Source organism: Lepisosteus platostomus, chromosome 2 (genome assembly GCF_059453375.1).
Source record: "Lepisosteus platostomus isolate fLepPlt1 chromosome 2, fLepPlt1.hap1, whole genome shotgun sequence".
In the NCBI taxonomy this organism is placed as follows: domain Eukaryota; kingdom Metazoa; phylum Chordata; class Actinopteri; order Semionotiformes; family Lepisosteidae; genus Lepisosteus; species Lepisosteus platostomus.
This window is the reverse complement of record NC_142612.1, coordinates 37587666-37659754: the sequence shown is the minus strand read 5'-3', so window position 1 is coordinate 37659754 and position 72089 is coordinate 37587666.

The window sequence follows — 72089 nt, the reverse complement described above, 5'->3', positions numbered from 1 at the left end:
TGCTGAAAAACACGTTTTGACAGTTTCTGCACACTGGGGTTAAGAGCTGAGTGTGTGGGCTCTTCTGAGTCTTGCAGTTACATAGGGATTCAGTTGTCTGAAAAAACGCGTTTATTTCGGGCTGAAAAACACGTTTTCAAAAGTGTGCTGTTACTGCCCCATAACTTACATGGGGTTGACCAAACTTGCAGAAACATGTTTATTTCTGCTGAAAATCACGTTTTGACACTTTCTGCACACTGGGGTTAAGAGCTGAGTGTGTGGGCTCTTTTGAGCCTTGCAGTTACATAGGGATTCAGTTGTCTGAAAAAACGCGTTTATTTCGGGCTGAAAAACACGTTTTCAAAAGTGTTCTGTTACTGCCCCATAACTTACATGGGGGTGACCAAACTTGCAGAAACATGTTTATTTCTGCTGAAAAACACGTTTTGACACTTTCTGCACACTGGGGTTAAGAGCTGAGTGTGTGGGCTCTTCTGAGTCTTGCAGTTACATAGGGATTCAGTTGTCTGAAAAAACGCGTTTATTTCGGGCTGAAAAACACGTTTTCAAAAGTGTGCTGTTACTGCCCCATGACTTACATGGGGGTGACCAAACTTGCAGAAACATGTTTATTTCTGCTGAAAATCATGTTTTGACACTTTCTGCACACTGGGGTTAAGAGCTGAGTGTGTGGGCTCTTTTGAGCCTTGCAGTTACAAAGGGATTCAGTTGTCTGAAAAAACGCGTTTATTTCGGGCTGAAAAACACGTTTTCAAAAGTGTGCTGTTACTGCCCCATAACTTACATGGGGGTGACCAAACTTGCAGAAACATGTTTATTTCTGCTGAAAAACACGTTTTGACACTTTCTGCACACTGGGGTTAAGAGCTGAGTGTGGGGGGTCTTCTGAGTCTTGCAGTTACATAGGGATTCAGTTGTCTGAAAAAACGCGTTTATTTCGGGCTGAAAAACACGTTTTCAAAAGTGTGCTGTTACTGCCCCATAACTTACATGGGGTTGACCAAACTTGCAGAAACATGTTTATTTCTGCTGAAAATCACGTTTTGACACTTTCTGCACACTGGGGTTAAGAGCTGAGTGTGTGGGCTCTACTGAGTCTTGCAGTTACATAGGGATTCAGTTGTCTGAAAAAACGCGTTTATTTCGGGCTGAAAAACACGTTTTCAAAAGTGTGCTGTTACTGCCCCATAACTTACATGGGGGTGACCAAACTTGCAGAAACGTTTATTTCTGCTGAAAATCATGTTTTGACACTTTCTGCACACTGGGGTTAAGAGCTGAGTGTGTGGGCTCTTCTGAGTCTTGCAGTTACATAGGGATTCAGTTGTCTGAAAAAACGCGTTTATTTCGGGCTGAAAAACACGTTTTCAAAAGTGTGCTGTTACTGCCCCATGACTTACATGGGGGTGACCAAACTTGCAGAAACATGTTTATTTCTGCTGAAAATCATGTTTTGACACTTTCTGCACACTGGGGTTAAGAGCTGAGTGTGTGGGCTCTTTTGAGCCTTGCAGTTACAAAGGGATTCAGTTGTCTGAAAAAACGCGTTTATTTCGGGCTGAAAAACACGTTTTCAAAAGTGTGCTGTTACTGCCCCATAACTTACATGGGGGTGACCAAACTTGCAGAAACATGTTTATTTCTGCTGAAAAACACGTTTTGACACTTTCTGCACACTGGGGTTAAGAGCTGAGTGTGTGGGCTCTTCTGAGTCTTGCAGTTACATAGGGATTCAGTTGTCTGAAAAAACGCGTTTATTTCGGGCTGAAAAACACGTTTTCAAAAGTGTGCTGTTACTGCCCCATGACTTACATGGGGGTGACCAAACTTGCAGAAACATGTTTATTTCTGCTGAAAATCATGTTTTGACACTTTCTGCACACTGGGGTTAAGAGCTGAGTGTGTGGGCTCTTTTGAGCCTTGCAGTTACAAAGGGATTCAGTTGTCTGAAAAAACGCGTTTATTTCGGGCTGAAAAACACGTTTTCAAAAGTGTGCTGTTACTGCCCCATAACTTACATGGGGGTGACCAAACTTGCAGAAACATGTTTATTTCTGCTGAAAAACACGTTTTGACACTTTCTGCACACTGGGGTTAAGAGCTGAGTGTGGGGGGTCTTCTGAGTCTTGCAGTTACATAGGGATTCAGTTGTCTGAAAAAACGCGTTTATTTCGGGCTGAAAAACACGTTTTCAAAAGTGTGCTGTTACTGCCCCATAACTTACATGGGGTTGACCAAACTTGCAGAAACATGTTTATTTCTGCTGAAAATCACGTTTTGACACTTTCTGCACACTGGGGTTAAGAGCTGAGTGTGTGGGCTCTACTGAGTCTTGCAGTTACATAGGGATTCAGTTGTCTGAAAAAACGCGTTTATTTCGGGCTGAAAAACACGTTTTCAAAAGTGTGCTGTTACTGCCCCATAACTTACATGGGGGTGACCAAACTTGCAGAAACATGTTTATTTCTGCTGAAAATCATGTTTTGACACTTTCTGCACACTGGGGTTAAGAGCTGAGTGTGTGGGCTCTTCTGAGTCTTGCAGTTACATAGGGATTCAGTTGTCTGAAAAAACGCGTTTATTTCGGGCTGAAAAACACGTTTTCAAAAGTGTGCTGTTACTGCCCCATGACTTACATGGGGGTGACCAAACTTGCAGAAACATGTTTATTTCTGCTGAAAATCATGTTTTGACACTTTCTGCACACTGGGGTTAAGAGCTGAGTGTGTGGGCTCTTTTGAGCCTTGCAGTTACAAAGGGATTCAGTTGTCTGAAAAAACGCGTTTATTTCGGGCTGAAAAACACGTTTTCAAAAGTGTGCTGTTACTGCCCCATAACTTACATGGGGGTGACCAAACTTGCAGAAACATGTTTATTTCTGCTGAAAAACACGTTTTGACACTTTCTGCACACTGGGGTTAAGAGCTGAGTGTGGGGGGTCTTCTGAGTCTTGCAGTTACATAGGGATTCAGTTGTCTGAAAAAAACGCGTTTATTTCGGGCTGAAAAACACGTTTTCAAAAGTGTGCTGTTACTGCCCCATAACTTACATGGGGTTGACCAAACTTGCAGAAACATGTTTATTTCTGCTGAAAATCACGTTTTGACACTTTCTGCACACTGGGGTTAAGAGCTGAGTGTGTGGGCTCTACTGAGTCTTGCAGTTACATAGGGATTCAGTTGTCTGAAAAAACGCGTTTATTTCGGGCTGAAAAACACGTTTTCAAAAGTGTGCTGTTACTTCCCCATAACTTACATGGGGGTGACCAAACTTGCAGAAACATGTTTATTTCTGCTGAAAAACACGTTTTGACACTTTCTGCACACTGGGGTTAAGAGCTGAGTGTGTGGGCTCTTCTGAGTCTTGCAGTTACATAGGGATTCAGTTGTCTGAAAAAACGCGTTTATTTCGGGCTGAAAAACACGTTTTCAAAAGTGTGCTGTTACTGCCCCATAACTTACATGGGGGTGACCAAACTTGCAGAAACATGTTTATTTCTGCTGAAAAACACGTTTTGACACTTTCTGCACACTGGGGTTAAGAGCTGAGTGTGTGGGCTCTTCTGAGTCTTGCAGTTACATAGGGATTCAGTTGTCTGAAAAAACGCGTTTATTTCGGGCTGAAAAACACGTTTTCAAAAGTGTGCTGTTACTGCCCCATAACTTACATGGGGTTGACCAAACTTGCAGAAACATGTTTATTTCTGCTGAAAATCACGTTTTGACACTTTCTGCACACTGGGGTTAAGAGCTGAGTGTGTGGGCTCTTCTGAGTCTTGCAGTTACATAGGGATTCAGTTGTCTGAAAAAACGCGTTTATTTCGGGCTGAAAAACACGTTTTCAAACGTGTGCTGTTACTGCCCCATAACTTACATGGGGGTGACCAAACTTGCAGAAACATGTTTATTTCTGCTGAAAATCATGTTTTGACACTTTCTGCACACTGGGGTTAAGAGCTGAGTGTGTGGGCTCTTTTGAGCCTTGCAGTTACAAAGGGATTCAGTTGTCTGAAAAAACGCGTTTATTTCGGGCTGAAAAACACGTTTTCAAAAGTGTGCTGTTACTGCCCCATGACTTACATGGGGGTGACCAAACTTGCAGAAACATGTTTATTTCTGCTGAAAATCATGTTTTGACACTTTCTGCACACTGGGGTTAAGAGCTGAGTGTGTGGGCTCTTTTGAGCCTTGCAGTTACAAAGGGATTCAGTTGTCTGAAAAAACGCGTTTATTTCGGGCTGAAAAACACGTTTTCAAAAGTGTGCTGTTACTGCCCCATAACTTACATGGGGGTGACCAAACTTGCAGAAACATGTTTATTTCTGCTGAAAAACACGTTTTGACACTTTCTGCACACTGGGGTTAAGAGCTGAGTGTGTGGGCTCTTCTGAGTCTTGCAGTTACATAGGGATTCAGTTGTCTGAAAAAACGCGTTTATTTCGGGCTGAAAAACACGTTTTCAAAAGTGTGCTGTTACTGCCCCATAACTTACATGGGGGTGACCAAACTTGCAGAAACATGTTTATTTCTGCTGAAAAACACGTTTTGACACTTTCTGCACACTGGGGTTAAGAGCTGAGTGTGTGGGCTCTTCTGAGTCTTGCAGTTACATAGGGATTCAGTTGTCTGAAAAAACGCGTTTATTTCGGGCTGAAAAACACGTTTTCAAAAGTGTGCTGTTACTGCCCCATAACTTACATGGGGTTGACCAAACTTGCAGAAACATGTTTATTTCTGCTGAAAATCACGTTTTGACACTTTCTGCACACTGGGGTTAAGAGCTGAGTGTGTGGGCTCTTCTGAGTCTTGCAGTTACATAGGGATTCAGTTGTCTGAAAAAACGCGTTTATTTCGGGCTGAAAAACACGTTTTCAAACGTGTGCTGTTACTGCCCCATAAGTTACATGGGGGTGACCAAACTTGCAGAAACATGTTTATTTCTGCTGAAAATCATGTTTTGACACTTTCTGCACACTGGGGTTAAGAGCTGAGTGTGTGGGCTCTTTTGAGCCTTGCAGTTACAAAGGGATTCAGTTGTCTGAAAAAACGCGTTTATTTCGGGCTGAAAAACACGTTTTCAAAAGTGTGCTGTTACTGCCCCATAACTTACATGGGGGTGACCAAACTTGCAGAAACATGTTTATTTCTGCTGAAAAACACGTTTTGACACTTTCTGCACACTGGGGTTAAGAGCTGAGTGTGTGGGCTCTTCTGAGTCTTGCAGTTACATAGGGATTCAGTTGTCTGAAAAAACGCGTTTATTTCGGGCTGAAAAACACGTTTTCAAAAGTGTGCTGTTACTGCCCCATAACTTACATGGGGTTGACCAAACTTGCAGAAACATGTTTATTTCTGCTGAAAATCACGTTTTGACACTTTCTGCACACTGGGGTTAAGAGCTGAGTGTGTGGGCTCTTTTGAGCCTTGCAGTTACATAGGGATTCAGTTGTCTGAAAAAACGCGTTTATTTCGGGCTGAAAAACACGTTTTCAAAAGTGTTCTGTTACTGCCCCATAACTTACATGGGGGTGACCAAACTTGCAGAAACATGTTTATTTCTGCTGAAAAACACGTTTTGACACTTTCTGCACACTGGGGTTAAGAGCTGAGTGTGTGGGCTCTTCTGAGTCTTGCAGTTACATAGGGATTCAGTTGTCTGAAAAAACGCGTTTATTTCGGGCTGAAAAACACGTTTTCAAAAGTGTGCTGTTACTTCCCCATAACTTACATGAGGGTGACCAAACTTGCAGAAACATGTTTATTTCTGCTGAAAAACACGTTTTGACACTTTCTGCACACTGGGGTTAAGAGCTGAGTGTGTGGGCTCTTTTGAGCCTTGCAGTTACATAGGGATTCAGTTGTCTGAAAAAACGTGTTTATTTTGGGCTGAAAAACACGTTTTCAAAAGTGTGCTGTTACTGCACCATAACTTACATGGGGGTGACCAAACTTGCAGAAACATGTTTATTTCTGCTGAAAAACACGTTTTGACACTTTCTGCACACTGGGGTTAAGAGCTGAGTGTGTGGGCTCTTTTGAGCCTTGCAGTTACATAGGGATTCAGTTGTCTGAAAAAACGTGTTTATTTCGGGCTGAAAAACACGTTTTCAAAAGTGTGCTGTTACTGCCCCATAACTTACATGGGGGTGACCAAACTTGCAGAAACATGTTTATTTCTGCTGAAAAACACGTTTTGACACTTTCTGCACACTGGAGTTAAGAGCTGAGTGTGTGGGCTCTTCTGAGTCTTGCAGTTACATAGGGATTCAGTTGTCTGAAAAAACGCGTTTATTTCGGGCTGAAAAACACGTTTTCAAAAGTGTGCTGTTACTGCCCCATAACTTACATGGGGGTGACCAAACTTGCAGAAACATGTTTATTTCTGCTGAAAATCATGTTTTGACACTTTCTGCACACTGGGGTTAAGAGCTGAGTGTGTGGGCTCTTCTGAGTCTTGCAGTTACATAGGGATTCAGTTGTCTGAAAAAACGCGTTTATTTCGGGCTGAAAAACACGTTTTCAAAAGTGTGCTGTTACTGCCCCATAACTTACATGGGGGTGACCAAACTTGCAGAAACATGTTTATTTCTGCTGAAAATCATGTTTTGACACTTTCTGCACACTGGGGTTAAGAGCTGAGTGTGTGGCTCTTTTGAGCCTTGCAGTTACAAAGGGATTCAGTTGTCTGAAAAAACGCGTTTATTTCGGGCTGAAAAACACGTTTTCAAAAGTGTGCTGTTACTGCCCCATAACTTACATGGGGGTGACCAAACTTGCAGAAACATGTTTATTTCTGCTGAAAAACACGTTTTGACACTTTCTGCACACTGGAGTTAAGAGCTGAGTGTGTGGGCTCTTCTGAGTCTTGCAGTTACATAGGGATTCAGTTGTCTGAAAAAACGCGTTTATTTCGGGCTGAAAAACACGTTTTCAAAAGTGTGCTGTTACTGCCCCATAACTTACATGGGGGTGACCAAACTTGCAGAAACATGTTTATTTCTGCTGAAAATCATGTTTTGACACTTTCTGCACACTGGGGTTAAGAGCTGAGTGTGTGGGCTCTTCTGAGTCTTGCAGTTACATAGGGATTCAGTTGTCTGAAAAAACGCGTTTATTTCGGGCTGAAAAACACGTTTTCAAAAGTGTGCTGTTACTGCCCCATAACTTACATGGGGGTGACCAAACTTGCAGAAACATGTTTATTTCTGCTGAAAATCATGTTTTGACACTTTCTGCACACTGGGGTTAAGAGCTGAGTGTGTGGGCTCTTTTGAGCCTTGCAGTTACAAAGGGATTCAGTTGTCTGAAAAAACGCGTTTATTTCGGGCTGAAAAACACGTTTTCAAAAGTGTGCTGTTACTGCCCCATAACTTACATGGGGGTGACCAAACTTGCAGAAACATGTTTATTTCTGCTGAAAAACACGTTTTGACACTTTCTGCACACTGGGGTTAAGAGCTGAGTGTGTGGGCTCTTCTGAGTCTTGCAGTTACATAGGGATTCAGTTGTCTGAAAAAACGCGTTTATTTCGGGCTGAAAAACACGTTTTCAAAAGTGTGCTGTTACTGCCCCATAACTTACATGGGGTTGACCAAACTTGCAGAAACATGTTTATTTCTGCTGAAAATCACGTTTTGACACTTTCTGCACACTGGGGTTAAGAGCTGAGTGTGTGGGCTCTTTTGAGCCTTGCAGTTACATAGGGATTCAGTTGTCTGAAAAAACGCGTTTATTTCGGGCTGAAAAACACGTTTTCAAAAGTGTTCTGTTACTGCCCCATAACTTACATGGGGGTGACCAAACTTGCAGAAACATGTTTATTTCTGCTGAAAAACACGTTTTGACACTTTCTGCACACTGGGGTTAAGAGCTGAGTGTGTGGGCTCTTCTGAGTCTTGCAGTTACATAGGGATTCAGTTGTCTGAAAAAACGCGTTTATTTCGGGCTGAAAAACACGTTTTCAAAAGTGTGCTGTTACTGCCCCATAACTTACATGGGGTTGACCAAACTTGCAGAAACATGTTTATTTCTGCTGAAAATCACGTTTTGACACTTTCTGCACACTGGGGTTAAGAGCTGAGTGTGTGGGCTCTTTTGAGCCTTGCAGTTACATAGGGATTCAGTTGTCTGAAAAAACGCGTTTATTTCGGGCTGAAAAACACGTTTTCAAAAGTGTTCTGTTACTGCCCCATAACTTACATGGGGGTGACCAAACTTGCAGAAACATGTTTATTTCTGCTGAAAAACACGTTTTGACACTTTCTGCACACTGGGGTTAAGAGCTGAGTGTGTGGGCTCTTCTGAGTCTTGCAGTTACATAGGGATTCAGTTGTCTGAAAAAACGCGTTTATTTCTTGCTGAAAAACACGTTTTCAAAAGTGTGCTGTTACTGCCCCATAACTTACATGGGGTTGACCAAACTTGCAGAAACATGTTTATTTCTGCTGAAAATCACGTTTTGACACTTTCTGCACACTGGGGTTAAGAGCTGAGTGTGTGGGCTCTTTTGAGCCTTGCAGTTACATAGGGATTCAGTTGTCTGAAAAAACGTGTTTATTTCGGGCTGAAAAACACGTTTTCAAAAGTGTGCTGTTACTGCACCATAACTTACATGGGGGTGACCAAACTTGCAGAAACATGTTTATTTCTGCTGAAAAACACGTTTTGACACTTTCTGCACACTGGGGTTAAGAGCTGAGTGTGTGGGCTCTTTTGAGCCTTGCAGTTACATAGGGATTCAGTTGTCTGAAAAAACGTGTTTATTTCGGGCTGAAAAACACGTTTTCAAAAGTGTGCTGTTACTGCCCCATAACTTACATGGGGGTGACCAAACTTGCAGAAACATGTTTATTTCTGCTGAAAAACACGTTTTGACACTTTCTGCACACTGGAGTTAAGAGCTGAGTGTGTGGGCTCTTCTGAGTCTTGCAGTTACATAGGGATTCAGTTGTCTGAAAAAACGCGTTTATTTCGGGCTGAAAAACACGTTTTCAAAAGTGTGCTGTTACTGCCCCATAACTTACATGGGGGTGACCAAACTTGCAGAAACATGTTTATTTCTGCTGAAAATCATGTTTTGACACTTTCTGCACACTGGGGTTAAGAGCTGAGTGTGTGGGCTCTTCTGAGTCTTGCAGTTACATAGGGATTCAGTTGTCTGAAAAAACGCGTTTATTTCGGGCTGAAAAACACGTTTTCAAAAGTGTGCTGTTACTGCCCCATAACTTACATGGGGGTGACCAAACTTGCAGAAACATGTTTATTTCTGCTGAAAATCATGTTTTGACACTTTCTGCACACTGGGGTTAAGAGCTGAGTGTGTGGCTCTTTTGAGCCTTGCAGTTACAAAGGGATTCAGTTGTCTGAAAAAACGCGTTTATTTCGGGCTGAAAAACACGTTTTCAAAAGTGTGCTGTTACTGCCCCATAACTTACATGGGGGTGACCAAACTTGCAGAAACATGTTTATTTCTGCTGAAAAACACGTTTTGACACTTTCTGCACACTGGGGTTAAGAGCTGAGTGTGTGGGCTCTTCTGAGTCTTGCAGTTACATAGGGATTCAGTTGTCTGAAAAAACGCGTTTATTTCGGGCTGAAAAACACGTTTTCAAAAGTGTGCTGTTACTGCCCCATAACTTACATGGGGTTGACCAAACTTGCAGAAACATGTTTATTTCTGCTGAAAATCACGTTTTGACACTTTCTGCACACTGGGGTTAAGAGCTGAGTGTGTGGGCTCTTTTGAGCCTTGCAGTTACATAGGGATTCAGTTGTCTGAAAAAACGCGTTTATTTCGGGCTGAAAAACACGTTTTCAAAAGTGTTCTGTTACTGCCCCATAACTTACATGGGGGTGACCAAACTTGCAGAAACATGTTTATTTCTGCTGAAAAACACGTTTTGACACTTTCTGCACACTGGGGTTAAGAGCTGAGTGTGTGGGCTCTTCTGAGTCTTGCAGTTACATAGGGATTCAGTTGTCTGAAAAAACGCGTTTATTTCGGGCTGAAAAACACGTTTTCAAAAGTGTGCTGTTACTGCCCCATAACTTACATGGGGTTGACCAAACTTGCAGAAACATGTTTATTTCTGCTGAAAATCACGTTTTGACACTTTCTGCACACTGGGGTTAAGAGCTGAGTGTGTGGGCTCTACTGAGTCTTGCAGTTACATAGGGATTCAGTTGTCTGAAAAAACGCGTTTATTTCGGGCTGAAAAACACGTTTTCAAAAGTGTGCTGTTACTTCCCCATAACTTACATGGGGGTGACCAAACTTGCAGAAACATGTTTATTTCTGCTGAAAAACACGTTTTGACACTTTCTGCACACTGGGGTTAAGAGCTGAGTGTGTGGGCTCTTTTGAGCCTTGCAGTTACATAGGGATTCAGTTGTCTGAAAAAACGTGTTTATTTCGGGCTGAAAAACACGTTTTCAAAAGTGTGCTGTTACTGCACCATAACTTACATGGGGGTGACCAAACTTGCAGAAACATGTTTATTTCTGCTGAAAAACACGTTTTGACACTTTCTGCACACTGGGGTTAAGAGCTGAGTGTGTGGGCTCTTTTGAGCCTTGCAGTTACATAGGGATTCAGTTGTCTGAAAAAACGTGTTTATTTCGGGCTGAAAAACACGTTTTCAAAAGTGTGCTGTTACTGCCCCATAACTTACATGGGGGTGACCAAACTTGCAGAAACATGTTTATTTCTGCTGAAAAACACGTTTTGACACTTTCTGCACACTGGAGTTAAGAGCTGAGTGTGTGGGCTCTTCTGAGTCTTGCAGTTACATAGGGATTCAGTTGTCTGAAAAAACGCGTTTATTTCGGGCTGAAAAACACGTTTTCAAAAGTGTGCTGTTACTGCCCCATAACTTACATGGGGGTGACCAAACTTGCAGAAACATGTTTATTTCTGCTGAAAATCATGTTTTGACACTTTCTGCACACTGGGGTTAAGAGCTGAGTGTGTGGGCTCTTCTGAGTCTTGCAGTTACATAGGGATTCAGTTGTCTGAAAAAACGCGTTTATTTCGGGCTGAAAAACACGTTTTCAAAAGTGTGCTGTTACTGCCCCATAACTTACTTGGGGGTGACCAAACTTGCAGAAACATGTTTATTTCTGCTGAAAAACACGTTTTGACACTTTCTGCACACTGGGGTTAAGAGCTGAGTGTGTGGGCTCTTCTGAGTCTTGCAGTTACATAGGGATTCAGTTGTCTGAAAAAACGCGTTTATTTCGGGCTGAAAAACACGTTTTCAAAAGTGTGCTGTTACTGCCCCATAACTTACATGGGGTTGACCAAACTTGCAGAAACATGTTTATTTCTGCTGAAAATCACGTTTTGACACTTTCTGCACACTGGGGTTAAGAGCTGAGTGTGTGGGCTCTTTTGAGCCTTGCAGTTACATAGGGATTCAGTTGTCTGAAAAAACGCGTTTATTTCGGGCTGAAAAACACGTTTTCAAAAGTGTTCTGTTACTGCCCCATAACTTACATGGGGGTGACCAAACTTGCAGAAACATGTTTATTTCTGCTGAAAAACACGTTTTGACACTTTCTGCACACTGGGGTTAAGAGCTGAGTGTGTGGGCTCTTCTGAGTCTTGCAGTTACATAGGGATTCAGTTGTCTGAAAAAACGCGTTTATTTCGGGCTGAAAAACACGTTTTCAAAAGTGTGCTGTTACTGCCCCATAACTTACATGGGGTTGACCAAACTTGCAGAAACATGTTTATTTCTGCTGAAAATCACGTTTTGACACTTTCTGCACACTGGGGTTAAGAGCTGAGTGTGTGGGCTCTACTGAGTCTTGCAGTTACATAGGGATTCAGTTGTCTGAAAAAACGCGTTTATTTCGGGCTGAAAAACACGTTTTCAAAAGTGTGCTGTTACTGCCCCATAACTTACATGGGGGTGACCAAACTTGCAGAAACATGTTTATTTCTGCTGAAAAACACGTTTTGACACTTTCTGCACACTGGAGTTAAGAGCTGAGTGTGTGGGCTCTTCTGAGTCTTGCAGTTACATAGGGATTCAGTTGTCTGAAAAAACGCGTTTATTTCGGGCTGAAAAACACGTTTTCAAAAGTGTGCTGTTACTGCCCCATAACTTACATGGGGGTGACCAAACTTGCAGAAACATGTTTATTTCTGCTGAAAATCATGTTTTGACACTTTCTGCACACTGGGGTTAAGAGCTGAGTGTGTGGGCTCTTCTGAGTCTTGCAGTTACATAGGGATTCAGTTGTCTGAAAAAACGCGTTTATTTCGGGCTGAAAAACACGTTTTCAAAAGTGTGCTGTTACTGCCCCATAACTTACATGGGGGTGACCAAACTTGCAGAAACATGTTTATTTCTGCTGAAAATCATGTTTTGACACTTTCTGCACACTGGGGTTAAGAGCTGAGTGTGTGGGCTCTTCTGAGTCTTGCAGTTACATAGGGATTCAGTTGTCTGAAAAAACGCGTTTATTTCGGGCTGAAAAACACGTTTTCAAAAGTGTGCTGTTACTTCCCCATAACTTACATGGGGGTGACCAAACTTGCAGAAACGTTTATTTCTGCTGAAAAACACGTTTTGACACTTTCTGCACACTGGGGTTAAGAGCTGAGTGTGTGGGCTCTTTTGAGCCTTGCAGTTACATAGGGATTCAGTTGTCTGAAAAAACGTGTTTATTTCGGGCTGAAAAACACGTTTTCAAAAGTGTGCTGTTACTGCACCATAACTTACATGGGGGTGACCAAACTTGCAGAAACATGTTTATTTCTGCTGAAAAACACGTTTTGACACTTTCTGCACACTGGGGTTAAGAGCTGAGTGTGTGGGCTCTTCTGAGTCTTGCAGTTACATAGGGATTCAGTTGTCTGAAAAAACGCGTTTATTTCGGGCTGAAAAACACGTTTTCAAAAGTGTGCTGTTACTGCCCCATAACTTACATGGGGTTGACCAAACTTGCAGAAACATGTTTATTTCTGCTGAAAATCACGTTTTGACACTTTCTGCACACTGGGGTTAAGAGCTGAGTGTGTGGGCTCTTTTGAGCCTTGCAGTTACATAGGGATTCAGTTGTCTGAAAAAACGCGTTTATTTCGGGCTGAAAAACACGTTTTCAAAAGTGTTCTGTTACTGCCCCATAACTTACATGGGGGTGACCAAACTTGCAGAAACATGTTTATTTCTGCTGAAAAACACGTTTTGACACTTTCTGCACACTGGGGTTAAGAGCTGAGTGTGTGGGCTCTTCTGAGTCTTGCAGTTACATAGGGATTCAGTTGTCTGAAAAAACGCGTTTATTTCGGGCTGAAAAACACGTTTTCAAAAGTGTGCTGTTACTGCCCCATAACTTACATGGGGGTGACCAAACTTGCAGAAACATGTTTATTTCTGCTGAAAATCATGTTTTGACACTTTCTGCACACTGGGGTTAAGAGCTGAGTGTGTGGGCTCTTCTGAGTCTTGCAGTTACATAGGGATTCAGTTGTCTGAAAAAACGCGTTTATTTCGGGCTGAAAAACACGTTTTCAAAAGTGTGCTGTTACTTCCCCATAACTTACATGGGGGTGACCAAACTTGCAGAAACGTTTATTTCTGCTGAAAAACACGTTTTGACACTTTCTGCACACTGGGGTTAAGAGCTGAGTGTGTGGGCTCTTTTGAGCCTTGCAGTTACATAGGGATTCAGTTGTCTGAAAAAACGTGTTTATTTCGGGCTGAAAAACACGTTTTCAAAAGTGTGCTGTTACTGCACCATAACTTACATGGGGGTGACCAAACTTGCAGAAACATGTTTATTTCTGCTGAAAAACACGTTTTGACACTTTCTGCACACTGGGGTTAAGAGCTGAGTGTGTGGGCTCTTCTGAGTCTTGCAGTTACATAGGGATTCAGTTGTCTGAAAAAACGCGTTTATTTCGGGCTGAAAAACACGTTTTCAAAAGTGTGCTGTTACTGCCCCATAACTTACATGGGGTTGACCAAACTTGCAGAAACATGTTTATTTCTGCTGAAAATCACGTTTTGACACTTTCTGCACACTGGGGTTAAGAGCTGAGTGTGTGGGCTCTTTTGAGCCTTGCAGTTACATAGGGATTCAGTTGTCTGAAAAAACGCGTTTATTTCGGGCTGAAAAACACGTTTTCAAAAGTGTTCTGTTACTGCCCCATAACTTACATGGGGGTGACCAAACTTGCAGAAACATGTTTATTTCTGCTGAAAAACACGTTTTGACACTTTCTGCACACTGGGGTTAAGAGCTGAGTGTGTGGGCTCTTCTGAGTCTTGCAGTTACATAGGGATTCAGTTGTCTGAAAAAACGCGTTTATTTCGGGCTGAAAAACACGTTTTCAAAAGTGTGCTGTTACTGCCCCATAACTTACATGGGGTTGACCAAACTTGCAGAAACATGTTTATTTCTGCTGAAAATCACGTTTTGACACTTTCTGCACACTGGGGTTAAGAGCTGAGTGTGTGGGCTCTACTGAGTCTTGCAGTTACATAGGGATTCAGTTGTCTGAAAAAACGCGTTTATTTCGGGCTGAAAAACACGTTTTCAAAAGTGTGCTGTTACTGCCCCATAACTTACATGGGGGTGACCAAACTTGCAGAAACATGTTTATTTCTGCTGAAAAACACGTTTTGACACTTTCTGCACACTGGAGTTAAGAGCTGAGTGTGTGGGCTCTTCTGAGTCTTGCAGTTACATAGGGATTCAGTTGTCTGAAAAAACGCGTTTATTTCGGGCTGAAAAACACGTTTTCAAAAGTGTGCTGTTACTGCCCCATAACTTACATGGGGGTGACCAAACTTGCAGAAACATGTTTATTTCTGCTGAAAATCATGTTTTGACACTTTCTGCACACTGGGGTTAAGAGCTGAGTGTGTGGGCTCTTCTGAGTCTTGCAGTTACATAGGGATTCAGTTGTCTGAAAAAACGCGTTTATTTCGGGCTGAAAAACACGTTTTCAAAAGTGTGCTGTTACTGCCCCATAACTTACATGGGGGTGACCAAACTTGCAGAAACATGTTTATTTCTGCTGAAAATCATGTTTTGACACTTTCTGCACACTGGGGTTAAGAGCTGAGTGTGTGGGCTCTTCTGAGTCTTGCAGTTACATAGGGATTCAGTTGTCTGAAAAAACGCGTTTATTTCGGGCTGAAAAACACGTTTTCAAAAGTGTGCTGTTACTTCCCCATAACTTACATGGGGGTGACCAAACTTGCAGAAACGTTTATTTCTGCTGAAAAACACGTTTTGACACTTTCTGCACACTGGGGTTAAGAGCTGAGTGTGTGGGCTCTTTTGAGCCTTGCAGTTACATAGGGATTCAGTTGTCTGAAAAAACGTGTTTATTTCGGGCTGAAAAACACGTTTTCAAAAGTGTGCTGTTACTGCACCATAACTTACATGGGGGTGACCAAACTTGCAGAAACATGTTTATTTCTGCTGAAAAACACGTTTTGACACTTTCTGCACACTGGGGTTAAGAGCTGAGTGTGTGGGCTCTTTTGAGCCTTGCAGTTACATAGGGATTCAGTTGTCTGAAAAAACGCGTTTATTTCGGGCTGAAAAACACGTTTTCAAAAGTGTGCTGTTACTGCCCCATAACTTACATGGGGGTGACCAAACTTGCAGAAACATGTTTATTTCTGCTGAAAATCATGTTTTGACACTTTCTGCACACTGGGGTTAAGAGCTGAGTGTGTGGGCTCTTCTGAGTCTTGCAGTTACATAGGGATTCAGTTGTCTGAAAAAACGCGTTTATTTCGGGCTGAAAAACACGTTTTCAAAAGTGTGCTGTTACTGCCCCATAACTTACATGGGGGTGAACAAACTTGCAGAAACATGTTTATTTCTGCTGAAAATCATGTTTTGACACTTTCTGCACACTGGGGTTAAGAGCTGAGTGTGTGGGCTCTTTTGAGCCTTGCAGTTACAAAGGGATTCAGTTGTCTGAAAAAACGCGTTTATTTCGGGCTGAAAAACACGTTTTCAAAAGTGTGCTGTTACTGCCCCATAACTTACATGGGGGTGACCAAACTTGCAGAAACATGTTTATTTCTGCTGAAAAACACGTTTTGACACTTTCTGCACACTGGGGTTAAGAGCTGAGTGTGTGGGCTCTTCTGAGTCTTGCAGTTACATAGGGATTCAGTTGTCTGAAAAAACGCGTTTATTTCGGGCTGAAAAACACGTTTTCAAAAGTGTGCTGTTACTGCCCCATAACTTACATGGGGTTGACCAAACTTGCAGAAACATGTTTATTTCTGCTGAAAATCACGTTTTGACACTTTCTGCACACTGGGGTTAAGAGCTGAGTGTGTGGGCTCTTTTGAGCCTTGCAGTTACATAGGGATTCAGTTTATGAAAAAACGCGTTTATTTCGGGCTGAAAAACACGTTTTCAAAAGTGTTCTGTTACTGCCCCATAACTTACATGGGGGTGACCAAACTTGCAGAAACATGTTTATTTCTGCTGAAAAACACGTTTTGACACTTTCTGCACACTGGGGTTAAGAGCTGAGTGTGTGGGCTCTTCTGAGTCTTGCAGTTACATAGGGATTCAGTTGTCTGAAAAAACGCGTTTATTTCTTGCTGAAAAACACGTTTTCAAAAGTGTGCTGTTACTGCCCCATAACTTACATGGGGTTGACCAAACTTGCAGAAACATGTTTATTTCTGCTGAAAATCACGTTTTGACACTTTCTGCACACTGGGGTTAAGAGCTGAGTGTGTGGGCTCTACTGAGTCTTGCAGTTACATAGGGATTCAGTTGTCTGAAAAAACGCGTTTATTTCGGGCTGAAAAACACGTTTTCAAAAGTGTGCTGTTACTGCCCCATAACTTACATGGGGGTGACCAAACTTGCAGAAACATGTTTATTTCTGCTGAAAATCATGTTTTGACACTTTCTGCACACTGGGGTTAAGAGCTGAGTGTGTGGGCTCTTCTGAGTCTTGCAGTTACATAGGGATTCAGTTGTCTGAAAAAACGCGTTTATTTCGGGCTGAAAAACACGTTTTCAAAAGTGTGCTGTTACTGCCCCATAACTTACATGGGGGTGACCAAACTTGCAGAAACATGTTTATTTCTGCTGAAAATCATGTTTTGACACTTTCTGCACACTGGGGTTAAGAGCTGAGTGTGTGGGCTCTTTTGAGCCTTGCAGTTACAAAGGGATTCAGTTGTCTGAAAAAACGCGTTTATTTCGGGCTGAAAAACACGTTTTCAAAAGTGTGCTGTTACTGCCCCATAACTTACATGGGGGTGACCAAACTTGCAGAAACATGTTTATTTCTGCTGAAAAACACGTTTTGACACTTTCTGCACACTGGGGTTAAGAGCTGAGTGTGTGGGCTCTTCTGAGTCTTGCAGTTACATAGGGATTCAGTTGTCTGAAAAAACGCGTTTATTTCGGGCTGAAAAACACGTTTTCAAAAGTGTGCTGTTACTGCCCCATAACTTACATGGGGTTGACCAAACTTGCAGAAACATGTTTATTTCTGCTGAAAATCACGTTTTGACACTTTCTGCACACTGGGGTTAAGAGCTGAGTGTGTGGGCTCTACTGAGTCTTGCAGTTACATAGGGATTCAGTTGTCTGAAAAAACGCGTTTATTTCGGGCTGAAAAACACGTTTTCAAAAGTGTGCTGTTACTGCCCCATAACTTACATGGGGGTGACCAAACTTGCAGAAACATGTTTATTTCTGCTGAAAAACACGTTTTGACACTTTCTGCACACTGGAGTTAAGAGCTGAGTGTGTGGGCTCTTCTGAGTCTTGCAGTTACATAGGGATTCAGTTGTCTGAAAAAACGCGTTTATTTCGGGCTGAAAAACACGTTTTCAAAAGTGTGCTGTTACTGCCCCATAACTTACATGGGGGTGACCAAACTTGCAGAAACATGTTTATTTCTGCTGAAAATCATGTTTTGACACTTTCTGCACACTGGGGTTAAGAGCTGAGTGTGTGGGCTCTTCTGAGTCTTGCAGTTACATAGGGATTCAGTTGTCTGAAAAAACGCGTTTATTTCGGGCTGAAAAACACGTTTTCAAAAGTGTGCTGTTACTGCCCCATAACTTACATGGGGGTGACCAAACTTGCAGAAACATGTTTATTTCTGCTGAAAATCATGTTTTGACACTTTCTGCACACTGGGGTTAAGAGCTGAGTGTGTGGGCTCTTTTGAGCCTTGCAGTTACAAAGGGATTCAGTTGTCTGAAAAAACGCGTTTATTTCGGGCTGAAAAACACGTTTTCAAAAGTGTGCTGTTACTGCCCCATAACTTACATGGGGGTGACCAAACTTGCAGAAACATGTTTATTTCTGCTGAAAAACACGTTTTGACACTTTCTGCACACTGGGGTTAAGAGCTGAGTGTGTGGGCTCTTCTGAGTCTTGCAGTTACATAGGGATTCAGTTGTCTGAAAAAACGCGTTTATTTCGGGCTGAAAAACACGTTTTCAAAAGTGTGCTGTTACTGCCCCATAACTTACATGGGGGTGACCAAACTTGCAGAAACATGTTTATTTCTGCTGAAAAACACGTTTTGACACTTTCTGCACACTGGGGTTAAGAGCTGAGTGTGTGGGCTCTTCTGAGTCTTGCAGTTACATAGGGATTCAGTTGTCTGAAAAAACGCGTTTATTTCGGGCTGAAAAACACGTTTTCAAAAGTGTGCTGTTACTGCCCCATAACTTACATGGGGTTGACCAAACTTGCAGAAACATGTTTATTTCTGCTGAAAAACACGTTTTGACACTTTCTGCACACTGGAGTTAAGAGCTGAGTGTGTGGGCTCTTCTGAGTCTTGCAGTTACATAGGGATTCAGTTGTCTGAAAAAACGCGTTTATTTCGGGCTGAAAAACACGTTTTCAAAAGTGTGCTGTTACTGCCCCATAACTTACATGGGGGTGACCAAACTTGCAGAAACATGTTTATTTCTGCTGAAAATCATGTTTTGACACTTTCTGCACACTGGGGTTAAGAGCTGAGTGTGTGGGCTCTTCTGAGTCTTGCAGTTACATAGGGATTCAGTTGTCTGAAAAAACGCGTTTATTTCGGGCTGAAAAACACGTTTTCAAAAGTGTGCTGTTACTGCCCCATAACTTACATGGGGGTGACCAAACTTGCAGAAACATGTTTATTTCTGCTGAAAATCATGTTTTGACACTTTCTGCACACTGGGGTTAAGAGCTGAGTGTGTGGGCTCTTCTGAGTCTTGCAGTTACATAGGGATTCAGTTGTCTGAAAAAACGCGTTTATTTCGGGCTGAAAAACACGTTTTCAAAAGTGTGCTGTTACTGCCCCATAACTTACATGGGGGTGACCAAACTTGCAGAAACATGTTTATTTCTGCTGAAAATCATGTTTTGGCACTTTCTGCACACTGGGGTTAAGAGCTGAGTGTGTGGGCTCTTTTGAGCCTTGCAGTTACAAAGGGATTCAGTTGTCTGAAAAAACGCGTTTATTTCGGGCTGAAAAACACGTTTTCAAAAGTGTGCTGTTACTGCCCCATAACTTACATGGGGGTGACCAAACTTGCAGAAACATGTTTATTTCTGCTGAAAAACACGTTTTGACACTTTCTGCACACTGGAGTTAAGAGCTGAGTGTGTGGGCTCTTCTGAGTCTTGCAGTTACATAGGGATTCAGTTGTCTGAAAAAACGCGTTTATTTCGGGCTGAAAAACACGTTTTCAAAAGTGTGCTGTTACTGCCCCATAACTTACATGGGGGTGACCAAACTTGCAGAAACATGTTTATTTCTGCTGAAAATCATGTTTTGACACTTTCTGCACACTGGGGTTAAGAGCTGAGTGTGTGGGCTCTTCTGAGTCTTGCAGTTACATAGGGATTCAGTTGTCTGAAAAAACGCGTTTATTTCGGGCTGAAAAACACGTTTTCAAAAGTGTGCTGTTACTGCCCCATAACTTACATGGGGGTGACCAAACTTGCAGAAACATGTTTATTTCTGCTGAAAATCATGTTTTGACACTTTCTGCACACTGGGGTTAAGAGCTGAGTGTGTGGGCTCTTCTGAGTCTTGCAGTTACATAGGGATTCAGTTGTCTGAAAAAACGCGTTTATTTCGGGCTGAAAAACACGTTTTCAAAAGTGTGCTGTTACTGCCCCATAACTTACATGGGGGTGACCAAACTTGCAGAAACATGTTTATTTCTGCTGAAAATCATGTTTTGACACTTTCTGCACACTGGGGTTAAGAGCTGAGTGTGTGGGCTCTTTTGAGCCTTGCAGTTACAAAGGGATTCAGTTGTCTGAAAAAACGCGTTTATTTCGGGCTGAAAAACACGTTTTCAAAAGTGTGCTGTTACTGCCCCATAACTTACATTGGGGTGACCAAACTTGCAGAAACATGTTTATTTCTGCTGAAAAACACGTTTTGACACTTTCTGCACACTGGGGTTAAGAGCTGAGTGTGTGGGCTCTTCTGAGTCTTGCAGTTACATAGGGATTCAGTTGTCTGAAAAAACGCGTTTATTTCGGGCTGAAAAACACGTTTTCAAAAGTGTGCTGTTACTGCCCCATAACTTACATGGGGTTGACCAAACTTGCAGAAACATGTTTATTTCTGCTGAAAATCACGTTTTGACACTTTCTGCACACTGGGGTTAAGAGCTGAGTGTGTGGGCTCTTTTGAGCCTTGCAGTTACATAGGGATTCAGTTGTCTGAAAAAACGCGTTTATTTCGGGCTGAAAAACACGTTTTCAAAAGTGTTCTGTTACTGCCCCATAACTTACATGGGGGTGACCAAACTTGCAGAAACATGTTTATTTCTGCTGAAAAACACGTTTTGACACTTTCTGCACACTGGGGTTAAGAGCTGAGTGTGTGGGCTCTTCTGAGTCTTGCAGTTACATAGGGATTCAGTTGTCTGAAAAAACGCGTTTATTTCGGGCTGAAAAACACGTTTTCAAAAGTGTGCTGTTACTGCCCCATAACTTACATGGGGTTGACCAAACTTGCAGAAACATGTTTATTTCTGCTGAAAATCACGTTTTGACACTTTCTGCACACTGGGGTTAAGAGCTGAGTGTGTGGGCTCTACTGAGTCTTGCAGTTACATAGGGATTCAGTTGTCTGAAAAAACGCGTTTATTTCGGGCTGAAAAACACGTTTTCAAAAGTGTGCTGTTACTTCCCCATAACTTACATGGGGGTGACCAAACTTGCAGAAACATGTTTATTTCTGCTGAAAAACACGTTTTGACACTTTCTGCACACTGGGGTTAAGAGCTGAGTGTGTGGGCTCTTTTGAGCCTTGCAGTTACATAGGGATTCAGTTGTCTGAAAAAACGTGTTTATTTCGGGCTGAAAAACACGTTTTCAAAAGTGTGCTGTTACTGCACCATAACTTACATGGGGGTGACCAAACTTGCAGAAACATGTTTATTTCTGCTGAAAAACACGTTTTGACACTTTCTGCACACTGGGGTTAAGAGCTGAGTGTGTGGGCTCTTCTGAGTCTTGCAGTTACATAGGGATTCAGTTGTCTGAAAAAACGCGTTTATTTCGGGCTGAAAAACACGTTTTCAAAAGTGTGCTGTTACTGCCCCATAACTTACATGGGGGTGACCAAACTTGCAGAAACATGTTTATTTCTGCTGAAAATCATGTTTTGACACTTTCTGCACACTGGGGTTAAGAGCTGAGTGTGTGGGCTCTTCTGAGTCTTGCAGTTACATAGGGATTCAGTTGTCTGAAAAAACGCGTTTATTTCGGGCTGAAAAACACGTTTTCAAAAGTGTGCTGTTACTGCCCCATAACTTACATGGGGGTGACCAAACTTGCAGAAACATGTTTATTTCTGCTGAAAATCATGTTTTGACACTTTCTGCACACTGGGGTTAAGAGCTGAGTGTGTGGGCTCTTCTGAGTCTTGCAGTTACATAGGGATTCAGTTGTCTGAAAAAACGCGTTTATTTCGGGCTGAAAAACACGTTTTCAAAAGTGTGCTGTTACTGCCCCATAACTTACATGGGGGTGACCAAACTTGCAGAAACATGTTTATTTCTGCTGAAAATCATGTTTTGACACTTTCTGCACACTGGGGTTAAGAGCTGAGTGTGTGGGCTCTTTTGAGCCTTGCAGTTACAAAGGGATTCAGTTGTCTGAAAAAACGCGTTTATTTCGGGCTGAAAAACACGTTTTCAAAAGTGTGCTGTTACTGCCCCATAACTTACATGGGGGTGACCAAACTTGCAGAAACATGTTTATTTCTGCTGAAAAACACGTTTTGACACTTTCTGCACACTGGGGTTAAGAGCTAAGTGTGTGGGCTCTTCTGAGTCTTGCAGTTACATAGGGATTCAGTTGTCTGAAAAAACGCGTTTATTTCGGGCTGAAAAACACGTTTTCAAAAGTGTGCTGTTACTGCCCCATAACTTACATGGGGTTGACCAAACTTGCAGAAACATGTTTATTTCTGCTGAAAATCACGTTTTGACACTTTCTGCACACTGGGGTTAAGAGCTGAGTGTGTGGGCTCTTTTGAGCCTTGCAGTTACATAGGGATTCAGTTGTCTGAAAAAAACGCGTTTATTTCGGGCTGAAAAACACGTTTTCAAAAGTGTTCTGTTACTGCCCCATAACTTACATGGGGGTGACCAAACTTGCAGAAACATGTTTATTTCTGCTGAAAAAACACGTTTTGACACTTTCTGCACACTGGGGTTAAGAGCTGAGTGTGTGGGCTCTTCTGAGTCTTGCAGTTACATAGGGATTCAGTTGTCTGAAAAAACGCGTTTATTTCTTGCTGAAAAACACGTTTTCAAAAGTGTGCTGTTACTGCCCCATAACTTACATGGGGTTGACCAAACTTGCAGAAACATGTTTATTTCTGCTGAAAATCACGTTTTGACACTTTCTGCACACTGGGGTTAAGAGCTGAGTGTGTGGGCTCTACTGAGTCTTGCAGTTACATAGGGATTCAGTTGTCTGAAAAACGCGTTTATTTCGGGCTGAAAAACACGTTTTCAAAAGTGTGCTGTTACTGTCCCATAACTTACATGGGGGTGACCAAACTTGCAGAAACATGTTTATTTCTGCTGAAAAACACGTTTTGACACTTTCTGCACACTGGGGTTAAGAGCTGAGTGTGTGGGCTCTTCTGAGTCTTGCAGTTACATAGGGATTCAGTTGTCTGAAAAAACGCGTTTATTTCGGGCTGAAAAACACGTTTTCAAAAGTGTGCTGTTACTGCCCCATAACTTACATGGGGGTGACCAAACTTGCAGAAACATGTTTATTTCTGCTGAAAATCATGTTTTGACACTTTCTGCACACTGGGGTTAAGAGCTGAGTGTGTGGGCTCTTCTGAGTCTTGCAGTTACATAGGGATTCAGTTGTCTGAAAAAACGCGTTTATTTCGGGCTGAAAAACACGTTTTCAAAAGTGTGCTGTTACTGCCCCATAACTTACATGGGGGTGACCAAACTTGCAGAAACATGTTTATTTCTGCTGAAAATCATGTTTTGACACTTTCTGCACACTGGGGTTAAGAGCTGAGTGTGTGGGCTCTTCTGAGTCTTGCAGTTACATAGGGATTCAGTTGTCTGAAAAAACGCGTTTATTTCGGGCTGAAAAACACGTTTTCAAAAGTGTGCTGTTACTGCCCCATAACTTACATGGGGGTGACCAAACTTGCAGAAACATGTTTATTTCTGCTGAAAATCATGTTTTGACACTTTCTGCACACTGGGGTTAAGAGCTGAGTGTGTGGGCTCTTTTGAGCCTTGCAGTTACAAAGGGATTCAGTTGTCTGAAAAAACGCGTTTATTTCGGGCTGAAAAACACGTTTTCAAAAGTGTGCTGTTACTGCCCCATAACTTACATGGGGGTGACCAAACTTGCAGAAACATGTTTATTTCTGCTGAAAAACACGTTTTGACACTTTCTGCACACTGGGGTTAAGAGCTAAGTGTGTGGGCTCTTCTGAGTCTTGCAGTTACATAGGGATTCAGTTGTCTGAAAAAACGCGTTTATTTCGGGCTGAAAAACACGTTTTCAAAAGTGTGCTGTTACTGCCCCATAACTTACATGGGGTTGACCAAACTTGCAGAAACATGTTTATTTCTGCTGAAAATCACGTTTTGACACTTTCTGCACACTGGGGTTAAGAGCTGAGTGTGTGGGCTCTTTTGAGCCTTGCAGTTACATAGGGATTCAGTTGTCTGAAAAAAACGCGTTTATTTCGGGCTGAAAAACACGTTTTCAAAAGTGTTCTGTTACTGCCCCATAACTTACATGGGGGTGACCAAACTTGCAGAAACATGTTTATTTCTGCTGAAAAAACACGTTTTGACACTTTCTGCACACTGGGGTTAAGAGCTGAGTGTGTGGGCTCTTCTGAGTCTTGCAGTTACATAGGGATTCAGTTGTCTGAAAAAACGCGTTTATTTCTTGCTGAAAAACACGTTTTCAAAAGTGTGCTGTTACTGCCCCATAACTTACATGGGGTTGACCAAACTTGCAGAAACATGTTTATTTCTGCTGAAAATCACGTTTTGACACTTTCTGCACACTGGGGTTAAGAGCTGAGTGTGTGGGCTCTACTGAGTCTTGCAGTTACATAGGGATTCAGTTGTCTGAAAAACGCGTTTATTTCGGGCTGAAAAACACGTTTTCAAAAGTGTGCTGTTACTGTCCCATAACTTACATGGGGGTGACCAAACTTGCAGAAACATGTTTATTTCTGCTGAAAATCATGTTTTGACACTTTCTGCACACTGGGGTTAAGAGCTGAGTGTGTGGGCTCTTCTGAGTCTTGCAGTTACATAGGGATTCAGTTGTCTGAAAAAACGCGTTTATTTCGGGCTGAAAAACACGTTTTCAAAAGTGTGCTGTTACTGCCCCATAACTTACATGGGGGTGACCAAACTTGCAGAAACATGTTTATTTCTGCTGAAAATCGTGTTTTGACACTTTCTGCACACTGGGGTTAAGAGCTGAGTGTGTGGGCTCTTTTGAGCCTTGCAGTTACAAAGGGATTCAGTTGTCTGAAAAAACGCGTTTATTTCGGGCTGAAAAACACGTTTTCAAAAGTGTGCTGTTACTGCCCCATAACTTACATGGGGGTGACCAAACTTGCAGAAACATGTTTATTTCTGCTGAAAAACACGTTTTGACACTTTCTGCACACTGGGGTTAAGAGCTGAGTGTGTGGGCTCTTTTGAGCCTTGCAGTTACATAGGGATTCAGTTGTCTGAAAAAAACGCGTTTATTTCGGGCTGAAAAACACGTTTTCAAAAGTGTTCTGTTACTGCCCCATAACTTACATGGGGGTGACCAAACTTGCAGAAACATGTTTATTTCTGCTGAAAAAACACGTTTTGACACTTTCTGCACACTGGGGTTAAGAGCTGAGTGTGTGGGCTCTTCTGAGTCTTGCAGTTACATAGGGATTCAGTTGTCTGAAAAAACGCGTTTATTTCTTGCTGAAAAACACGTTTTCAAAAGTGTGCTGTTACTGCCCCATAACTTACATGGGGTTGACCAAACTTGCAGAAACATGTTTATTTCTGCTGAAAATCACGTTTTGACACTTTCTGCACACTGGGGTTAAGAGCTGAGTGTGTGGGCTCTACTGAGTCTTGCAGTTACATAGGGATTCAGTTGTCTGAAAAACGCGTTTATTTCGGGCTGAAAAACACGTTTTCAAAAGTGTGCTGTTACTGTCCCATAACTTACATGGGGGTGACCAAACTTGCAGAAACATGTTTATTTCTGCTGAAAATCATGTTTTGACACTTTCTGCACACTGGGGTTAAGAGCTGAGTGTGTGGGCTCTTCTGAGTCTTGCAGTTACATAGGGATTCAGTTGTCTGAAAAAACGCGTTTATTTCGGGCTGAAAAACACGTTTTCAAAAGTGTGCTGTTACTGCCCCATAACTTACATGGGGGTGACCAAACTTGCAGAAACATGTTTATTTCTGCTGAAAATCATGTTTTGACACTTTCTGCACACTGGGGTTAAGAGCTGAGTGTGTGGGCTCTTTTGAGCCTTGCAGTTACAAAGGGATTCAGTTGTCTGAAAAAACGCGTTTATTTCGGGCTGAAAAACACGTTTTCAAAAGTGTGCTGTTACTGCCCCATAACTTACATGGGGGTGACCAAACTTGCAGAAACATGTTTATTTCTGCTGAAAAACACGTTTTGACACTTTCTGCACACTGGGGTTAAGAGCTGAGTGTGTGGGCTCTTCTGAGTCTTGCAGTTACATAGGGATTCAGTTGTCTGAAAAAACGCGTTTATTTCGGGCTGAAAAACACGTTTTCAAAAGTGTGCTGTTACTGCCCCATAACTTACATGGGGTTGACCAAACTTGCAGAAACATGTTTATTTCTGCTGAAAATCACGTTTTGACACTTTCTGCACACTGGGGTTAAGAGCTGAGTGTGTGGGCTCTTTTGAGCCTTGCAGTTACATAGGGATTCAGTTGTCTGAAAAAACGCGTTTATTTCGGGCTGAAAAACACGTTTTCAAAAGTGTTCTGTTACTGCCCCATAACTTACATGGGGGTGACCAAACTTGCAGAAACATGTTTATTTCTGCTGAAAAACACGTTTTGACACTTTCTGCACACTGGGGTTAAGAGCTGAGTGTGTGGGCTCTTCTGAGTCTTGCAGTTACATAGGGATTCAGTTGTCTGAAAAAACGCGTTTATTTCGGGCTGAAAAACACGTTTTCAAAAGTGTGCTGTTACTGCCCCATAACTTACATGGGGTTGACCAAACTTGCAGAAACATGTTTATTTCTGCTGAAAATCACGTTTTGACACTTTCTGCACACTGGGGTTAAGAGCTGAGTGTGTGGGCTCTACTGAGTCTTGCAGTTACATAGGGATTCAGTTGTCTGAAAAAACGCGTTTATTTCGGGCTGAAAAACACGTTTTCAAAAGTGTGCTGTTACTGCCCCATAACTTACATGGGGGTGACCAAACTTGCAGAAACATGTTTATTTCTGCTGAAAATCATGTTTTGACACTTTCTGCACACTGGGGTTAAGAGCTGAGTGTGTGGGCTCTTCTGAGTCTTGCAGTTACATAGGGATTCAGTTGTCTGAAAAAACGCGTTTATTTCGGGCTGAAAAACACGTTTTCAAAAGTGTGCTGTTACTGCCCCATAACTTACATGGGGGTGACCAAACTTGCAGAAACATGTTTATTTCTGCTGAAAAACACGTTTTGACACTTTCTGCACACTGGGGTTAAGAGCTGAGTGTGTGGGCTCTTCTGAGTCTTGCAGTTACATAGGGATTCAGTTGTCTGAAAAAACGCGTTTATTTCGGGCTGAAAAACACGTTTTCAAAAGTGTGCTGTTACTGCCCCATAACTTACATGGGGTTGACCAAACTTGCAGAAACATGTTTATTTCTGCTGAAAATCACGTTTTGACACTTTCTGCACACTGGGGTTAAGAGCTGAGTGTGTGGGCTCTTTTGAGCCTTGCAGTTACATAGGGATTCAGTTGTCTGAAAAAACGCGTTTATTTCGGGCTGAAAAACACGTTTTCAAAAGTGTGCTGTTACTGCCCCATAACTTACATGGGGTTGACCAAACTTGCAGAAACATGTTTATTTCTGCTGAAAATCACGTTTTGACACTTTCTGCACACTGGGGTTAAGAGCTGAGTGTGTGGGCTCTTTTGAGCCTTGCAGTTACATAGGGATTCAGTTGTCTGAAAAAACGCGTTTATTTCGGGCTGAAAAACACGTTTTCAAAAGTGTTCTGTTACTGCCCCATAACTTACATGGGGGTGACCAAACTTGCAGAAACATGTTTATTTCTGCTGAAAAACACGTTTTGACACTTTCTGCACACTGGGGTTAAGAGCTGAGTGTGTGGGCTCTTCTGAGTCTTGCAGTTACATAGGGATTCAGTTGTCTGAAAAAACGCGTTTATTTTGGGCTGAAAAACACGTTTTCAAAAGTGTGCTGTTACTGCCCCATAACTTACATGGGGTTGACCAAACTTGCAGAAACATGTTTATTTCTGCTGAAAATCACGTTTTGACACTTTCTGCACACTGGGGTTAAGAGCTGAGTGTGTGGGCTCTACTGAGTCTTGCAGTTACATAGGGATTCAGTTGTCTGAAAAAACGCGTTTATTTCGGGCTGAAAAACACGTTTTCAAAAGTGTGCTGTTACTTCCCCATAACTTACATGGGGGTGACCAAACTTGAAGAAACATGTTTATTTCTGCTGAAAAACACGTTTTGACACTTTCTGCACACTGGGGTTAAGAGCTGAGTGTGTGGGCTCTTTTGAGCCTTGCAGTTACATAGGGATTCAGTTGTCTGAAAAAACGCGTTTATTTCGGGCTGAAAAACACGTTTTCAAAAGTGTGCTGTTACTGCCCCATAACTTACATGGGGGTGACCAAACTTGCAGAAACATGTTTATTTCTGCTGAAAATCATGTTTTGACACTTTCTGCACACTGGGGTTAAGAGCTGAGTGTGTGGGCTCTTCTGAGTCTTGCAGTTACATAGGGATTCAGTTGTCTGAAAAAACGCGTTTATTTCGGGCTGAAAAACACGTTTTCAAAAGTGTGCTGTTACTGCCCCATAACTTACATGGGGGTGACCAAACTTGCAGAAACATGTTTATTTCTGCTGAAAATCATGTTTTGACACTTTCTGCACACTGGGGTTAAGAGCTGAGTGTGTGGGCTCTTTTGAGCCTTGCAGTTACAAAGGGATTCAGTTGTCTGAAAAAACGCGTTTATTTCGGGCTGAAAAACACGTTTTCAAAAGTGTGCTGTTACTGCCCCATAACTTACATGGGGGTGACCAAACTTGCAGAAACATGTTTATTTCTGCTGAAAAACACGTTTTGACACTTTCTGCACACTGGGGTTAAGAGCTGAGTGTGTGGGCTCTTCTGAGTCTTGCAGTTACATAGGGATTCAGTTGTTTGAAAAAACGCGTTTATTTCGGGCTGAAAAACACGTTTTCAAAAGTGTGCTGTTACTGCCCCATAACTTACATGGGGGTGACCAAACTTGCAGAAACATGTTTATTTCTGCTGAAAATCATGTTTTGACACTTTCTGCACACTGGGGTTAAGAGCTGAGTGTGTGGGCTCTTTTGAGCCTTGCAGTTACAAAGGGATTCAGTTGTCTGAAAAAACGCGTTTATTTCGGGCTGAAAAACACGTTTTCAAAAGTGTGCTGTTACTGCCCCATAACTTACATGGGGGTGACCAAACTTGCAGAAACATGTTTATTTCTGCTGAAAAACACGTTTTGACACTTTCTGCACACTGGGGTTAAGAGCTGAGTGTGTGGGCTCTTCTGAGTCTTGCAGTTACATAGGGATTCAGTTGTCTGAAAAAACGCGTTTATTTCGGGCTGAAAAACACGTTTTCAAAAGTGTGCTGTTACTGCCCCATAACTTACATGGGGTTGACCAAACTTGCAGAAACATGTTTATTTCTGCTGAAAATCACGTTTTGACACTTTCTGCACACTGGGGTTAAGAGCTGAGTGTGTGGGCTCTTTTGAGCCTTGCAGTTACATAGGGATTCAGTTGTCTGAAAAAACGCGTTTATTTCGGGCTGAAAAACACGTTTTCAAAAGTGTGCTGTTACTGCCCCATAACTTACATGGGGGTGACCAAACTTGCAGAAACATGTTTATTTCTGCTGAAAAACACGTTTTGACACTTTCTGCACACTGGGGTTAAGAGCTAAGTGTGTGGGCTCTTCTGAGTCTTGCAGTTACATAGGGATTCAGTTGTCTGAAAAAACGCGTTTATTTCGGGCTGAAAAACACGTTTTCAAAAGTGTGCTGTTACTGCCCCATAACTTACATGGGGTTGACCAAACTTGCAGAAACATGTTTATTTCTGCTGAAAATCACGTTTTGACACTTTCTGCACACTGGGGTTAAGAGCTGAGTGTGTGGGCTCTTTTGAGCCTTGCAGTTACATAGGGATTCAGTTGTCTGAAAAAAACGCGTTTATTTCGGGCTGAAAAACACGTTTTCAAAAGTGTTCTGTTACTGCCCCATAACTTACATGGGGGTGACCAAACTTGCAGAAACATGTTTATTTCTGCTGAAAAAACACGTTTTGACACTTTCTGCACACTGGGGTTAAGAGCTGAGTGTGTGGGCTCTTCTGAGTCTTGCAGTTACATAGGGATTCAGTTGTCTGAAAAAACGCGTTTATTTCTTGCTGAAAAACACGTTTTCAAAAGTGTGCTGTTACTGCCCCATAACTTACATGGGGTTGACCAAACTTGCAGAAACATGTTTATTTCTGCTGAAAATCACGTTTTGACACTTTCTGCACACTGGGGTTAAGAGCTGAGTGTGTGGGCTCTACTGAGTCTTGCAGTTACATAGGGATTCAGTTGTCTGAAAAACGCGTTTATTTCGGGCTGAAAAACACGTTTTCAAAAGTGTGCTGTTACTGTCCCATAACTTACATGGGGGTGACCAAACTTGCAGAAACATGTTTATTTCTGCTGAAAATCATGTTTTGACACTTTCTGCACACTGGGGTTAAGAGCTGAGTGTGTGGGCTCTTCTGAGTCTTGCAGTTACATAGGGATTCAGTTGTCTGAAAAAACGCGTTTATTTCGGGCTGAAAAACACGTTTTCAAAAGTGTGCTGTTACTGCCCCATAACTTACATGGGGGTGACCAAACTTGCAGAAACATGTTTATTTCTGCTGAAAATCATGTTTTGACACTTTCTGCACACTGGGGTTAAGAGCTGAGTGTGTGGGCTCTTTTGAGCCTTGCAGTTACAAAGGGATTCAGTTGTCTGAAAAAACGCGTTTATTTCGGGCTGAAAAACACGTTTTCAAAAGTGTGCTGTTACTGCCCCATAACTTACATGGGGGTGACCAAACTTGCAGAAACATGTTTATTTCTGCTGAAAAACACGTTTTGACACTTTCTGCACACTGGGGTTAAGAGCTGAGTGTGTGGGCTCTTCTGAGTCTTGCAGTTACATAGGGATTCAGTTGTCTGAAAAAACGCGTTTATTTCGGGCTGAAAAACACGTTTTCAAAAGTGTGCTGTTACTGCCCCATAACTTACATGGGGTTGACCAAACTTGCAGAAACATGTTTATTTCTGCTGAAAATCACGTTTTGACACTTTCTGCACACTGGGGTTAAGAGCTGAGTGTGTGGGCTCTTTTGAGCCTTGCAGTTACATAGGGATTCAGTTGTCTGAAAAAACGCGTTTATTTCGGGCTGAAAAACACGTTTTCAAAAGTGTTCTGTTACTGCCCCATAACTTACATGGGGGTGACCAAACTTGCAGAAACATGTTTATTTCTGCTGAAAAACACGTTTTGACACTTTCTGCACACTGGGGTTAAGAGCTGAGTGTGTGGGCTCTTCTGAGTCTTGCAGTTACATAGGGATTCAGTTGTCTGAAAAAACGCGTTTATTTCGGGCTGAAAAACACGTTTTCAAAAGTGTGCTGTTACTGCCCCATAACTTACATGGGGTTGACCAAACTTGCAGAAACATGTTTATTTCTGCTGAAAATCACGTTTTGACACTTTCTGCACACTGGGGTTAAGAGCTGAGTGTGTGGGCTCTACTGAGTCTTGCAGTTACATAGGGATTCAGTTGTCTGAAAAAACGCGTTTATTTCGGGCTGAAAAACACGTTTTCAAAAGTGTGCTGTTACTTCCCCATAACTTACATGGGGGTGACCAAACTTGCAGAAACATGTTTATTTCTGCTGAAAAACACGTTTTGACACTTTCTGCACACTGGGGTTAAGAGCTGAGTGTGTGGGCTCTTTTGAGCCTTGCAGTTACATAGGGATTCAGTTGTCTGAAAAAACGTGTTTATTTCGGGCTGAAAAACACGTTTTCAAAAGTGTGCTGTTACTGCCCCATAACTTACATGGGGGTGACCAAACTTGCAGAAACATGTTTATTTCTGCTGAAAAACTCGTTTTGACACTTTCTGCACACTGGGGTTAAGAGCTGAGTGTGTGGGCTCTTCTGAGTCTTGCAGTTACATAGGGATTCAGTTGTCTGAAAAAACGCGTTTATTTCGGGCTGAAAAACACGTTTTCAAAAGTGTGCTGTTACTGCCCCATAACTTACATGGGGTTGACCAAACTTGCAGAAACATGTTTATTTCTGCTGAAAATCACGTTTTGACACTTTCTGCACACTGGGGTTAAGAGCTGAGTGTGTGGGCTCTTTTGAGCCTTGCAGTTACATAGGGATTCAGTTGTCTGAAAAAACGCGTTTATTTCGGGCTGAAAAACACGTTTTCAAAAGTGTTCTGTTACTGCCCCATAACTTACATGGGGGTGACCAAACTTGCAGAAACATGTTTATTTCTGCTGAAAAACACGTTTTGACACTTTCTGCACACTGGGGTTAAGAGCTGAGTGTGTGGGCTCTTCTGAGTCTTGCAGTTACATAGGGATTCAGTTGTCTGAAAAAACGCGTTTATTTCGGGCTGAAAAACACGTTTTCAAAAGTGTGCTGTTACTGCCCCATAACTTACATGGGGGTGACCAAACTTGCAGAAACATGTTTATTTCTGCTGAAAAACACGTTTTGACACTTTCTGCACACTGGGGTTAAGAGCTGAGTGTGTGGGCTCTTCTGAGTCTTGCAGTTACATAGGGATTCAGTTGTCTGAAAAAACGCGTTTATTTCGGGCTGAAAAACACGTTTTCAAAAGTGTGCTGTTACTGCCCCATAACTTACATGGGGTTGACCAAACTTGCAGAAACATGTTTATTTCTGCTGAAAATCACGTTTTGACACTTTCTGCACACTGGGGTTAAGAGCTGAGTGTGTGGGCTCTTTTGAGCCTTGCAGTTACATAGGGATTCAGTTGTCTGAAAAAACGCGTTTATTTCGGGCTGAAAAACACGTTTTCAAAAGTGTTCTGTTACTGCCCCATAACTTACATGGGGGTGACCAAACTTGCAGAAACATGTTTATTTCTGCTGAAAAACACGTTTTGACACTTTCTGCACACTGGGGTTAAGAGCTGAGTGTGTGGGCTCTTCTGAGTCTTGCAGTTACATAGGGATTCAGTTGTCTGAAAAAACGCGTTTATTTCGGGCTGAAAAACACGTTTTCAAAAGTGTGCTGTTACTGCCCCATAACTTACATGGGGTTGACCAAACTTGCAGAAACATGTTTATTTCTGCTGAAAATCACGTTTTGACACTTTCTGCACACTGGGGTTAAGAGCTGAGTGTGTGGGCTCTACTGAGTCTTGCAGTTACATAGGGATTCAGTTGTCTGAAAAAACGCGTTTATTTCGGGCTGAAAAACACGTTTTCAAAAGTGTGCTGTTACTTCCCCATAACTTACATGGGGGTGACCAAACTTGAAGAAACATGTTTATTTCTGCTGAAAAACACGTTTTGACACTTTCTGCACACTGGGGTTAAGAGCTGAGTGTGTGGGCTCTTTTGAGCCTTGCAGTTACATAGGGATTCAGTTGTCTGAAAAAACGCGTTTATTTCGGGCTGAAAAACACGTTTTCAAAAGTGTGCTGTTACTGCCCCATAACTTACATGGGGGTGACCAAACTTGCAGAAACATGTTTATTTCTGCTGAAAATCATGTTTTGACACTTTCTGCACACTGGGGTTAAGAGCTGAGTGTGTGGGCTCTTCTGAGTCTTGCAGTTACATAGGGATTCAGTTGTCTGAAAAAACGCGTTTATTTCGGGCTGAAAAACACGTTTTCAAAAGTGTGCTGTTACTGCCCCATAACTTACATGGGGGTGACCAAACTTGCAGAAACATGTTTATTTCTGCTGAAAATCATGTTTTGACACTTTCTGCACACTGGGGTTAAGAGCTGAGTGTGTGGGCTCTTTTGAGCCTTGCAGTTACAAAGGGATTCAGTTGTCTGAAAAAACGCGTTTATTTCGGGCTGAAAAACACGTTTTCAAAAGTGTGCTGTTACTGCCCCATAACTTACATGGGGGTGACCAAACTTGCAGAAACATGTTTATTTCTGCTGAAAAACACGTTTTGACACTTTCTGCACACTGGGGTTAAGAGCTGAGTGTGTGGGCTCTTCTGAGTCTTGCAGTTACATAGGGATTCAGTTGTTTGAAAAAACGCGTTTATTTCGGGCTGAAAAACACGTTTTCAAAAGTGTGCTGTTACTGCCCCATAACTTACATGGGGGTGACCAAACTTGCAGAAACATGTTTATTTCTGCTGAAAATCATGTTTTGACACTTTCTGCACACTGGGGTTAAGAGCTGAGTGTGTGGGCTCTTTTGAGCCTTGCAGTTACAAAGGGATTCAGTTGTCTGAAAAAACGCGTTTATTTCGGGCTGAAAAACACGTTTTCAAAAGTGTGCTGTTACTGCCCCATAACTTACATGGGGGTGACCAAACTTGCAGAAACATGTTTATTTCTGCTGAAAATCATGTTTTGACACTTTCTGCACACTGGGGTTAAGAGCTGAGTGTGTGGGCTCTTTTGAGCCTTGCAGTTACAAAGGGATTCAGTTGTCTGAAAAAACGCGTTTATTTCGGGATGAAAAACACGTTTTCAAAAGTGTGCTGTTACTGCCCCATAACTTACATGGGGGTGACCAAACTTGCAGAAACATGTTTATTTCTGCTGAAAAACACGTTTTGACACTTTCTGCACACTGGGGTTAAGAGCTGAGTGTGTGGGCTCTTCTGAGTCTTGCAGTTACATAGGGATTCAGATGTCTGAAAAAACGCGTTTATTTCTTGCTGAAAAACACGTTTTCAAAAGTGTGCTGTTACTGCCCCATAACTTACATGGGGTTGACCAAACTTGCAGAAACATGTTTATTTCTGCTGAAAATCACGTTTTGACACTTTCTGCACACTGGGGTTAAGAGCTGAGTGTGTGGGCTCTACTGAGTCTTGCAGTTACATAGGGATTCAGTTGTCTGAAAAACGCGTTTATTTCGGGCTGAAAAACACGTTTTCAAAAGTGTGCTGTTACTGTCCCATAACTTACATGGGGGTGACCAAACTTGCAGAAACATGTTTATTTCTGCTGAAAATCATGTTTTGACACTTTCTGCACACTGGGGTTAAGAGCTGAGTGTGTGGGCTCTTCTGAGTCTTGCAGTTACATAGGGATTCAGTTGTCTGAAAAAACGCGTTTATTTCGGGCTGAAAAACACGTTTTCAAAAGTGTGCTGTTACTGCCCCATAACTTACATGGGGGTGACCAAACTTGCAGAAACATGTTTATTTCTGCTGAAAATCATGTTTTGACACTTTCTGCACACTGGGGTTAAGAGCTGAGTGTGTGGGCTCTTTTGAGCCTTGCAGTTACAAAGGGATTCAGTTGTCTGAAAAAACGCGTTTATTTCGGGCTGAAAAACACGTTTTCAAAAGTGTGCTGTTACTGCCCCATAACTTACATGGGGGTGACCAAACTTGCAGAAACATGTTTATTTCTGCTGAAAAACACGTTTTGACACTTTCTGCACACTGGGGTTAAGAGCTGAGTGTGTGGGCTCTTCTGAGTCTTGCAGTTACATAGGGATTCAGTTGTCTGAAAAAACGCGTTTATTTCGGGCTGAAAAACACGTTTTCAAAAGTGTGCTGTTACTGCCCCATAACTTACATGGGGTTGACCAAACTTGCAGAAACATGTTTATTTCTGCTGAAAATCACGTTTTGACACTTTCTGCACACTGGGGTTAAGAGCTGAGTGTGTGGGCTCTTTTGAGCCTTGCAGTTACATAGGGATTCAGTTGTCTGAAAAAACGCGTTTATTTCGGGCTGAAAAACACGTTTTCAAAAGTGTTCTGTTACTGCCCCATAACTTACATGGGGGTGACCAAACTTGCAGAAACATGTTTATTTCTGCTGAAAAACACGTTTTGACACTTTCTGCACACTGGGGTTAAGAGCTGAGTGTGTGGGCTCTTCTGAGTCTTGCAGTTACATAGGGATTCAGTTGTCTGAAAAAACGCGTTTATTTCGGGCTGAAAAACACGTTTTCAAAAGTGTGCTGTTACTGCCCCATAACTTACATGGGGTTGACCAAACTTGCAGAAACATGTTTATTTCTGCTGAAAATCACGTTTTGACACTTTCTGCACACTGGGGTTAAGAGCTGAGTGTGTGGGCTCTACTGAGTCTTGCAGTTACATAGGGATTCAGTTGTCTGAAAAAACGCGTTTATTTCGGGCTGAAAAACACGTTTTCAAAAGTGTGCTGTTACTTCCCCATAACTTACATGGGGTTGACCAAACTTGCAGAAACATGTTTATTTCTGCTGAAAAACACGTTTTGACACTTTCTGCACACTGGGGTTAAGAGCTGAGTGTGTGGGCTCTTTTGAGCCTTGCAGTTACATAGGGATTCAGTTGTCTGAAAAAACGTGTTTATTTCGGGCTGAAAAACACGTTTTCAAAAGTGTGCTGTTACTGCACCATAACTTACATGGGGGTGACCAAACTTGCAGAAACATGTTTATTTCTGCTGAAAAACACGTTTTGACACTTTCTGCACACTGGGGTTAAGAGCTGAGTGTGTGGGCTCTTCTGAGTCTTGCAGTTACATAGGGATTCAGTTGTCTGAAAAAACGCGTTTATTTCGGGCTGAAAAACACGTTTTCAAAAGTGTGCTGTTACTGCCCCATAACTTACATGGGGTTGACCAAACTTGCAGAAACATGTTTATTTCTGCTGAAAATCACGTTTTGACACTTTCTGCACACTGGGGTTAAGAGCTGAGTGTGTGGGCTCTTTTGAGCCTTGCAGTTACATAGGGATTCAGTTGTCTGAAAAAACGCGTTTATTTCGGGCTGAAAAACACGTTTTCAAAAGTGTTCTGTTACTGCCCCATAACTTACATGGGGGTGACCAAACTTGCAGAAACATGTTTATTTCTGCTGAAAAACACGTTTTGACACTTTCTGCACACTGGGGTTAAGAGCTGAGTGTGTGGGCTCTTCTGAGTCTTGCAGTTACATAGGGATTCAGTTGTTTGAAAAAACGCGTTTATTTCGGGCTGAAAAACACGTTTTCAAAAGTGTGCTGTTACTGCCCCATAACTTACATGGGGTTGACCAAACTTGCAGAAACATGTTTATTTCTGCTGAAAATCACGTTTTGACACTTTCTGCACACTGGGGTTAAGAGCTGAGTGTGTGGGCTCTACTGAGTCTTGCAGTTACATAGGGATTCAGTTGTCTGAAAAAACGCGTTTATTTCGGGCTGAAAAACACGTTTTCAAAAGTGTGCTGTTACTGCCCCATAACTTACATGGGGGTGACCAAACTTGCAGAAACATGTTTATTTCTGCTGAAAAACACGTTTTGACACTTTCTGCACACTGGAGTTAAGAGCTGAGTGTGTGGGCTCTTCTGAGTCTTGCAGTTACATAGGGATTCAGTTGTCTGAAAAAACGCGTTTATTTCGGGCTGAAAAACACGTTTTCAAAAGTGTGCTGTTACTGCCCCATAACTTACATGGGGGTGACCAAACTTGCAGAAACATGTTTATTTCTGCTGAAAATCATGTTTTGACACTTTCTGCACACTGGGGTTAAGAGCTGAGTGTGTGGGCTCTTCTGAGTCTTGCAGTTACATAGGGATTCAGTTGTCTGAAAAAACGCGTTTATTTCGGGCTGAAAAACACGTTTTCAAAAGTGTGCTGTTACTGCCCCATAACTTACATGGGGGTGACCAAACTTGCAGAAACATGTTTATTTCTGCTGAAAATCATGTTTTGACACTTTCTGCACACTGGGGTTAAGAGCTGAGTGTGTGGGCTCTTCTGAGTCTTGCAGTTACATAGGGATTCAGTTGTCTGAAAAAACGCGTTTATTTCGGGCTGAAAAACACGTTTTCAAAAGTGTGCTGTTACTGCCCCATAACTTACATGGGGGTGACCAAACTTGCAGAAACATGTTTATTTCTGCTGAAAATCATGTTTTGACACTTTCTGCACACTGGGGTTAAGAGCTGAGTGTGTGGGCTCTTTTGAGCCTTGCAGTTACAAAGGGATTCAGTTGTCTGAAAAAACGCGTTTATTTCGGGCTGAAAAACACGTTTTCAAAAGTGTGCTGTTACTGCCCCATAACTTACATGGGGGTGACCAAACTTGCAGAAACATGTTTATTTCTGCTGAAAAACACGTTTTGACACTTTCTGCACACTGGGGTTAAGAGCTGAGTGTGTGGGCTCTTCTGAGTCTTGCAGTTACATAGGGATTCAGTTGTCTGAAAAAACGCGTTTATTTCGGGCTGATAAACACGTTTTCAAAAGTGTGCTGTTACTGCCCCATAACTTACATGGGGTTGACCAAACTTGCAGAAACATGTTTATTTCTGCTGAAAATCACGTTTTGACACTTTCTGCACACTGGGGTTAAGAGCTGAGTGTGTGGGCTCTTTTGAGCCTTGCAGTTACATAGGGATTCAGTTGTCTGAAAAAACGCGTTTATTTCGGGCTGAAAAACACGTTTTCAAAAGTGTTCTGTTACTGCCCCATAACTTACATGGGGGTGACCAAACTTGCAGAAACATGTTTATTTCTGCTGAAAAACACGTTTTGACACTTTCTGCACACTGGGGTTAAGAGCTGAGTGTGTGGGCTCTTCTGAGTCTTGCAGTTACATAGGGATTCAGTTGTCTGAAAAAACGCGTTTATTTCGGGCTGAAAAACACGTTTTCAAAAGTGTGCTGTTACTGCCCCATAACTTACATGGGGTTGACCAAACTTGCAGAAACATGTTTATTTCTGCTGAAAATCACGTTTTGACACTTTCTGCACACTGGGGTTAAGAGCTGAGTGTGTGGGCTCTACTGAGTCTTGCAGTTACATAGGGATTCAGTTGTCTGAAAAAACGTGTTTATTTCGGGCTGAAAAACACGTTTTCAAAAGTGTGCTGTTACTTCCCCATAACTTACATGGGGGTGACCAAACTTGCAGAAACATGTTTATTTCTGCTGAAAAACATGTTTTGACACTTTCTGCACACTGGGTTTAAGAGCTGAGTGTGTGGGCTCTTTTGAGCCTTGCAGTTACATAGGGATTCAGTTGTCTGAAAAAACGCGTTTATTTCGGGCTGAAAAACACGTTTTCAAAAGTGTGCTGTTACTGCCCCATAACTTACATGGGGTTGACCAAACTTGCAGAAACATGTTTATTTCTGCTGAAAATCACGTTTTGACACTTTCTGCACACTGGGGTTAAGAGCTGAGTGTGTGGGCTCTACTGAGTCTTGCAGTTACATAGGGATTCAGTTGTCTGAAAAAACGCGTTTATTTCGGGCTGAAAAACACGTTTTCAAAAGTGTGCTGTTACTGCCCCATAACTTACATGGGGGTGACCAAACTTGCAGAAACATGTTTATTTCTGCTGAAAATCATGTTTTGACACTTTCTGCACACTGGGGTTAAGAGCTGAGTGTGTGGGCTCTTCTGAGTCTTGCAGTTACATAGGGATTCAGTTGTCTGAAAAAACGCGTTTATTTCGGGCTGAAAAACACGTTTTCAAAAGTGTGCTGTTACTGCCCCATAACTTACATGGGGGTGACCAAACTTGCAGAAACATGTTTATTTCTGCTGAAAATCATGTTTTGACACTTTCTGCACACTGGGGTTAAGAGCTGAGTGTGTGGGCTCTTCTGAGTCTTGCAGTTACATAGGGATTCAGTTGTCTGAAAAAACGCGTTTATTTCGGGCTGAAAAACACGTTTTCAAAAGTGTGCTGTTACTGCCCCATAACTTACATGGGGGTGACCAAACTTGCAGAAACATGTTTATTTCTGCTGAAAATCATGTTTTGACACTTTCTGCACACTGGGGTTAAGAGCTGAGTGTGTGGGCTCTTTTGAGCCTTGCAGTTACAAAGGGATTCAGTTGTCTGAAAAAACGCGTTTATTTCGGGCTGAAAAACACGTTTTCAAAAGTGTGCTGTTACTGCCCCATAACTTACATGGGGGTGACCAAACTTGCAGAAACATGTTTATTTCTGCTGAAAAACACGTTTTGACACTTTCTGCACACTGGGGTTAAGAGCTGAGTGTGTGGGCTCTTCTGAGTCTTGCAGTTACATAGGGATTCAGTTGTCTGAAAAAACGCGTTTATTTCGGGCTGAAAAACACGTTTTCAAAAGTGTGCTGTTACTGCCCCATAACTTACATGGGGTTGACCAAACTTGCAGAAACATGTTTATTTCTGCTGAAAATCACGTTTTGACACTTTCTGCACACTGGGGTTAAGAGCTGAGTGTGTGGGCTCTTTTGAGCCTTGCAGTTACATAGGGATTCAGTTGTCTGAAAAAAACGCGTTTATTTCGGGCTGAAAAACACGTTTTCAAAAGTGTTCTGTTACTGCCCCATAACTTACATGGGGGTGACCAAACTTGCAGAAACATGTTTATTTCTGCTGAAAAAACACGTTTTGACACTTTCTGCACACTGGGGTTAAGAGCTGAGTGTGTGGGCTCTTCTGAGTCTTGCAGTTACATAGGGATTCAGATGTCTGAAAAAACGCGTTTATTTCTTGCTGAAAAACACGTTTTCAAAAGTGTGCTGTTACTGCCCCATAACTTACATGGGGTTGACCAAACTTGCAGAAACATGTTTATTTCTGCTGAAAATCACGTTTTGACACTTTCTGCACACTGGGGTTAAGAGCTGAGTGTGTGGGCTCTACTGAGTCTTGCAGTTACATAGGGATTCAGTTGTCTGAAAAACGCGTTTATTTCGGGCTGAAAAACACGTTTTCAAAAGTGTGCTGTTACTGTCCCATAACTTACATGGGGGTGACCAAACTTGCAGAAACATGTTTATTTCTGCTGAAAATCATGTTTTGACACTTTCTGCACACTGGGGTTAAGAGCTGAGTGTGTGGGCTCTTCTGAGTCTTGCAGTTACATAGGGATTCAGTTGTCTGAAAAATCGCGTTTATTTCGGGCTGAAAAACACGTTTTCAAAAGTGTGCTGTTACTGCCCCATAACTTACATGGGGGTGACCAAACTTGCAGAAACATGTTTATTTCTGCTGAAAATCATGTTTTGACACTTTCTGCACACTGGGGTTAAGAGCTGAGTGTGTGGGCTCTTCTGAGTCTTGCAGTTACATAGGGATTCAGTTGTCTGAAAAAACGCGTTTATTTCGGGCTGAAAAACACGTTTTCAAAAGTGTGCTGTTACTGCCCCATAACTTACATGGGGTTGACCAAACTTGCAGAAACATGTTTATTTCTGCTGAAAATCACGTTTTGACACTTTCTGCACACTGGGGTTAAGAGCTGAGTGTGTGGGCTCTTTTGAGCCTTGCAGTTACATAGGGATTCAGTTGTCTGAAAAAACGCGTTTATTTCGGGCTGAAAAACACGTTTTCAAAAGTGTTCTGTTACTGCCCCATAACTTACATGGGGGTGACCAAACTTGCAGAAACATGTTTATTTCTGCTGAAAAACACGTTTTGACACTTTCTGCACACTGGGGTTAAGAGCTGAGTGTGTGGGCTCTTCTGAGTCTTGCAGTTACATAGGGATTCAGTTGTCTGAAAAAACGCGTTTATTTCGGGCTGAAAAACACGTTTTCAAAAGTGTGCTGTTACTGCCCCATAACTTACATGGGGTTGACCAAACTTGCAGAAACATGTTTATTTCTGCTGAAAATCACGTTTTGACACTTTCTGCACACTGGGGTTAAGAGCTGAGTGTGTGGGCTCTACTGAGTCTTGCAGTTACATAGGGATTCAGTTGTCTGAAAAAACGCGTTTATTTCGGGCTGAAAAACACGTTTTCAAAAGTGTGCTGTTACTTCCCCATAACTTACATGGGGTTGACCAAACTTGCAGAAACATGTTTATTTCTGCTGAAAAACACGTTTTGACACTTTCTGCACACTGGGGTTAAGAGCTGAGTGTGTGGGCTCTTTTGAGCCTTGCAGTTACATAGGGATTCAGTTGTCTGAAAAAACGTGTTTATTTCGGGCTGAAAAACACGTTTTCAAAAGTGTGCTGTTACTGCACCATAACTTACATGGGGGTGACCAAACTTGCAGAAACATGTTTATTTCTGCTGAAAAACACGTTTTGACACTTTCTGCACACTGGGGTTAAGAGCTGAGTGTGTGGGCTCTTTTGAGCCTTGCAGTTACATAGGGATTCAGTTGTCTGAAAAAACGTGTTTATTTCGGGCTGAAAAACACGTTTTCAAAAGTGTGCTGTTACTGCACCATAACTTACATGGGGGTGACCAAACTTGCAGAAACATGTTTATTTCTGCTGAAAAACACGTTTTGACACTTTCTGCACACTGGGGTTAAGAGCTGAGTGTGTGGGCTCTTCTGAGTCTTGCAGTTACATAGGGATTCAGTTGTCTGAAAAAACGCGTTTATTTCGGGCTGAAAAACACGTTTTCAAAAGTGTGCTGTTACTGCCCCATAACTTACATGGGGTTGACCAAACTTGCAGAAACATGTTTATTTCTGCTGAAAATCACGTTTTGACACTTTCTGCACACTGGGGTTAAGAGCTGAGTGTGTGGGCTCTTTTGAGCCTTGCAGTTACATAGGGATTCAGTTGTCTGAAAAAACGCGTTTATTTCGGGCTGAAAAACACGTTTTCAAAAGTGTTCTGTTACTCCCACATAACTTACATGGGGGTGACCAAACTTGCAGAAACATGTTTATTTCTGCTGAAAAACACGTTTTGACACTTTCTGCACACTGGGGTTAAGAGCTGAGTGTGTGGGCTCTTCTGAGTCTTGCAGTTACATAGGGATTCAGTTGTCTGAAAAAACGCGTTTATTTCGGGCTGAAAAACACGTTTTCAAAAGTGTGCTGTTACTGCCCCATAACTTACATGGGGTTGACCAAACTTGCAGAAACATGTTTATTTCTGCTGAAAATCACGTTTTGACACTTTCTGCACACTGGGGTTAAGAGCTGAGTGTGTGGGCTCTACTGAGTCTTGCAGTTACATAGGGATTCAGTTGTCTGAAAAAACGCGTTTATTTCGGGCTGAAAAACACGTTTTCAAAAGTGTGCTGTTACTGCCCCATAACTTACATGGGGTTGACCAAACTTGCAGAAAAATGTTTATTTTTGCTGAAAATCACGTTTTGACACTTTCTGCACACTGGGGTTAAGAGCTGAGTGTGTGGGCTCTTTTGAGCCTTGCAGTTACATAGGGATTCAGTTGTCTGAAAAAACGCGTTTATTTCGGGCTGAAAAACACGTTTTCAAAAGTGTTCTGTTACTGCCCCATAACTTACATGGGGGTGACCAAACTTGCAGAAACATGTTTATTTCTGCTGAAAAACACGTTTTGACACTTTCTGCACACTGGGGTTAAGAGCTGAGTGTGTGGGCTCTTTTGAGCCTTGCAGTTACATAGGGATTCAGTTGTCTGAAAAAACGCGTTTATTTCTTGCTGAAAAACACGTTTTCAAAAGTGTGCTGTTACTGCCCCATAACTTACATGGGGTTGACCAAACTTGCAGAAACGTTTATTTCTGCTGAAAATCACGTTTTGACACTTTCTGCACACTGGGGTTAAGAGCTGAGTGTGTGGGCTCTTTTGAGCCTTGCAGTTACATAGGGATTCAGTTGTCTGAAAAAACGCGTTTATTTCGGGCTGAAAAACACGTTTTCAAAAGTGTGCTGTTACTGCCCCATAACTTACATGGGGTTGACCAAACTTGCAGAAACATGTTTATTTCTGCTGAAAATCACGTTTTGACACTTTCTGCACACTGGGGTTAAGAGCTGAGTGTGTGGGCTCTTTTGAGCCTTGCTGTTACATAGGGATTCAGTTGTCTGAAAAAAACGCGTTTATTTCGGGCTGAAAAACACGTTTTCAAAAGTGTTCTGTTACTGCCCCATAACTTACATGGGGGTGACCAAACTTGCAGAAACATGTTTATTTCTGCTGAAAAAACACGTTTTGACACTTTCTGCACACTGGGGTTAAGAGCTGAGTGTGTGGGCTCTTCTGAGTCTTGCAGTTACATAGGGATTCAGATGTCTGAAAAAACGCGTTTATTTCTTGCTGAAAAACACGTTTTCAAAAGTGTGCTGTTACTGCCCCATAACTTACATGGGGTTGACCAAACTTGCAGAAACATGTTTATTTCTGCTGAAAATCACGTTTTGACACTTTCTGCACACTGGGGTTAAGAGCTGAGTGTGTGGGCTCTACTGAGTCTTGCAGTTACATAGGGATTCAGTTGTCTGAAAAACGCGTTTATTTCGGGCTGAAAAACACGTTTTCAAAAGTGTGCTGTTACTGTCCCATAACTTACATGGGGGTGACCAAACTTGCAGAAACATGTTTATTTCTGCTGAAAATCATGTTTTGACACTTTCTGCACACTGGGGTTAAGAGCTGAGTGTGTGGGCTCTTCTGAGTCTTGCAGTTACATAGGGATTCAGTTGTCTGAAAAAACGCGTTTATTTCGGGCTGAAAAACACGTTTTCAAAAGTGTGCTGTTACTGCCCCATAACTTACATGGGGGTGACCAAACTTGCAGAAACATGTTTATTTCTGCTGAAAATCATGTTTTGACACTTTCTGCACACTGGGGTTAAGAGCTGAGTGTGTGGGCTCTTTTGAGCCTTGCAGTTACAAAGGGATTCAGTTGTCTGAAAAAACGCGTTTATTTCGGGCTGAAAAACACGTTTTCAAAAGTGTGCTGTTACTGCCCCATAACTTACATGGGGGTGACCAAACTTGCAGAAACATGTTTATTTCTGCTGAAAAACACGTTTTGACACTTTCTGCACACTGGGGTTAAGAGCTGAGTGTGTGGGCTCTTCTGAGTCTTGCAGTTACATAGGGATTCAGTTGTCTGAAAAAACGCGTTTATTTCGGGCTGAAAAACACGTTTTCAAAAGTGTGCTGTTACTGCCCCATAACTTACATGGGGTTGACCAAACTTGCAGAAACATGTTTATTTCTGCTGAAAATCACGTTTTGACACTTTCTGCACACTGGGGTTAAGAGCTGAGTGTGTGGGCTCTACTGAGTCTTGCAGTTACATAGGGATTCAGTTGTCTGAAAAAACGCGTTTATTTCGGGCTGAAAAACACGTTTTCAAAAGTGTGCTGTTACTTCCCCATAACTTACATGGGGTTGACCAAACTTGCAGAAACATGTTTATTTCTGCTGAAAAACACGTTTTGACACTTTCTGCACACTGGGGTTAAGAGCTGAGTGTGTGGGCTCTTTTGAGCCTTGCAGTTACATAGGGATTCAGTTGTCTGAAAAAACGTGTTTATTTCGGGCTGAAAAACACGTTTTCAAAAGTGTGCTGTTACTGCACCATAACTTACATGGGGGTGACCAAACTTGCAGAAACATGTTTATTTCTGCTGAAAAACACGTTTTGACACTTTCTGCACACTGGGGTTAAGAGCTGAGTGTGTGGGCTCTTTTGAGCCTTGCAGTTACATAGGGATTCAGTTGTCTGAAAAAACGTGTTTATTTCGGGCTGAAAAACACGTTTTCAAAAGTGTGCTGTTACTGCACCATAACTTACATGGGGGTGACCAAACTTGCAGAAACATGTTTATTTCTGCTGAAAAACACGTTTTGACACTTTCTGCACACTGGGGTTAAGAGCTGAGTGTGTGGGCTCTTCTGAGTCTTGCAGTTACATAGGGATTCAGTTGTCTGAAAAAACGCGTTTATTTCGGGCTGAAAAACACGTTTTCAAAAGTGTGCTGTTACTGCCCCATAACTTACATGGGGTTGACCAAACTTGCAGAAACATGTTTATTTCTGCTGAAAATCACGTTTTGACACTTTCTGCACACTGGGGTTAAGAGCTGAGTGTGTGGGCTCTTTTGAGCCTTGCAGTTACATAGGGATTCAGTTGTCTGAAAAAAAGTGTTTATTTCGGGCTGAAAAACACGTTTTCAAAAGTGTTCTGTTACTGCCCCATAACTTACATGGGGGTTACCAAACTTGCAGAAACATGTTTATTTCTGCTGAAAAACACGTTTTGACACTTTCTGCACACTGGGGTTAAGAGCTGAGTGTGTGGGCTCTTCTGAGTCTTGCAGTTACATAGGGATTCAGTTGTCTGAAAAAACGCGTTTATTTCGGGCTGAAAAACACGTTTTCAAAAGTGTGCTGTTACTGCCCCATAACTTACATGGGGTTGACCAAACTTGCAGAAACATGTTTATTTCTGCTGAAAATCACGTTTTGACACTTTCTGCACACTGGGGTTAAGAGCTGAGTGTGTGGGCTCTACTGAGTCTTGCAGTTACATAGGGATTCAGTTGTCTGAAAAAACGCGTTTATTTCGGGCTGAAAAACACGTTTTCAAAAGTGTGCTGTTACTGCCCCATAACTTACATGGGGGTGACCAAACTTGCAGAAACATGTTTATTTCTGCTGAAAAACACGTTTTGACACTTTCTGCACACTGGAGTTAAGAGCTGAGTGTGTGGGCTCTTCTGAGTCTTGCAGTTACATAGGGATTCAGTTGTCTGAAAAAACGCGTTTATTTCGGGCTGAAAAACACGTTTTCAAAAGTGTGCTGTTACTGCCCCATAACTTACATGGGGGTGACCAAACTTGCAGAAACATGTTTATTTCTGCTGAAAATCATGTTTTGACACTTTCTGCACACTGGGGTTAAGAGCTGAGTGTGTGGGCTCTTCTGAGTCTTGCAGTTACATAGGGATTCAGTTGTCTGAAAAAACGCGTTTATTTCGGGCTGAAAAACACGTTTTCAAAAGTGTGCTGTTACTGCCCCATAACTTACATGGGGGTGACCAAACTTGCAGAAACATGTTTATTTCTGCTGAAAATCATGTTTTGACACTTTCTGCACACTGGGGTTAAGAGCTGAGTGTGTGGGCTCTTTTGAGCCTTGCAGTTACAAAGGGATTCAGTTGTCTGAAAAAACGCGTTTATTTCGGGCTGAAAAACACGTTTTCAAAAGTGTGCTGTTACTGCCCCATAACTTACATGGGGGTGACCAAACTTGCAGAAACATGTTTATTTCTGCTGAAAAACACGTTTTGACACTTTCTGCACACTGGGGTTAAGAGCTGAGTGTGTGGGCTCTTTTGAGCCTTGCAGTTACATAGGGATTCAGTTGTCTGAAAAAACGCGTTTATTTCGGGCTGAAAAACACGTTTTCAAAAGTGTTCTGTTACTGCCCCATAACTTACATGGGGGTGACCAAACTTGCAGAAACATGTTTATTTCTGCTGAAAAACACGTTTTGACACTTTCTGCACACTGGGGTTAAGAGCTGAGTGTGTGGGCTCTTCTGAGTCTTGCAGTTACATAGGGATTCAGTTGTCTGAAAAAACGCGTTTATTTCGGGCTGAAAAACACGTTTTCAAAAGTGTGCTGTTACTGCCCCATAACTTACATGGGGTTGACCAAACTTGCAGAAACATGTTTATTTCTGCTGAAAATCACGTTTTGACACTTTCTGCACACTGGGGTTAAGAGCTGAGTGTGTGGGCTCTACTGAGTCTTGCAGTTACATAGGGATTCAGTTGTCTGAAAAAACGCGTTTATTTCGGGATGAAAAACACGTTTTCAAAAGTGTGCTGTTACTTCCCCATAACTTACATGGGGGTGACCAAACTTGCAGAAACATGTTTATTTCTGCTGAAAAACACGTTTTGACACTTTCTGCACACTGGGGTTAAGAGCTGAGTGTGTGGGCTCTTTTGAGCCTTGCAGTTACATAGGGATTCAGTTGTCTGAAAAAACGTGTTTATTTCGGGCTGAAAAACACGTTTTCAAAAGTGTGCTGTTACTGCACCATAACTTACATGGGGGTGACCAAACTTGCAGAAACATGTTTATTTCTGCTGAAAAACACGTTTTGACACTTTCTGCACACTGGGTTTAAGAGCTGAGTGTGTGGGCTCTTTTGAGCCTTGCAGTTACATAGGGATTCAGTTGTCTGAAAAAACGCGTTTATTTCGGGCTGAAAAACACGTTTTCAAAAGTGTGCTGTTACTGCCCCATAACTTACATGGGGTTGACCAAACTTGCAGAAACATGTTTATTTCTGCTGAAAATCACGTTTTGACACTTTCTGCACACTGGGGTTAAGAGCTGAGTGTGTGGGCTCTACTGAGTCTTGCAGTTACATAGGGATTCAGTTGTCTGAAAAAACGCGTTTATTTCGGGCTGAAAAACACGTTTTCAAAAGTGTGCTGTTACTGCCCCATAACTTACATGGGGGTGACCAAACTTGCAGAAACATGTTTATTTCTGCTGAAAATCATGTTTTGACACTTTCTGCACACTGGGGTTAAGAGCTGAGTGTGTGGGCTCTTCTGAGTCTTGCAGTTACATAGGGATTCAGTTGTCTGAAAAAACGCGTTTATTTCGGGCTGAAAAACACGTTTTCAAAAGTGTGCTGTTACTGCCCCATAACTTACATGGGGGTGACCAAACTTGCAGAAACATGTTTATTTCTGCTGAAAATCATGTTTTGACACTTTCTGCACACTGGGGTTAAGAGCTGAGTGTGTGGGCTCTTCTGAGTCTTGCAGTTACATAGGGATTCAGTTGTCTGAAAAAACGCGTTTATTTCGGGCTGAAAAACACGTTTTCAAAAGTGTGCTGTTACTGCCCCATAACTTACATGGGGGTGACCAAACTTGCAGAAACATGTTTATTTCTGCTGAAAATCATGTTTTGACACTTTCTGCACACTGGGGTTAAGAGCTGAGTGTGTGGGCTCTTTTGAGCCTTGCAGTTACAAAGGGATTCAGTTGTCTGAAAAAACGCGTTTATTTCGGGCTGAAAAACACGTTTTCAAAAGTGTGCTGTTACTGCCCCATAACTTACATGGGGGTGACCAAACTTGCAGAAACATGTTTATTTCTGCTGAAAAACACGTTTTGACACTTTCTGCACACTGGGGTTAAGAGCTGAGTGTGTGGGCTCTTCTGAGTCTTGCAGTTACATAGGGATTCAGTTGTCTGAAAAAACGCGTTTATTTCGGGCTGAAAAACACGTTTTCAAAAGTGTGCTGTTACTGCCCCATAACTTACATGGGGTTGACCAAACTTGCAGAAACATGTTTATTTCTGCTGAAAATCACGTTTTGACACTTTCTGCACACTGGGGTTAAGAGCTGAGTGTGTGGGCTCTTTTGAGCCTTGCAGTTACATAGGGATTCAGTTGTCTGAAAAAACGCGTTTATTTCGGGCTGAAAAACACGTTTTCAAAAGTGTGCTGTTACTGCCCCATAACTTACATGGGGTTGACCAAACTTGCAGAAACATGTTTATTTCTGCTGAAAATCACGTTTTGACACTTTCTGCACACTGGGGTTAAGAGCTGAGTGTGTGGGCTCTACTGAGTCTTGCAGTTACATAGGGATTCAGTTGTCTGAAAAAACGCGTTTATTTCGGGCTGAAAAACACGTTTTCAAAAGCGTGCTGTTACTTCCCCATAACTTACATGGGGGTGACCAAACTTGCAGAAACATGTTTATTTCTGCTGAAAAACACGTTTTGACACTTTCTGCACACTGGGGTTAAGAGCTGAGTGTGTGGGCTCTTTTGAGCCTTGCAGTTACATAGGGATTCAGTTGTCTGAAAAAACGTGTTTATTTCGGGCTGAAAAACACGTTTTCAAAAGTGTGCTGTTACTGCACCATAACTTACATGGGGGTGACCAAACTTGCAGAAACATGTTTATTTCTGCTGAAAAACACGTTTTGACACTTTCTGCACACTGGGGTTAAGAGCTGAGTGTGTGGGCTCTTTTGAGCTTTGCAGTTACATAGGGATTCAGTTGTCTGAAAAAACGCGTTTATTTCGGGCTGAAAAACACGTTTTCAAAAGTGTGCTGTTACTGCCCCATAACTTACATGGGGTTGACCAAACTTGCAGAAACATGTTTATTTCTGCTGAAAATCACGTTTTGACACTTTCTGCACACTGGGGTTAAGAGCTGAGTGTGTGGGCTCTTTTGAGCCTTGCAGTTACATAGGGATTCAGTTGTCTGAAAAAACGCGTTTATTTCGGGCTGAAAAACACGTTTTCAAAAGTGTGCTGTTACTGCCCCATAACTTACATGGGGGTGACCAAACTTGCAGAAACATGTTTATTTCTGCTGAAAAACACGTTTTGACACTTTCTGCACACTGGGGTTAAGAGCTGAGTGTGTGGGCTCTTTTGAGCCTTGCAGTTACATAGGGATTCAGTTGTCTGAAAAAACGCGTTTATTTCTTGCTGAAAAACACGTTTTCAAAAGTGTGCTGTTACTGCCCCATAACTTACATGGGGTTGACCAAACTTGCAGAAACGTTTATTTCTGCTGAAAATCACGTTTTGACACTTTCTGCACACTGGGGTTAAGAGCTGAGTGTGTGGGCTCTTTTGAGCCTTGCAGTTACATAGGGATTCAGTTGTCTGAAAAAACGCGTTTATTTCGGGCTGAAAAACACGTTTTCAAAAGTGTTCTGTTACTGCCCCATAACTTACATGGGGGTGACCAAACTTGCAGAAACATGTTTATTTCTGCTGAAAAACACGTTTTGACACTTTCTGCACACTGGGGTTAAGAGCTGAGTGTGTGGGCTCTTCTGAGTCTTGCAGTTACATAGGGATTCAGTTGTCTGAAAAAACGCGTTTATTTCGGGCTGAAAAACACGTTTTCAAAAGTGTGCTGTTACTGCCCCATAACTTACATGGGGTTGACCAAACTTGCAGAAACATGTTTATTTCTGCTGAAAATCACGTTTTGACACTTTCTGCACACTGGGGTTAAGAGCTGAGTGTGTGGGCTCTTTTGAGCCTTGCAGTTACATAGGGATTCAGTTGTCTGAAAAAACGCGTTTATTTCGGGCTGAAAAACACGTTTTCAAAAGTGTTCTGTTACTGCCCCATAACTTACATGGGGGTGACCAAACTTGCAGAAACATGTTTATTTCTGCTGAAAAACACGTTTTGACACTTTCTGCACACTGGGGTTAAGAGCTGAGTGTGTGGGCTCTTCTGAGTCTTGCAGTTACATAGGGATTCAGTTGTCTGAAAAAACGCGTTTATTTCGGGCTGAAAAACACGTTTTCAAAAGTGTGCTGTTACTGCCCCATAACTTACATGGGGTTGACCAAACTTGCAGAAACATGTTTATTTCTGCTGAAAATCACGTTTTGACACTTTCTGCACACTGGGGTTAAGAGCTGAGTGTGTGGGCTCTACTGAGTCTTGCAGTTACATAGGGATTCAGTTGTCTGAAAAAACGCGTTTATTTCGGGCTGAAAAACACGTTTTCAAAAGTGTGCTGTTACTTCCCCATAACTTACATGGGGGTGACCAAACTTGCAGAAACATGTTTATTTCTGCTGAAAAACACGTTTCGACACTTTCTGCACACTGGGGTTAAGAGCTGAGTGTGTGGGCTCTTTTGAGCCTTGCAGTTACATAGGGATTCAGTTGTCTGAAAAAACGTGTTTATTTCGGGCCGAAAAACACGTTTTCAAAAGTGTGCTGTTACTGCACCATAACTTACATGGGGGTGACCAAACTTGCAGAAACATGTTTATTTCTGCTGAAAAACACGTTTTGACACTTTCTGCACACTGGGGTTAAGAGCTGAGTGTGTGGGCTCTTTTGAGCCTTGCAGTTACATAGGGATTCAGTTGTCTGAAAAAACGCGTTTATTTCGGGCTGAAAAACACGTTTTCAAAAGTGTGCTGTTACTGCCCCATAACTTACATGGGGGTGACCAAACTTGCAGAAACATGTTTATTTCTGCTGAAAATCATGTTTTGACACTTTCTGCACACTGGGGTTAAGAGCTGAGTGTGTGGGCTCTTCTGAGTCTTGCAGTTACATAGGGATTCAGTTGTCTGAAAAAACGCGTTTATTTCGGGCTGAAAAACACGTTTTCAAAAGTGTGCTGTTACTGCCCCATAACTTACATGGGGGTGACCAAACTTGCAGAAACATGTTTATTTCTGCTGAAAATCATGTTTTGACACTTTCTGCACACTGGGGTTAAGAGCTGAGTGTGTGGGCTCTTTTGAGCCTTGCAGTTACAAAGGGATTCAGTTGTCTGAAAAAACGCGTTTATTTCGGGCTGAAAAACACGTTTTCAAAAGTGTGCTGTTACTGCCCCATAACTTACATGGGGGTGACCAAACTTGCAGAAACATGTTTATTTCTGCTGAAAAACACGTTTTGACACTTTCTGCACACTGGGGTTAAGAGCTGAGTGTGTGGGCTCTTCTGAGTCTTGCAGTTACATAGGGATTCAGTTGTTTGAAAAAACGCGTTTATTTCGGGCTGAAAAACACGTTTTCAAAAGTGTGCTGTTACTGCCCCATAACTTACATGGGGGTGACCAAACTTGCAGAAACATGTTTATTTCTGCTGAAAATCATGTTTTGACACTTTCTGCACACTGGGGTTAAGAGCTGAGTGTGTGGGCTCTTTTGAGCCTTGCAGTTACAAAGGGATTCAGTTGTCTGAAAAAACGCGTTTATTTCGGGCTGAAAAACACGTTTTCAAAAGTGTGCTGTTACTGCCCCATAACTTACATGGGGGTGACCAAACTTGCAGAAACATGTTTATTTCTGCTGAAAATCATGTTTTGACACTTTCTGCACACTGGGGTTAAGAGCTGAGTGTGTGGGCTCTTCTGAGTCTTGCAGTTACATAGGGATTCAGTTGTCTGAAAAAACGCGTTTATTTCGGGCTGAAAAACACGTTTTCAAAAGTGTGCTGTTACTGCCCCATAACTTACATGGGGGTGACCAAACTTGCAGAAACATGTTTATTTCTGCTGAAAATCATGTTTTGACACTTTCTGCACACTGGGTTTAAGAGCTGAGTGTGTGGGCTCTTTTGAGCCTTGCAGTTACATAGGGATTCAGTTGTCTGAAAAAACGCGTTTATTTCGGGCTGAAAAACACGTTTTCAAAAGTGTGCTGTTACTGCCCCATAACTTACATGGGGTTGACCAAACTTGCAGAAACATGTTTATTTCTGCTGAAAATACGTTTTGACACTTTCTGCACACTGGGGTTAAGAGCTGAGTGTGTGGGCTCTTCTGAGTCTTGCAGTTACATAGGGATTCAGTTGTCTGAAAAAACGCGTTTATTTCGGGCTGAAAAACACGTTTTCAAAAGTGTGCTGTTACTGCCCCATAACTTACATGGGGGTGACCAAACTTGCAGAAACATGTTTATTTCTGCTGAAAATCATGTTTTGACACTTTCTGCACACTGGGGTTAAGAGCTGAGTGTGTGGGCTCTTCTGAGTCTTGCAGTTACATAGGGATTCAGTTGTCTGAAAAAACGCGTTTATTTCGGGCTGAAAAACACGTTTTCAAAAGTGTGCTGTTACTGCCCCATAACTTACATGGGGGTGACCAAACTTGCAGAAACATGTTTATTTCTGCTGAAAATCATGTTTTGACACTTTCTGCACACTGGGGTTAAGAGCTGAGTGTGTGGGCTCTTTTGAGCCTTGCAGTTACAAAGGGATTCAGTTGTCTGAAAAAACGCGTTTATTTCGGGCTGAAAAACACGTTTTCAAAAGTGTGCTGTTACTGCCCCATAACTTACATGGGGGTGACCAAACTTGCAGAAACATGTTTATTTCTGCTGAAAAACACGTTTTGACACTTTCTGCACACTGGGGTTAAGAGCTGAGTGTGTGGGCTCTTCTGAGTCTTGCAGTTACATAGGGATTCAGTTGTCTGAAAAAACGCGTTTATTTCGGGCTGAAAAACACGTTTTCAAAAGTGTGCTGTTACTGCCCCATAACTTACATGGGGTTGACCAAACTTGCAGAAACATGTTTATTTCTGCTGAAAATCACGTTTTGACACTTTCTGCACACTGGGGTTAAGAGCTGAGTGTGTGGGCTCTTCTGAGTCTTGCAGTTACATAGGGATTCAGTTGTCTGAAAAAACGCGTTTATTTCGGGCTGAAAAACACGTTTTCAAAATTGTGCTGTTACTGCCCCATAACTTACATGGGGGTGACCAAACTTGCAGAAACATGTTTATTTCTGCTGAAAATCATGTTTTGACACTTTCTGCACACTGGGGTTAAGAGCTGAGTGTGTGGGCTCTTCTGAGTCTTGCAGTTACATAGGGATTCAGTTGTCTGAAAAAACGCGTTTATTTCGGGCTGAAAAACACGTTTTCAAAAGTGTGCTGTTACTGCCCCATAACTTACATGGGGGTGACCAAACTTGCAGAAACATGTTTATTTCTGCTGAAAATCATGTTTTGACACTTTCTGCACACTGGGGTTAAGAGCTGAGTGTGTGGGCTCTTCTGAGTCTTGCAGTTACATAGGGATTCAGTTGTCTGAAAAAACGCGTTTATTTCGGGCTGAAAAACACGTTTTCAAAAGTGTGCTGTTACTGCCCCATAACTTACATGGGGTTGACCAAACTTGCAGAAACATGTTTATTTCTGCTGAAAATCACGTTTTGACACTTTCTGCACACTGGGGTTAAGAGCTGAGTGTGTGGGCTCTTTTGAGCCTTGCAGTTACATAGGGATTCAGTTGTCTGAAAAAACGCGTTTATTTCGGGCTGAAAAACACGTTTTCAAAAGTGTGCTGTTACTGCCCCATAACTTACATGGGGTTGACCAAACTTGCAGAAACATGTTTATTTCTGCTGAAAATCACGTTTTGACACTTTCTGCACACTGGGGTTAAGAGCTGAGTGTGTGGGCTCTACTGAGTCTTGCAGTTACATAGGGATTCAGTTGTCTGAAAAAACGCGTTTATTTCGGGCTGAAAAACACGTTTTCAAAAGTGTGCTGTTACTGCCCCATAACTTACATGGGGGTGACCAAACTTGCAGAAACATGTTTATTTCTGCTGAAAATCATGTTTTGACACTTTCTGCACACTGGGGTTAAGAGCTGAGTGTGTGGGCTCTTCTGAGTCTTGCAGTTACATAGGGATTCAGTTGTCTGAAAAAACGCGTTTATTTCGGGCTGAAAAACACGTTTTCAAAAGTGTGCTGTTACTGCCCCATAACTTACATGGGGGTGACCAAACTTGCAGAAACATGTTTATTTCTGCTGAAAAACACGTTTTGACACTTTCTGCACACTGGGGTTAAGAGCTGAGTGTGTGGGCTCTTCTGAGTCTTGCAGTTACATAGGGATTCAGTTGTCTGAAAAAACGCGTTTATTTCGGGCTGAAAAACACGTTTTCAAAAGTGTGCTGTTACTGCCCCATAACTTACATGGGGTTGACCAAACTTGCAGAAACATGTTTATTTCTGCTGAAAATCACGTTTTGACACTTTCTGCACACTGGGGTTAAGAGCTGAGTGTGTGGGCTCTTTTGAGCCTTGCAGTTACATAGGGATTCAGTTGTCTGAAAAAACGCGTTTATTTCGGGCTGAAAAACACGTTTTCAAAAGTGTGCTGTTACTGCCCCATAACTTACATGGGGTTGACCAAACTTGCAGAAACATGTTTATTTCTGCTGAAAATCACGTTTTGACACTTTCTGCACACTGGGGTTAAGAGCTGAGTGTGTGGGCTCTACTGAGTCTTGCAGTTACATAGGGATTCAGTTGTCTGAAAAAACGCGTTTATTTCGGGCTGAAAAACACGTTTTCAAAAGTGTGCTGTTACTGCCCCATAACTTACATGGGGGTGACCAAACTTGCAGAAACATGTTTATTTCTGCTGAAAATCATGTTTTGACACTTTCTGCACACTGGGGTTAAGAGCTGAGTGTGTGGGCTCTTTTGAGCCTTGCAGTTACAAAGGGATTCAGTTGTCTGAAAAAACGCGTTTATTTCGGGCTGAAAAACACGTTTTCAAAAGTGTGCTGTTACTGCCCCATAACTTACATGGGGGTGACCAAACTTGCAGAAACATGTTTATTTCTGCTGAAAAACACGTTTTGACACTTTCTGCACACTGGGGTTAAGAGCTGAGTGTGTGGGCTCTTCTGAGTCTTGCAGTTACATAGGGATTCAGTTGTTTGAAAAAACGCGTTTTATTTCGGGCTGAAAAACACGTTTTCAAAAGTGTGCTGTTACTGCCCCATAACTTACATGGGGGTGACCAAACTTGCAGAAACATGTTTATTTCTGCTGAAAATCATGTTTTGACACTTTCTGCACACTGGGGTTAAGAGCTGAGTGTGTGGGCTCTTTTGAGCCTTGCAGTTACAAAGGGATTCAGTTGTCTGAAAAAACGCGTTTATTTCGGGCTGAAAAACACGTTTTCAAAAGTGTGCTGTTACTGCCCCATAACTTACATGGGGGTGACCAAACTTGCAGAAACATGTTTATTTCTGCTGAAAATCATGTTTTGACACTTTCTGCACACTGGGGTTAAGAGCTGAGTGTGTGGGCTCTTCTGAGTCTTGCAGTTACATAGGGATTCAGTTGTCTGAAAAAACGCGTTTATTTCGGGCTGAAAAACACGTTTTCAAAAGTGTGCTGTTACTGCCCCATAACTTACATGGGGGTGACCAAACTTGCAGAAACATGTTTATTTCTGCTGAAAATCATGTTTTGACACTTTCTGCACACTGGGTTTAAGAGCTGAGTGTGTGGGCTCTTTTGAGCCTTGCAGTTACATAGGGATTCAGTTGTCTGAAAAAACGCGTTTATTTCGGGCTGAAAAACACGTTTTCAAAAGTGTGCTGTTACTGCCCCATAACTTACATGGGGTTGACCAAACTTGCAGAAACATGTTTATTTCTGCTGAAAATCACGTTTTGACACTTTCTGCACACTGGGGTTAAGAGCTGAGTGTGTGGGCTCTACTGAGTCTTGCAGTTACATAGGGATTCAGTTGTCTGAAAAAACGCGTTTATTTCGGGCTGAAAAACACGTTTTCAAAAGTGTGCTGTTACTGCCCCATAACTTACATGGGGGTGACCAAACTTGCAGAAACATGTTTATTTCTGCTGAAAATCATGTTTTGACACTTTCTGCACACTGGGGTTAAGAGCTGAGTGTGTGGGCTCTTCTGAGTCTTGCAGTTACATAGGGATTCAGTTGTCTGAAAAAACGCGTTTATTTCGGGCTGAAAAACACGTTTTCAAAAGTGTGCTGTTACTGCCCCATAACTTACATGGGGGTGACCAAACTTGCAGAAACATGTTTATTTCTGCTGAAAATCATGTTTTGACACTTTCTGCACACTGGGGTTAAGAGCTGAGTGTGTGGGCTCTTCTGAGTCTTGCAGTTACATAGGGATTCAGTTGTCTGAAAAAACGCGTTTATTTCGGGCTGAAAAACACGTTTTCAAAAGTGTGCTGTTACTGCCCCATAACTTACATGGGGGTGACCAAACTTGCAGAAACATGTTTATTTCTGCTGAAAAACACGTTTTGACACTTTCTGCACACTGGGGTTAAGAGCTGAGTGTGTGGGCTCTTCTGAGTCTTGCAGTTACATAGGGATTCAGTTGTCTGAAAAAACGCGTTTATTTCGGGCTGAAAAACACGTTTTCAAAAGTGTGCTGTTACTGCCCCATAACTTACATGGGGTTGACCAAACTTGCAGAAACATGTTTATTTCTGCTGAAAATCACGTTTTGACACTTTCTGCACACTGGGGTTAAGAGCTGAGTGTGTGGGCTCTTTTGAGCCTTGCAGTTACATAGGGATTCAGTTGTCTGAAAAAACGCGTTTATTTCGGGCTGAAAAACACGTTTTCAAAAGTGTGCTGTTACTGCCCCATAACTTACATGGGGTTGACCAAACTTGCAGAAACATGTTTATTTCTGCTGAAAATCACGTTTTGACACTTTCTGCACACTGGGGTTAAGAGCTGAGTGTGTGGGCTCTACTGAGTCTTGCAGTTACATAGGGATTCAGTTGTCTGAAAAAACGCGTTTATTTCGGGCTGAAAAACACGTTTTCAAAAGCGTGCTGTTACTTCCCCATAACTTACATGGGGGTGACCAAACTTGCAGAAACATGTTTATTTCTGCTGAAAAACACGTTTTGACACTTTCTGCACACTGGGGTTAAGAGCTGAGTGTGTGGGCTCTTTTGAGCCTTGCAGTTACATAGGGATTCAGTTGTCTGAAAAAACGTGTTTATTTCGGGCTGAAAAACACGTTTTCAAAAGTGTGCTGTTACTGCACCATAACTTACATGGGGGTGACCAAACTTGCAGAAACATGTTTATTTCTGCTGAAAAACACGTTTTGACACTTTCTGCACACTGGGGTTAAGAGCTGAGTGTGTGGGCTCTTTTGAGCCTTGCAGTTACATAGGGATTCAGTTGTCTGAAAAAACGCGTTTATTTCGGGCTGAAAAACACGTTTTCAAAAGTGTGCTGTTACTGCCCCATAACTTACATGGGGTTGACCAAACTTGCAGAAACATGTTTATTTCTGCTGAAAATCACGTTTTGACACTTTCTGCACACTGGGGTTAAGAGCTGAGTGTGTGGGCTCTTTTGAGCCTTGCAGTTACATAGGGATTCAGTTGTCTGAAAAAACGCGTTTATTTCGGGCTGAAAAACACGTTTTCAAAAGTGTTCTGTTACTGCCCCATAACTTACATGGGGGTGACCAAACTTGCAGAAACATGTTTATTTCTGCTGAAAAACACGTTTTGACACTTTCTGCACACTGGGGTTAAGAGCTGAGTGTGTGGGCTCTTTTGAGCCTTGCAGTTACATAGGGATTCAGTTGTCTGAAAAAACGCGTTTATTTCTTGCTGAAAAACACGTTTTCAAAAGTGTGCTGTTACTGCCCCATAACTTACATGGGGTTGACCAAACTTGCAGAAACGTTTATTTCTGCTGAAAATCACGTTTTGACACTTTCTGCACACTGGGGTTAAGAGCTGAGTGTGTGGGCTCTTTTGAGCCTTGCAGTTACATAGGGATTCAGTTGTCTGAAAAAACGCGTTTATTTCGGGCTGAAAAACACGTTTTCAAAAGTGTTCTGTTACTGCCCCATAACTTACATGGGGGTGACCAAACTTGCAGAAACATGTTTATTTCTGCTGAAAAACACGTTTTGACACTTTCTGCACACTGGGGTTAAGAGCTGAGTGTGTGGGCTCTTCTGAGTCTTGCAGTTACATAGGGATTCAGTTGTCTGAAAAAACGCGTTTATTTCGGGCTGAAAAACACGTTTTCAAAAGTGTGCTGTTACTGCCCCATAACTTACATGGGGTTGACCAAACTTGCAGAAACATGTTTATTTCTGCTGAAAATCACGTTTTGACACTTTCTGCACACTGGGGTTAAGAGCTGAGTGTGTGGGCTCTTTTGAGCCTTGCAGTTACATAGGGATTCAGTTGTCTGAAAAAACGCGTTTATTTCGGGCTGAAAAACACGTTTTCAAAAGTGTTCTGTTACTGCCCCATAACTTACATGGGGGTGACCAAACTTGCAGAAACATGTTTATTTCTGCTGAAAAACACGTTTTGACACTTTCTGCACACTGGGGTTAAGAGCTGAGTGTGTGGGCTCTTCTGAGTCTTGCAGTTACATAGGGATTCAGTTGTCTGAAAAAACGCGTTTATTTCGGGCTGAAAAACACGTTTTCAAAAGTGTGCTGTTACTGCCCCATAACTTACATGGGGTTGACCAAACTTGCAGAAACATGTTTATTTCTGCTGAAAATCACGTTTTGACACTTTCTGCACACTGGGGTTAAGAGCTGAGTGTGTGGGCTCTACTGAGTCTTGCAGTTACATAGGGATTCAGTTGTCTGAAAAAACGCGTTTATTTCGGGCTGAAAAACACGTTTTCAAAAGTGTGCTGTTACTTCCCCATAACTTACATGGGGGTGACCAAACTTGCAGAAACATGTTTATTTCTGCTGAAAAACACGTTTCGACACTTTCTGCACACTGGGGTTAAGAGCTGAGTGTGTGGGCTCTTTTGAGCCTTGCAGTTACATAGGGATTCAGTTGTCTGAAAAAACGTGTTTATTTCGGGCCGAAAAACACGTTTTCAAAAGTGTGCTGTTACTGCACCATAACTTACATGGGGGTGACCAAACTTGCAGAAACATGTTTATTTCTGCTGAAAAACACGTTTTGACACTTTCTGCACACTGGGGTTAAGAGCTGAGTGTGTGGGCTCTTTTGAGCCTTGCAGTTACATAGGGATTCAGTTGTCTGAAAAAACGCGTTTATTTCGGGCTGAAAAACACGTTTTCAAAAGTGTGCTGTTACTGCCCCATAACTTACATGGGGGTGACCAAACTTGCAGAAACATGTTTATTTCTGCTGAAAATCATGTTTTGACACTTTCTGCACACTGGGGTTAAGAGCTGAGTGTGTGGGCTCTTCTGAGTCTTGCAGTTACATAGGGATTCAGTTGTCTGAAAAAACGCGTTTATTTCGGGCTGAAAAACACGTTTTCAAAAGTGTGCTGTTACTGCCCCATAACTTACATGGGGGTGACCAAACTTGCAGAAACATGTTTATTTCTGCTGAAAAACACGTTTTGACACTTTCTGCACACTGGGGTTAAGAGCTGAGTGTGTGGGCTCTTCTGAGTCTTGCAGTTACATAGGGATTCAGTTGTTTGAAAAAACGCGTTTTATTTCGGGCTGAAAAACACGTTTTCAAAAGTGTGCTGTTACTGCCCCATAACTTACATGGGGGTGACCAAACTTGCAGAAACATGTTTATTTCTGCTGAAACTCATGTTTTGACACTTTCTGCACACTGGGGTTAAGAGCTGAGTGTGTGGGCTCTTTTGAGCCTTGCAGTTACAAAGGGATTCAGTTGTCTGAAAAAACGCGTTTATTTCGGGCTGAAAAACACGTTTTCAAAAGTGTGCTGTTACTGCCCCATAACTTACATGGGGGTGACCAAACTTGCAGAAACATTTTTATTTCTGCTGAAAATCATGTTTTGACACTTTCTGCACACTGGGGTTAAGAGCTGAGTGTGTGGGCTCTTCTGAGTCTTGCAGTTACATAGGGATTCAGTTGTCTGAAAAAACGCGTTTATTTCGGGCTGAAAAACACGTTTTCAAAAGTGTGCTGTTACTGCCCCATAACTTACATGGGGGTGACCAAACTTGCAGAAACATGTTTATTTCTGCTGAAAATCATGTTTTGACACTTTCTGCACACTGGGTTTAAGAGCTGAGTGTGTGGGCTCTTTTGAGCCTTGCAGTTACATAGGGATTCAGTTGTCTGAAAAAACGCGTTTATTTCGGGCTGAAAAACACGTTTTCAAAAGTGTGCTGTTACTGCCCCATAACTTACATGGGGTTGACCAAACTTGCAGAAACATGTTTATTTCTGCTGAAAATCACGTTTTGACACTTTCTGCACACTGGGGTTAAGAGCTGAGTGTGTGGGCTCTACTGAGTCTTGCAGTTACATAGGGATTCAGTTGTCTGAAAAAACGCGTTTATTTCGGGCTGAAAAACACGTTTTCAAAAGTGTGCTGTTACTGCCCCATAACTTACATGGGGGTGACCAAACTTGCAGAAACATGTTTATTTCTGCTGAAAATCATGTTTTGACACTTTCTGCACACTGGGGTTAAGAGCTGAGTGTGTGGGCTCTTCTGAGTCTTGCAGTTACATAGGGATTCAGTTGTCTGAAAAAACGCGTTTATTTCGGGCTGAAAAACACGTTTTCAAAAGTGTGCTGTTACTGCCCCATAACTTACATGGGGGTGACCAAACTTGCAGAAACATGTTTATTTCTGCTGAAAATCATGTTTTGACACTTTCTGCACACTGGGGTTAAGAGCTGAGTGTGTGGGCTCTTCTGAGTCTTGCAGTTACATAGGGATTCAGTTGTCTGAAAAAACGCGTTTATTTCGGGCTGAAAAACACGTTTTCAAAAGTGTGCTGTTACTGCCCCATAACTTACATGGGGGTGACCAAACTTGCAGAAACATGTTTATTTCTGCTGAAAATCATGTTTTGACACTTTCTGCACACTGGGGTTAAGAGCTGAGTGTGTGGGCTCTTTTGAGCCTTGCAGTTACAAAGGGATTCAGTTGTCTGAAAAAACGCGTTTATTTCGGGCTGAAAAACACGTTTTCAAAAGTGTGCTGTTACTGCCCCATAACTTACATGGGGGTGACCAAACTTGCAGAAACATGTTTATTTCTGCTGAAAAACACGTTTTGACACTTTCTGCACACTGGGGTTAAGAGCTGAGTGTGTGGGCTCTTCTGAGTCTTGCAGTTACATAGGGATTCAGTTGTCTGAAAAAACGCGTTTATTTCGGTCTGAAAAACACGTTTTCAAAAGTGTGCTGTTACTGCCCCATAACTTACATGGGGTTGACCAAACTTGCAGAAACATGTTTATTTCTGCTGAAAATCACGTTTTGACACTTTCTGCACACTGGGGTTAAGAGCTGAGTGTGTGGGCTCTTTTGAGCCTTGCAGTTACATAGGGATTCAGTTGTCTGAAAAAACGCGTTTATTTCGGGCTGAAAAACACGTTTTCAAAAGTGTGCTGTTACTGCCCCATAACTTACATGGGGTTGACCAAACTTGCAGAAACATGTTTATTTCTGCTGAAAATCACGTTTTGACACTTTCTGCACACTGGGGTTAAGAGCTGAGTGTGTGGGCTCTACTGAGTCTTGCAGTTACATAGGGATTCAGTTGTCTGAAAAAACGCGTTTATTTCGGGCTGAAAAACACGTTTTCAAAAGCGTGCTGTTACTTCCCCATAACTTACATGGGGGTGACCAAACTTGCAGAAACATGTTTATTTCTGCTGAAAAACACGTTTTGACACTTTCTGCACACTGGGGTTAAGAGCTGAGTGTGTGGGCTCTTTTGAGCCTTGCAGTTACATAGGGATTCAGTTGTCTGAAAAAACGTGTTTATTTCGGGCTGAAAAACACGTTTTCAAAAGTGTGCTGTTACTGCACCATAACTTACATGGGGGTGACCAAACTTGCAGAAACATGTTTATTTCTGCTGAAAAACACGTTTTGACACTTTCTGCACACTGGGGTTAAGAGCTGAGTGTGTGGGCTCTTTTGAGCCTTGCAGTTACATAGGGATTCAGTTGTCTGAAAAAACGCGTTTATTTCGGGCTGAAAAACACGTTTTCAAAAGTGTGCTGTTACTGCCCCATAACTTACATGGGGTTGACCAAACTTGCAGAAACATGTTTATTTCTGCTGAAAATCACGTTTTGACACTTTCTGCACACTGGGGTTAAGAGCTGAGTGTGTGGGCTCTTTTGAGCCTTGCAGTTACATAGGGATTCAGTTGTCTGAAAAAACGCGTTTATTTCGGGCTGAAAAACACGTTTTCAAAAGTGTTCTGTTACTGCCCCATAACTTACATGGGGGTGACCAAACTTGCAGAAACATGTTTATTTCTGCTGAAAAACACGTTTTGACACTTTCTGCACACTGGGGTTAAGAGCTGAGTGTGTGGGCTCTTCTGAGTCTTGCAGTTACATAGGGATTCAGTTGTCTGAAAAAACGCGTTTATTTCGGGCTGAAAAACACGTTTTCAAAAGTGTACTGTTACTGCCCCATAACTTACATGGGGTTGACCAAACTTGCAGAAACATGTTTATTTCTGCTGAAAATCACGTTTTGACACTTTCTGCACACTGGGGTTAAGAGCTGAGTGTGTGGGCTCTACTGAGTCTTGCAGTTACATAGGGATTCAGTTGTCTGAAAAAACGCGTTTATTTCGGGCTGAAAAACACGTTTTCAAAAGTGTGCTGTTACTTCCCCATAACTTACATGGGGGTGACCAAACTTGCAGAAACATGTTTATTTCTGCTGAAAAACACGTTTCGACACTTTCTGCACACTGGGGTTAAGAGCTGAGTGTGTGGGCTCTTTTGAGCCTTGCAGTTACATAGGGATTCAGTTGTCTGAAAAAACGTGTTTATTTCGGGCCGAAAAACACGTTTTCAAAAGTGTGCTGTTACTGCACCATAACTTACATGGGGGTGACCAAACTTGCAGAAACATGTTTATTTCTGCTGAAAAACACGTTTTGACACTTTCTGCACACTGGGGTTAAGAGCTGAGTGTGTGGGCTCTTTTGAGCCTTGCAGTTACATAGGGATTCAGTTGTCTGAAAAAACGCGTTTATTTCGGGCTGAAAAACACGTTTTCAAAAGTGTGCTGTTACTGCCCCATAACTTACATGGGGGTGACCAAACTTGCAGAAACATGTTTATTTCTGCTGAAAATCATGTTTTGACACTTTCTGCACACTGGGGTTAAGAGCTGAGTGTGTGGGCTCTTCTGAGTCTTGCAGTTACATAGGGATTCAGTTGTCTGAAAAAACGCGTTTATTTCGGGCTGAAAAACACGTTTTCAAAAGTGTGCTGTTACTGCCCCATAACTTACATGGGGGTGACCAAACTTGCAGAAACATGTTTATTTCTGCTGAAAATCATGTTTTGACACTTTCTGCACACTGGGGTTAAGAGCTGAGTGTGTGGGCTCTTTTGAGCCTTGCAGTTACAAAGGGATTCAGTTGTCTGAAAAAACGCGTTTATTTCGGGCTGAAAAACACGTTTTCAAAAGTGTGCTGTTACTGCCCCATAACTTACATGGGGGTGACCAAACTTGCAGAAACATGTTTATTTCTGCTGAAAAACACGTTTTGACACTTTCTGCACACTGGGGTTAAGAGCTGAGTGTGTGGGCTCTTCTGAGTCTTGCAGTTACATAGGGATTCAGTTGTTTGAAAAAACGCGTTTTATTTCGGGCTGAAAAACACGTTTTCAAAAGTGTGCTGTTACTGCCCCATAACTTACATGGGGGTGACCAAACTTGCAGAAACATGTTTATTTCTGCTGAAAATCACGTTTTGACACTTTCTGCACACTGGGGTTAAGAGCTGAGTGTGTGGGCTCTTTTGAGCCTTGCAGTTACATAGGGATTCAGTTGTCTGAAAAAACGCGTTTATTTCTTGCTGAAAAACACGTTTTCAAAAGTGTGCTGTTACTGCCCCATAACTTACATGGGGTTGACCAAACTTGCAGAAACGTTTATTTCTGCTGAAAATCACGTTTTGACACTTTCTGCACACTGGGGTTAAGAGCTGAGTGTGTGGGCTCTTTTGAGCCTTGCAGTTACATAGGGATTCAGTTGTCTGAAAAAACGCGTTTATTTCGGGCTGAAAAACACGTTTTCAAAAGTGTTCTGTTACTGCCCCATAACTTACATGGGGGTGACCAAACTTGCAGAAACATGTTTATTTCTGCTGAAAAACACGTTTTGACACTTTCTGCACACTGGGGTTAAGAGCTGAGTGTGTGGGCTCTTCTGAGTCTTGCAGTTACATAGGGATTCAGTTGTCTGAAAAAACGCGTTTATTTCGGGCTGAAAAACACGTTTTCAAAAGTGTGCTGTTACTGCCCCATAACTTACATGGGGTTGACCAAACTTGCAGAAACATGTTTATTTCTGCTGAAAATCACGTTTTGACACTTTCTGCACACTGGGGTTAAGAGCTGAGTGTGTGGGCTCTTTTGAGCCTTGCAGTTACATAGGGATTCAGTTGTCTGAAAAAACGCGTTTATTTCGGGCTGAAAAACACGTTTTCAAAAGTGTTCTGTTACTGCCCCATAACTTACATGGGGGTGACCAAACTTGCAGAAACATGTTTATTTCTGCTGAAAAACACGTTTTGACACTTTCTGCACACTGGGGTTAAGAGCTGAGTGTGTGGGCTCTTCTGAGTCTTGCAGTTACATAGGGATTCAGTTGTCTGAAAAAACGCGTTTATTTCGGGCTGAAAAACACGTTTTCAAAAGTGTGCTGTTACTGCCCCATAACTTACATGGGGTTGACCAAACTTGCAGAAACATGTTTATTTCTGCTGAAAATCACGTTTTGACACTTTCTGCACACTGGGGTTAAGAGCTGAGTGTGTGGGCTCTACTGAGTCTTGCAGTTACATAAGGATTCAGTTGTCTGAAAAAACGCGTTTATTTCGGGCTGAAAAACACGTTTTCAAAAGTGTGCTGTTACTTCCCCATAACTTACATGGGGGTGACCAAACTTGCAGAAACATGTTTATTTCTGCTGAAAAACACGTTTCGACACTTTCTGCACACTGGGGTTAAGAGCTGAGTGTGTGGGCTCTTTTGAGCCTTGCAGTTACATAGGGATTCAGTTGTCTGAAAAAACGTGTTTATTTCGGGCCGAAAAACACGTTTTCAAAAGTGTGCTGTTACTGCACCATAACTTACATGGGGGTGACCAAACTTGCAGAAACATGTTTATTTCTGCTGAAAAACACGTTTTGACACTTTCTGCACACTGGGGTTAAGAGCTGAGTGTGTGGGCTCTTTTGAGCCTTGCAGTTACATAGGGATTCAGTTGTCTGAAAAAACGCGTTTATTTCGGGCTGAAAAACACGTTTTCAAAAGTGTGCTGTTACTGCCCCATAACTTACATGGGGGTGACCAAACTTGCAGAAACATGTTTATTTCTGCTGAAAATCATGTTTTGACACTTTCTGCACACTGGGGTTAAGAGCTGAGTGTGTGGGCTCTTCTGAGTCTTGCAGTTACATAGGGATTCAGTTGTCTGAAAAAACGCGTTTATTTCGGGCTGAAAAACACGTTTTCAAAAGTGTGCTGTTACTGCCCCATAACTTACATGGGGGTGACCAAACTTGCAGAAACATGTTTATTTCTGCTGAAAATCATGTTTTGACACTTTCTGCACACTGGGGTTAAGAGCTGAGTGTGTGGGCTCTTTTGAGCCTTGCAGTTACAAAGGGATTCAGTTGTCTGAAAAAACGCGTTTATTTCGGGCTGAAAAACACGTTTTCAAAAGTGTGCTGTTACTGCCCCATAACTTACATGGGGGTGACCAAACTTGCAGAAACATGTTTATTTCTGCTGAAAAACACGTTTTGACACTTTCTGCACACTGGGGTTAAGAGCTGAGTGTGTGGGCTCTTCTGAGTCTTGCAGTTACATAGGGATTCAGTTGTCTGAAAAAACGCGTTTATTTCGGTCTGAAAAACACGTTTTCAAAAGTGTGCTGTTACTGCCCCATAACTTACATGGGGTTGACCAAACTTGCAGAAACATGTTTATTTCTGCTGAAAATCACGTTTTGACACTTTCTGCACACTGGGGTTAAGAGCTGAGTGTGTGGGCTCTTTTGAGCCTTGCAGTTACATAGGGATTCAGTTGTCTGAAAAAACGCGTTTATTTCGGGCTGAAAAACACGTTTTCAAAAGTGTGCTGTTACTGCCCCATAACTTACATGGGGTTGACCAAACTTGCAGAAACATGTTTATTTCTGCTGAAAATCACGTTTTGACACTTTCTGCACACTGGGGTTAAGAGCTGAGTGTGTGGGCTCTACTGAGTCTTGCAGTTACATAGGGATTCAGTTGTCTGAAAAAACGCGTTTATTTCGGGCTGAAAAACACGTTTTCAAAAGCGTGCTGTTACTTCCCCATAACTTACATGGGGGTGACCAAACTTGCAGAAACATGTTTATTTCTGCTGAAAAACACGTTTTGACACTTTCTGCACACTGGGGTTAAGAGCTGAGTGTGTGGGCTCTTTTGAGCCTTGCAGTTACATAGGGATTCAGTTGTCTGAAAAAACGTGTTTATTTCGGGCTGAAAAACACGTTTTCAAAAGTGTGCTGTTACTGCACCATAACTTACATGGGGGTGACCAAACTTGCAGAAACATGTTTATTTCTGCTGAAAAACACGTTTTGACACTTTCTGCACACTGGGGTTAAGAGCTGAGTGTGTGGGCTCTTTTGAGCCTTGCAGTTACAAAGGGATTCAGTTGTCTGAAAAAACGCGTTTATTTCGGGCTGAAAAACACGTTTTCAAAAGTGTGCTGTTACTGCCCCATAACTTACATGGGGGTGACCAAACTTGCAGAAACATGTTTATTTCTGCTGAAAAACACGTTTTGACACTTTCTGCACACTGGGGTTAAGAGCTGAGTGTGTGGGCTCTTCTGAGTCTTGCAGTTACATAGGGATTCAGTTGTTTGAAAAAACGCGTTTTATTTCGGGCTGAAAAACACGTTTTCAAAAGTGTGCTGTTACTGCCCCATAACTTACATGGGGGTGACCAAACTTGCAGAAACATGTTTATTTCTGCTGAAAATCACGTTTTGACACTTTCTGCACACTGGGGTTAAGAGCTGAGTGTGTGGGCTCTTTTGAGCCTTGCAGTTACATAGGGATTCAGTTGTCTGAAAAAACGCGTTTATTTCTTGCTGAAAAACACGTTTTCAAAAGTGTGCTGTTACTGCCCCATAACTTACATGGGGGTGACCAAACTTGCAGAAACATGTTTATTTCTGCTGAAAAACACGTTTTGACACTTTCTGCACACTGGGGTTAAGAGCTGAGTGTGTGGGCTCTTCTGAGTCTTGCAGTTACATAGGGATTCAGTTGTCTGAAAAAACGCGTTTATTTCGGGCTGAAAAACACGTTTTCAAAAGTGTGCTGTTACTGCCCCATAACTTACATGGGGTTGACCAAACTTGCAGAAACATGTTTATTTCTGCTGAAAATCACGTTTTGACACTTTCTGCACACTGGGGTTAAGAGCTGAGTGTGTGGGCTCTTTTGAGCCTTGCAGTTACATAGGGATTCAGTTGTCTGAAAAAACGCGTTTATTTCGGGCTGAAAAACACGTTTTCAAAAGTGTTCTGTTACTGCCCCATAACTTACATGGGGGTGACCAAACTTGCAGAAACATGTTTATTTCTGCTGAAAAACACGTTTTGACACTTTCTGCACACTGGGGTTAAGAGCTGAGTGTGTGGGCTCTTCTGAGTCTTGCAGTTACATAGGGATTCAGTTGTCTGAAAAAACGCGTTTATTTCGGGCTGAAAAACACGTTTTCAAAAGTGTGCTGTTACTGCCCCATAACTTACATGGGGTTGACCAAACTTGCAGAAACATGTTTATTTCTGCTGAAAATCACGTTTTGACACTTTCTGCACACTGGGGTTAAGAGCTGAGTGTGTGGGCTCTACTGAGTCTTGCAGTTACATAGGGATTCAGTTGTCTGAAAAAACGCGTTTATTTCGGGCTGAAAAACACGTTTTCAAAAGTGTGCTGTTACTTCCCCATAACTTACATGGGGGTGACCAAACTTGCAGAAACATGTTTATTTCTGCTGAAAAACACGTTTCGACACTTTCTGCACACTGGGGTTAAGAGCTGAGTGTGTGGGCTCTTTTGAGCCTTGCAGTTACATAGGGATTCAGTTGTCTGAAAAAACGTGTTTATTTCGGGCCGAAAAACACGTTTTCAAAAGTGTGCTGTTACTGCACCATAACTTACATGGGGGTGACCAAACTTGCAGAAACATGTTTATTTCTGCTGAAAAACACGTTTTGACACTTTCTGCACACTGGGGTTAAGAGCTGAGTGTGTGGGCTCTTTTGAGCCTTGCAGTTACATAGGGATTCAGTTGTCTGAAAAAACGCGTTTATTTCGGGCTGAAAAACACGTTTTCAAAAGTGTGCTGTTACTGCCCCATAACTTACATGGGGGTGACCAAACTTGCAGAAACATGTTTATTTCTGCTGAAAATCATGTTTTGACACTTTCTGCACACTGGGGTTAAGAGCTGAGTGTGTGGGCTCTTCTGAGTCTTGCAGTTACATAGGGATTCAGTTGTCTGAAAAAACGCGTTTATTTCGGGCTGAAAAACACGTTTTCAAAAGTGTGCTGTTACTGCCCCATAACTTACATGGGGGTGACCAAACTTGCAGAAACATGTTTATTTCTGCTGAAAATCATGTTTTGACACTTTCTGCACACTGGGGTTAAGAGCTGAGTGTGTGGGCTCTTTTGAGCCTTGCAGTTACAAAGGGATTCAGTTGTCTGAAAAAACGCGTTTATTTCGGGCTGAAAAACACGTTTTCAAAAGTGTGCTGTTACTGCCCCATAACTTACATGGGGGTGACCAAACTTGCAGAAACATGTTTATTTCTGCTGAAAAACACGTTTTGACACTTTCTGCACACTGGGGTTAAGAGCTGAGTGTGTGGGCTCTTCTGAGTCTTGCAGTTACATAGGGATTCAGTTGTCTGAAAAAACGCGTTTATTTCGGTCTGAAAAACACGTTTTCAAAAGTGTGCTGTTACTGCCCCATAACTTACATGGGGTTGACCAAACTTGCAGAAACATGTTTATTTCTGCTGAAAATCACGTTTTGACACTTTCTGCACACTGGGGTTAAGAGCTGAGTGTGTGGGCTCTTTTGAGCCTTGCAGTTACATAGGGATTCAGTTGTCTGAAAAAACGCGTTTATTTCGGGCTGAAAAACACGTTTTCAAAAGTGTGCTGTTACTGCCCCATAACTTACATGGGGTTGACCAAACTTGCAGAAACATGTTTATTTCTGCTGAAAATCACGTTTTGACACTTTCTGCACACTGGGGTTAAGAGCTGAGTGTGTGGGCTCTACTGAGTCTTGCAGTTACATAGGGATTCAGTTGTCTGAAAAAACGCGTTTATTTCGGGCTGAAAAACACGTTTTCAAAAGCGTGCTGTTACTTCCCCATAACTTACATGGGGGTGACCAAACTTGCAGAAACATGTTTATTTCTGCTGAAAAACACGTTTTGACACTTTCTGCACACTGGGGTTAAGAGCTGAGTGTGTGGGCTCTTTTGAGCCTTGCAGTTACATAGGGATTCAGTTGTCTGAAAAAACGTGTTTATTTCGGGCTGAAAAACACGTTTTCAAAAGTGTGCTGTTACTGCACCATAACTTACATGGGGGTGACCAAACTTGCAGAAACATGTTTATTTCTGCTGAAAAACACGTTTTGACACTTTCTGCACACTGGGGTTAAGAGCTGAGTGTGTGGGCTCTTTTGAGCCTTGCAGTTACATAGGGATTCAGTTGTCTGAAAAAACGCGTTTATTTCGGGCTGAAAAACACGTTTTCAAAAGTGTGCTGTTACTGCCCCATAACTTACATGGGGTTGACCAAACTTGCAGAAACATGTTTATTTCTGCTGAAAATCACGTTTTGACACTTTCTGCACACTGGGGTTAAGAGCTGAGTGTGTGGGCTCTTTTGAGCCTTGCAGTTACATAGGGATTCAGTTGTCTGAAAAAACGCGTTTATTTCGGGCTGAAAAACACGTTTTCAAAAGTGTTCTGTTACTGCCCCATAACTTACATGGGGGTGACCAAACTTGCAGAAACATGTTTATTTCTGCTGAAAAACACGTTTTGACACTTTCTGCACACTGGGGTTAAGAGCTGAGTGTGTGGGCTCTTCTGAGTCTTGCAGTTACATAGGGATTCAGTTGTCTGAAAAAACGCGTTTATTTCGGGCTGAAAAACACGTTTTCAAAAGTGTACTGTTACTGCCCCATAACTTACATGGGGTTGACCAAACTTGCAGAAACATGTTTATTTCTGCTGAAAATCACGTTTTGACACTTTCTGCACACTGGGGTTAAGAGCTGAGTGTGTGGGCTCTACTGAGTCTTGCAGTTACATAGGGATTCAGTTGTCTGAAAAAACGCGTTTATTTCGGGCTGAAAAACACGTTTTCAAAAGTGTGCTGTTACTTCCCCATAACTTACATGGGGGTGACCAAACTTGCAGAAACATGTTTATTTCTGCTGAAAAACACGTTTCGACACTTTCTGCACACTGGGGTTAAGAGCTGAGTGTGTGGGCTCTTTTGAGCCTTGCAGTTACATAGGGATTCAGTTGTCTGAAAAAACGTGTTTATTTCGGGCCGAAAAACACGTTTTCAAAAGTGTGCTGTTACTGCACCATAACTTACATGGGGGTGACCAAACTTGCAGAAACATGTTTATTTCTGCTGAAAAACACGTTTTGACACTTTCTGCACACTGGGGTTAAGAGCTGAGTGTGTGGGCTCTTTTGAGCCTTGCAGTTACATAGGGATTCAGTTGTCTGAAAAAACGCGTTTATTTCGGGCTGAAAAACACGTTTTCAAAAGTGTGCTGTTACTGCCCCATAACTTACATGGGGGTGACCAAACTTGCAGAAACATGTTTATTTCTGCTGAAAATCATGTTTTGACACTTTCTGCACACTGGGGTTAAGAGCTGAGTGTGTGGGCTCTTCTGAGTCTTGCAGTTACATAGGGATTCAGTTGTCTGAAAAAACGCGTTTATTTCGGGCTGAAAAACACGTTTTCAAAAGTGTGCTGTTACTGCCCCATAACTTACATGGGGGTGACCAAACTTGCAGAAACATGTTTATTT